Here is a 72,089-nt window from a genome sequence, read left to right as displayed (position 1 = left end):
AGGACTCGAGGGAGCAGGGACCACGCTCATACCATCAGCGCCGCTGCAGGGACTCACCTAACCAGGAGCCCCTGCTTTCCGGCACACCTGCTGACCTGTTGCCCCTCCCACCCCTCGCCTCGCGCCCCCATAAAGGGACGCCCCTTCCCCGCTGTGCGGGAGCACGCGGGAGCATCGCGGGAGAAGCCCGGGACAAGGGCGGGACCATCTTTGGCCATCAGGGGCCAGAAGAGGCCGGGCCGGGCCACATTTCTTGGCTCAACTAACCGGTCACGGGAGCAGCGGGAGCATGGCCTCAGGTACTAGAGCAAGCAACTCTAGGAAAGCTGCGGGAGACGTAGTTATAGGTACAATGGATCAATTTGTAACTCGGCCTGTCTTCATTGTAGAAAAGGAGATAATTCTAACCGAACGAAGACTTTCCAGGGACTCTGAGGGCCTATCACACAAGCGCTCATCCTTGGGCGCCCTTGCCCTAGTCCCTAGTCCTGTAAATGCACCAACCACACCATTGGTGGTAACTGACACTTCGGACATTGATGAGAGGGTGAGTCGGATTAGGGCAAGCCTAGAAAGGGTAACTACCACTGCATCAGTCATTGCTAATGACTCAATACACCCTAATCTACCCGACCTTACCGACCCTTTGCTGGGGACACTTAATTATGATCTTGACTCCGAGATCAACATCGCCCCTAGCCCCTCTGTGGTGCACAACGAAGCCCCAAATCTTTCAATAACAATTGTACCTATTGAAGTCAGTACATCCCTAGCAGCGGTTTCAAATACTACCCCATTAGGGAAATTAGCTCCAAGACTAGTTGCACACAAGAAGAGAAAGCGTCCTGTCAGTCCTCGCAGGGGGGGCTCTCAAAAGCCGCACAGTAAAGTAGGTAGGCACAATGTGACCAAAGGGGGTACCACTATAAACTATGTCCCACACCCAAAAACCACTACCATCCTTACTAGAGATATTGTACCAGAGGGCATATCTGGTCCGATAGTTTCTCTCGGTACCACTATACTCCCCCAGGCTGTGCATACTGATCTAGATGTTGAGAACATAATCAGGTCTGTGGTGATGCCCCTTGTAGACAAGATTGACAGTCTCACACGTAAATTAGCTACTCTCGAGCAGTCAATGCTGGATAATTTTTACGCTGTGAAATCACTGGTCAAATTCCACTCCAAGGCGCAGGGCGAAGAAAATGGTGGGTTAAGGAGTGGTGCTGTCACCTTATTGCCCTCTGAGTCAATGTCTCGTCAAAAAACGTCTGTACCGGGGGAGGCCATTCAGTTACATCAATCTAACACTGAAACCAGCCCTGCCCCACAAACTCACACTCTTGAGCCCAGTTCGAGCTGTCAAAAGAAAAAACCCTGTACCCAAGCTCCTAAGGCCCCTAAGGCTAACTTTGCTCCAAATTCTAAGCCTATAGCGTCTAACTCTAAAACAGCAGGAAATTTGCCGACCTCGCTGAATGGAAATATAACTCCATCCCTTTCCACTCCTGGCATCCAGGCTGCGCCTAAACCCCTAGCCAAACTCCTAGCTAAATCCCCGGCTAAAATACCATCAGACAGGGCAAAAAGGTACACACCCAATGCTAGCCTCCCCCCTGGTTGTAAACCGTATGTGGTAATTTTAACGGGGGTTCCGGAGCTTGAAGAGGGTTCTTGTGAGTTGTATACTGATCTCAAACACAAGACGCTCTCCTGGCTCAAAGCAAATAGACCCCTCCCAGGGCATATTGATGGCAGAATAGCCTATGTTCGTCGTGTGGGGTGGATCGGCAATAGACGTAAGGACCTAACTGGGGACTGCGTGCTGATACATTTTAGCGATCCTAGAGCGGCAGGTATGATCTGCAGCCAGCAGTCGCATCATAACTTCTGCGACATTCAAACTAGGGATTTGGAGTACTTTTATCGTCCCCCCCCTTCATCGGGGCACAAGAAGTTTTTGCCGGATGGGGGTAGAGGCTCATGGTTCCCGCATTTTCCAACTTTGGACGTTAGAGCAAGGGCATGGACACCGACTCAAGCAGCCCCATCCCAGGGTTGGGACTGGTGACTTAGCGATAAAGTGGCAATAATCGCCCCCCCACCTAGGGTTATTACACCATGCATAGCTGGGAGGGCTTTCCCGTTACCAGTTAACCTTCCTGTGCCCCAACCCGCGCCCAACCCTCCTATCCCCTCTTCCACAGGCCATCGGACAGAGTTTACTGAGTCCGTGGATGGAGTACAAATTTTGGTTGTTCAGGGTGGGGAAGCTGGATGTATTGAGTTTTTGAATCGTCCTACCCTGAAAACCATCAGCTGGAATGTGGCAGGCTTAAATAACAAGTTGGATGCCCCGGACTGGGTGGCGCTCACTGAGCCCCACGCAGTCTGTGCATTCCAAGAAACGTGGTGTGTGGAACCAAGGCACAGAGTGGGTTATGCTACCTTCTCTGTCCCGGCAGGTATCCCAGCATCGGGAAGAGGGCGCCCATTTGGAGGCCTCCTAGTCTGGGTCGACATATCTTTAGGTTGGAGAGTACACCATCATCCCCAAAAATCTCCAGACCTGATGCGGCTCACTGTAACATGCCCTAGGAAAGCTGAAAAGCTAGAGATCTTTAATATTTATACACGCGGGGTTTCAGGGAGGGCCTCGTCACCAACCCTTATGGCTTTGGAGGCAGCTTTAGGGGAGTGCTGTGGAGACTCCCTAATCCTGGTTATGGGGGATTTTAATTGCACATTCGAGCCCCTGTTGACCGACGAATCCTTGGACCTGCACGACGAAGATTCAAGGAGAGGCGTCCCATCCCTTGACCTTCCAATTGTCAAAAGTTGGACTCCTAGAATTGTTCAATTGAATTCCCTCACACTAGAGTATGGCTTGAGAGCAGCCAATGGGAGAACACGGTCAGATCTAGCGGGGGCACACACGTACAATAGGGTGGGTCACTCATCCAGGATAGATTACATTCTTTTAAACTTTCCTTTGTGGGCCCACATGAGGAACATGATAGTTTTACCTTCCTTGGATAGTGACCACAATGCACTTTCTTTATCCCTAATATACTGGTGGAGGGACAGTGGCTCATCTTGTGGAGCCCGGGACGTATCCGAGATAAGGTCACCGGTGGGTGTGGTCCCCTCAAACTGCCTTAGGCGTTTAAAATGGGACAAAGTGGCTATCGATGAAGAAAGATTATCCTGCATCAGAGCCGTTACTACTGCTGCTTGTGAATTCCTGGAAAGTCATCCTCCCAGCCCGCACAAGATTGCAACCATGTTTAGTGAGGTTTCATCGACGATTGGGGACTTGTTTATGGTTAAACTAAAAAAGGGAAATAAAAACCACGGCAATCGACAGAGGAAATCAGGCTGGTACTCGTCGGAGTGCCGTGCTGGAAAGAGAGCTCTAATACTGGCAGTAAAGAGCGGTGATGCATCATTAATAGCTACCAAACGTAAGTGCTACAAAACTGTGTTAAAGGCAGCAAGGAGAGATTGGGAAGATGCCTTTTGGCAGGAACTCCGTGTCGCCAGTGTAGAAAAAAATGCCAAAGGTTTTTGGGACCTATTGCGGAAGAAAAATAGACCCATAGACACTGTTATCACATGCAATATCACCGAAGATCTGTGGTATTCCCACTTCTCAAAACTGTATACAGCATCAACAACAGAAGCGATGGACTTTCCATTACCACAGATTCTTCGAGGTGATGAGAGCTATGAAGAAAGTCTATTCACCAGGAAAGAAGTTGAAACTGCTATAAAATCTCTGGTTCCTTGCAAAGCAGCTGGTCCTGATGGCCTTCCTGGCGACCTCCTTCGCGCAGACACAGGTGATTGGGGCATGCTAATCACATCGCTACTAAACGCTGCTATGGCAGGGGCCCCCCTCCCTGCTTCTTGGATGGCCGCTGAGGTGGTTCCCCTGCACAAAAAAGGCTCAAGAGATGATCCAGCTAATTATAGGCCAATCAGCCTAATAGATTGTTCCCAAAAAGTAGCGGGCAAGGTCCTCTTATCTAGAATTCAGCAGTGGGCAGACGAAAATAAGATACTTTCGGACCTCCAGGCTGGGTTCAGAGCTGGCACAGGAACAATAGAACAATCGCTAAGGCTGCTCATGATCCATTGGAAGGTCGTCACGATTGGGAAGGGTACCTTATACTTGGCCTTCATCGACCTTCGGACGGCTTTTGATTTGGTACCCAGAAAAAACCTATGGAAGGTACTGTGTGATCTTGGTATGCCACCCTACTTGCTTTATTTGATCATGAGGTTCCATGAAAATAACTACGCCCAAATACGCTGGGGGCCGAATGGGCAAAAGACCCCAAGAATAGAGGTGAATAGAGGTGTGCGGCAAGGTTGCGTTCTTGCCCCAACCCTATTCTCCCTCTATGTTAATGGGGTGGTGGATTTCCTGACCAAGTTACCAGCAGATGCGCCCCGTCTGGCAGGTCGTCTAATCCCTACCCTGCTCTTTGCTGACGACACTTTACTTTTGTCAAAATCTCCAATGGGCCTCCAGAAGCTCCTCTCTGGTTTTGAGGATTTTTGCAAGCAGAGAGGTCTCTGTATTAATACAGATAAAACAAAGTATCTCATTTTGAACCCCCCGCAAAAACTTGGCCCCCCTCCAACACTGGGGCCTGTTGCACTGGAAAGGTCCAAGATGTTCGACTACCTGGGCATCCGGATGGTGGACTCTATGAAATGGGATTGTCATTTAACCAAAATGCTGTTGAGCCTGAAAAGAGTGACTGGGGTCCTGTTGAAAGAGCAGAGAGCAGCTTCTACAAAACCAATAGCAGCGGTAATGGACATTTACTCGGCCAGAGGAGTAAGTGCAGCACTTTATGGGGCAGAGCTCTGGGGGATGTCAAATATGAAAGAGCTAACTCGAGCTGAGAACACCTTCTTGAGAAGCCTAATGTCTCTCGGTCCATCTGTCCCTATTTTACCACTGCAACTGGACATGGGCTGTCGGGCGATTGAAGACCAAGCGAAGTTACGCCCACTGCTACTGTGGGCCCGCATCTGGAGAGTGCCAGAGCTCTCAAGTTATGCGGATGGCCTTCGGGAGATAATCAATTCCACAGGTTGGTCAAAAATAAAATGGCTAAGGGATATCAAGGCCCTTCTTGCCAACCTGGGGCTGGAAGAAGCATGGCATCAACAGTCAGCCCCACCCAAAGCTACGTTAAAACAACTTTATTGGTCATGGGTGGTAAACAAAAGAAACTCTTCCACAACGACCTGTAAATCGACCAGAAACTTTGTGGAGTTCAAAGATGTCCCCATCAGAGAACTGTATTTGGACATCATTTCCGCCCCATGGGAAAGATCCCTGTATTTTAAATTTAGAATAGGTCTTCTCCCTGTAATGGAGCTTACATGTCACTGGAAAATTCCATATCAGACTGCTCCATGGTGCCCCTTCTGCCCTCAGCGCCGTGAATCTGTCCCCCATTTGTTATTCGAGTGCCCTGCCTACAAGGTTCCTCGTATGAAATGGATTAAACCAATGTGTCTCACCTTGGGCACTAGACATTGTATTGTGGCACTAAGAATATTACTTACAGACACTCGCACATTTTTTGCATGCGCCACCTCGAAATATCTTGGGTGGGCATGGCGGATTCGGTCAAAAAGACTTAGGCTAATTGTTTAATCATGATTTTAAATTTATGGTCAGTTTTTTTTTTGGCCTATCTCCTTTTAGATAATTTATATAAATTCCCCCCCCAGAAATTGTAGGAAAAAACGTTTACACCTAGTAGTAAGGGGTTTTTTAGCAATGTTTTAAAAATTGAATTTACTATGTATGTATGCTTTTTAAGATATTTTTTATGTCGAAATAAAGCCTATTTGACTTGACTTGACTTGACTAATCCCAAGGATAATGGGGGAACTGTTCTGCATTTATCTCGTTGATGCCAAAGTGGGCGGGGGCGGCTCACAGAAGTAGGTGTTTTTTGCAATTTAGACCCCCTCCTAAAAATACACGCTTCCTTCTTTGGGAGCCTCAGAAAACATACATCAAAACAGCCCAGCATCATGAAGTTGTTTTTCATATTCTTAAAAAAATCCATGCGAACAACTAATTGGTCTGAATCTCGGCGCTGGAAGGTGTGTGTGTGTAAAGTGCACATTTTGAATAATTTAAATTACTCTAGTCTACGCACAGTTGTGGTAAGAATCCACATTTTTTAATGAATGGGAATTAATATAATGCAAGTACAGATCTCCAAGTGAACCAGTGGCACAAAAAATAATGATTAGAAGCTCAAATATGTCACCGAGGTAAACAGTTTAGAAGTTGAACTTCCTCTCCTGTATCAGTAACTCCCCTCTTCAACAATTCACGCGAAATGGTCCTCTCCTGGGAAGCCTGTACGATCCATTAGTTCTGCAGTTTTATTGGCCAGTCCTGTGGGGCCAATAGAGTTAACAAAATACCTTGTGGTTGTGAGTGGTGAGACATGGTCCTGAGAGGAGGCTGCTCATAAATCATACAGACAGAGAGATGGAGAGAGAGAGAGAAAGAGAGAGACAGACAGAGATGGAGAGAGGGAGAACGTGTGTGTTTATACATATAAATGTGTGTGTGTGTGTATATAACTATATACACACACACACACATATATAGATATATATATATACACACACACACACATACACCTACACACATATTAGCTCTTCCTCCATCTTTGCTCTACCAATGTATGTAATGTGTGTCTGCCGGATGAAATTAATCTGTATAAACCGTAGAGAAACATACTTTGGTTGGATTAAATGTTCAATTTAAATACTTTCTTTATCCATCTGTAAATGTCTCAGTCCTTGTGCATATCTAAGTTTGAATAGTTTCATCAATAATGTATTCTGTTTTAGTGCATTATATGTATTTGCATATCAGCATCTATCCATTGATTAATTTATGGGTATATTTCAAGTGATCACTCTATATAGATATCTATTGCTTTGGACTATCAAACTTTCTGGATCTCCCAATCAATAGTGCCCAACAATCAATAATAGGAACCGGTAACTCTGTCTGCATATTTATCTAAACACAGCAGACACAACATCCAGTTCAGGAATGTACTTTAGCGCTATGAAAGTAGGCATGAGGCGCTATATAAATGGAAGTATGCAACTACGACAGAATATAGTATCATTCTATCTACTAATTGATCTATTTTAATTGCTATGGACAGTCTTTCTGGATCTATCGATCAGCCTGGCAATCAACCTATCTGTATCCATTCATCATTTTCTATGCAGCTGTCGAGCACTCCGCCTCCCAAATTACGTCCAGTCTCCGCTGCAGGCGCACAACCTGCACAGCCTTAGGCTATGTGTGCTGAGCTACAGTGTTAGTGGCACCCAATGCACACACATTCAGACAGGTGAATTGGAACAGGCAGAAAGGCAATGGTCCCCCGAATGTTATAGCATGAGGCGTGTCTGCCTGTTACTCCCCTCCAGGCAGTGCTTAATTTGTAAAATAATAAGTGACGGGGCCCTGACCAGGAGGGCACTGCAGCTTGCACCACCCACTGCCCCGTCATCGCTGCCAATGACGGTACCAAAACAACTACTAACCGTCTCTCTCACCTGCAAGTGCGACAGTTCAGATTATTCCAGGTCCCCAAAGCTAAAGGAATGACTGGGGAGGCAGGTATTAGTATTTTTTTAATGTATATTCTATTTATAAAACACGTTTGTCCTGCTCATCTCTAAATTAGATGAGCAGCGCCACCATGTGGCAGAGTGTCATAAGTGTGGTGATGACAATTAAGTGCCAGTGCTGAGCACAGGAAAGCAATTAGGTGGCGAGCGCCGAAACCCACCAGCTCAAACTAAGCACCGCCTTCAGGTGTGACCGAGGTCTCAGGAGCTGCTGCTCTGAAGCCCGTAGGACTTTGCAAGTGGAGAGGGTGAAAGGTTAGGGTTGAGGACTGGTGAGGCCAGGGCCGGACTGGGAACCACAACTGGCCCTGGCAAAGTGCTCGGCCGCCCATCCCCCCGCCCCTCCCCAGTCGGGGGGGGGGGGGGGGGGGTTGTGGGTGCCCCGGAGCTCTTTGCCGGGGCCGGTTGTTCGGCCGATTTTGGTACAGGGCCGGTTTTGCAGCAAAAACGGCCCTGTACCAAAAACGGCCCCAGGGGCCCAAAACCGGCCCCCACCCATGCGGCGCACCGGGGGATTGCCCGGTGCCCGCTATGGCCAGTCCGGCCCTGGGTGAGGCCATCAAGGGGATTCGGTTTATTCGTGTCTGCCCCAACTCTCCTCCTTCCACGGAACAGGCCACTGCTTGGGAGCTGCTGTATGAGTGCAGCATTGCTGGCCAGGTATGTTCAGGGCCACTGGAATTATGCAGTAGGAGAGGGCCAAATTATGCGACAGGGTTCAATAAATTATGCAGCAAGAAAAGGCATATTATGATGAAACTCAACATTTAGTGCTAGTAATACTTCATTATTTTGTCATTTTTACACTTATGAACACTGTCTGGGTGCTGGTTGCACCTCATTAGTACCAGTTTAACATCCAAACATAGCAACAAGGAACAGAAAGGTGTCCAGTCAATCTTTACAAAGGGCCTTCCACTGCGCGACAACACATTGCTGTATTTTTTGTAACTTTTGAACCGTCTGAGCTAGAAACAAATTAGAATTTTTTTTAAATTAAATCTGCAGATTAGGCACCAGATTATGGATTATGTGGCGAATAAAGCAAATTTATAGCTGTGTGAAAACTGCAGCAGATGCACAATCGCTTAATTCCAGTGGCCATGGGTATGTTCCACCTCCAGGAGAAGATTTGGGGGGTTGGAGGGGTGGGAGTTTGAGATTTTTTGTTTTGCAGTTTTATATAGCACAAAATCGACCCAAAGGTATTGCATCGCCTTACATGAATACCAGTTACATTACACAAGATTGCATTCATTTTTTAGGCACTGGGAGAATACACCGAGACTCCAACCTGGTTCCCTAGTTACAAAGTTTGAAGCTCTGGCATAGAGCTAGATCCTCTCCAGAGAGGGAGAAGAGCTGTGGTGGGTTACAGCCAATTGTGTTTTGATTTTCTTGCAGTTTTTATATAGCACTAACTCACCCCAAAGGTATTGAACGCTTTACATGAGCACCAGTTACGATACATAAGGACACATTCATTTTTTGTAGGCACAGGGAGATTAAGTGATTTGCCCAGATTCACAGGATGTTAAACCGACGCCGAGAGTCAACCCTGATTGCCCAGTTCCAAAGTCGACAGTTCTGGTTGTTACGATTCACTACCTGCAAGTCTGCCCTAATTTTCAAAGCCATATCCCATGAGGCCGCCGTAGTGTCTTGCGAGTTAGAAATGATGGAGCCCTTTTGGCTCCTGATGGGCTCCATAGAACTGTGGCGTAAGTGTTAGAGCGGAATGCAATGAAGGCTGGTTTAGAATGTTGAGTTAGCAGTTACACGCAGACTAATAAAGACGTGTTAGAATAAGCTCCGTGTGTGGTGTTTGTGGGTACCAGGCTGGGGAGGATGCTACAACTGGCGACGAGATAGGGGATAAGTAACCTGAAGATTTACGTTGCTCTTCCAGAATCTGCCATGGTCCAAGCAAACTGCTCATGCGTGCCACACATGTTGCAATCAAAGTACTGAACTGACGTTAAATGCATGTGGAGTCAAAGCGCAACTCAGGTTGCAGTAAAGTACCCTGAAAACAATGAAAACTTTGCAAAGAAATCTTCATATTGATGACTGAGAACCAACTGGTCAGACTATACATAAAGGTACCGCACTGCTACGTATTATACAGTCACAAAGAAATACAGAGTGATAATGTTAATGGCAGATGCAACCAGATTATGGAAGAGCCGCAAATAGCCACAGCAAATAGCAAGATAACGCTGCGATCAGAAACGCTGCAAGGCAGAGGTGTACCAGGTGTCAAACAATGCAAAGAGACGCCTGAAAACAAAAAAAGTTAAATAGAAAAAACAGTCATCTGCTTACTGGAACTTAATACTATGAGCCATACCACCGCATTGGGCAAAGTAGCCCCAGAAGAATGCCCAGGGTTGTGTGTGCGGTGCTGTTCATACCTGAAATGGCACACCATCAAAGCTGCTAGGTGGTGGCTCAGACCAACTCCAGAGGTCTCAAGAAAAGTGAAGTGCTCCCATGGAGACCAAGACGGAAGTTACAGTTCCATCAACTGGCCACGATGACCCAGAGGCTAGAACAGCACAGAGCCTTAGAAATGGTATGCATGAATTAGGTCCTAGTGGACAGCAGAAAATGTCAGAGAGAGCCCCACCCTCAATGGCAGCCACTCCCAGAAATGGCTACAGCGCTACCGTTTTCGTGAAACCACTGCTACTGATGGATACCTCTAAAAGGCAAAATATTAGCAATAGATTGACTCCTTGAATAGAGACATTCGATGATGTCATTGATGCACTTGAAGAGACTGATAAAAAGATTATGGCATAAAAGAAGTCATAAAGAAAATACAGCGAACCGATGAAGAAATCACATATTGTCATATAAGAAGTCTTGAATCTCAAGTTTAATCCAATGCCAAATGTTGATTATAAAAGATATATCTTCAACCAATATTGGCAGAAAGTTGGTGAAACTAATGATGAATTTGTGGAGAAACTCCACACAATCATCAGACATCGTGAGTTCAATTAATTAAACGCCGAATAAGCTATGAGCCTGAGAGTTATTGACGGATGCTTGTCAATTTCATTCAGACGATGAATGCCGAGAGAAACTCTTAGTCTGGAGCAAGTGTTAATGGTTGCCACAGATGAAGAGCAAGCTGATAAACAAGCTGCTCACATAGAGGCCAGAGTTGCCCAGAATGTATCCGTCATGTGTGTGAAAAGTAATCCAAAACAAGAGACTGAATAACACAAAGTGATGTCTACACGTAAAAAGAAGTCGTGTTTCAGATGTGCATTTTTGTTTCCACACAAAGGCAAATGCCCTGCTTTTGGATAGATATTTAAAGGCTATGGGAAGGAGAACCATTTTGTGACGGTTTCCAACGTGAAGGAAAAACTAGGTGTGTCCAGGGGCGTAACACAGGCCCCTGCAGCCCACGCGGTGCGGGGGGGGGGGGGCAAAGCTCCAGGGGGCCCCCTCGGCACTGCACTATGTCCAGAGAGCTCCTAATTGAGCCCGGAGGGCTCCCTGCAGGGAGGCCCCCTCACTTTTCGTTACGCCAGTGGGTGTGCCACGATGTAAAGACTTGGGGGCATATGTATGAAGCCCATTTCCCATTCGCAAACAGGCCGATTCTCAGAATCTACCTGTTTGCGAACGGGAAAAAGCCTTTTGGGATGTATCATCCAAAAGTCCCTCGCAAAATAGGAAATCGCAGAGTTTGCGATTCCTTATTTTGCGAAAGCATTTAAGCAATCACAAATTGAGATTCCTTAAATGCGAAATAAAAAGCACCTAAGTTGTGCAATTTCTCCTTAATAAATCGCAAATTACCACCAACTTCAAGTTGGTGGTAATTTGCAATTTCTTTGAAAAAGGCACTTTTTTGCATTTTTCAAGGTGCCGTCTGGCTCACATACATGCCCTTATGGCATGTATGTGTGCCACATATGCACACATGCACATTTTAGGGGTGCAACAGAATGTCCTTTTGACACCCTACCACCCTTGAAATTGCATTCTCAATTTGTGATTCTCTAATTGAGAATCGCAAATTGAGAATGTCTTCCCATTCATTCCTCTGGGCCTCTAGGCCCATAGGAATGAATGAGGAGGTATTCCTTAATTGGGAATCGCAATTTGCGATTCGCAATTAAGGAATATGTAAGATTCACAACATTTTTGCAAATCCTACATACATGGGGCCTCATTTATGAGGCCTTGCGTCAGTTTTGCGCTTCCGATGCGTCACTTTTTGTGACGCATCGGCGGCGTAAAACATGCCTCCTGTTGCGCACTATTTACAAAGTGACGCATCTAAGCAGATGCGTCACTTTGTAAACCCCTGCGCAACATTATACCTGCGTCAGGTATAATGTATGCAGAGGGGTGTTCCCCCGCAAAAAGCCTCGTAATAGTGACGCAGTGAAATCTATGAGATTTCACTGTGTCACTTTTAGGACGCTGTTGCGTCAAAATCTTGCACCTGCCTCACAGCAGGCGTAAGACTGATGCAAGCCCTTTCACATGGGGCTTTCCCCATGTGAAAGGACGCATGCTGGAGTTGCGTCACTTTTGTGACACACCCCAGCCATGCGTGACTTTTGCGCTTACAGATACGTCAGAAATACTGACGTATCTGTAACTCCTTGCAACATGATGCGTCATACTGTAAATATGACGCATCAATCATGTCGCAAGGAGTGCGCACTGAGAAGTGATGCATCGCTGCTTTCACGCAGCGATGCGTCATTTCTCATAAATGAGGCCAATAGCGTTTTGCAATTCTCAAATAGCGATTATCTAAAAATCGCTATTTGAGAATCGCAAATGTATCTTTTGATACATATGCCCCAAAATGACCACCAGAACGTCCCAGAAGCAACGTTCGACACACACCCACAAGGCCAAGCAGCGACATCAGTGAAGGCAAATTGACACTGAACGAAGTCAATCATCATCTAAATCATTGTCAAATAGTTCTTCTGTATCAGCATTAAGTGAAAGTGAGGAAAATAATTGTGCCACGTTGATGTTTACCTCAGAAAAGCGTGTGTATGTTGGTTTGGCCGTTTGTTAAGAAAAATGTAATTCAAAGAAAGATCGACATGCGATTGCACCAAAGTTGTTCAAACGGTGTCCGAAGATTACAGTGCAAGTAAATGTTTGTTTAATACCTTTCATTATCGGCAGTGGTGCATCAATAAACATTATGCCTGGAGAGAAATACAATGAATTATCTCCCTTGCCGCAACTTATGGCACCGAAAACCAAAGTGTACACATGTGCTGCATCAACACCCTTAAAAAGTCACAGTTCCTTTGGAGCAACAATGAAACACAAGAAAACAAAAGTGCAAGCACCCATCAATGTGGTTTAGGGCACACCATCAAGTGCCTGTCTACTCATTTTAAGCACAGCAGCTGATTTGGGACTGATTTTCATGAATTACAACATGAATGCTCACCCTGAAATAGAAAGTCACTTCCCTTCGTTATTTATGATTTGGGAAAGCTTAAGACTATGAAAGTGAAGTTGTATATTAATGAGGATGTCAGTCATGTTGCTCAGAGACATAGACAAATTGCTTTTCATTTGCAAGAAGCAGTTGAAAAAGAAGTTTAAGTGTTACTTAAGCTTGATATTATTAAACGTTCAACTGGTCCAATGCCATGGTAGTAATGCCTATGAAGGGCAATGAACGAGCTATAAGCATATGTCTTGACATCAGGCGTCTGGCAAACAAGGCAACTGAATGAGAACAACATCCAGGTCCACACATTTCTGACATGATAAGGCAATTGAATGGTGCAAAGGTCTTCTGTCGCCTTGATTTAAATACAGGTTATCATCAGTTAGAACGTGAAGAAGATTGCAGGTACATTACAACTTCGGCACATGTTGGTCTGTTTCGATACAAAAGTCTGTTTTGTTGGTCACCCGCTGCCAAACTGTTTCAAGACGTCATTTGACATATCATACAGCCTGTCATGAATACGTTCATTTACAGTGATGACACATTGGATTTCGGAGCTACACAAAAAGACCATGATAAAGCGCTTCCACAAGTATGTCATTTACTTTCTGAAGCAGGTTTGACTTTGAATGTAGACAAGTGTGAGTTCCATAAGACAAAGCTAAAATTCTTTGTCCATATCTTTTCTGATGTGGTTGTGACTCCAGATCCTGCTAAAGTACAAGCCCTGTCAAATGCAGATCCCCCTCAAGATGTTTGTATGGTGCCTTAATTTCTTGGCATTGCCCGTTACTGTTCCAGATGCATACAAGACTTTGCCCCCAAGAATCATTGTTCAGCCCTATACTCTTCATCATCTACATGGCCCCCCTCGCCGCCATTGTCAGACAGCATGGACCCAGCATAGTATCCTACGCCGACGACCCCAGCTCATCCTCTCCCTCACTAAGGACTCCCTCACCTCCGGATTCAGCTTCCAGGAAGAAATACAGGATGTAACAACCTGTATCAGAAGCAGCTGTCTGAAGCTCAACTCGGAGAAGACAGATGTCCTTGTCCAGGGACCCTCCCCTTCTGTATGGGACAACACCTGGTGGCCCCCTGCCCTTGGCAGCCCCCTCACACCCATGGACCACACCCAGAACCTCAGCATCATAATCGACTCCTCCCTCTCCATGACCCGACAGATCAACACTGTCGCCTCCACCTGCTTCAACACCCTCCGCATCCTTCGCAAGACCTTCAAATGGATCCCCCGTGAATCAAGAAAAGCAGTCACCCACGCACTCATAACCAGCAGTTTAGACTACGGAAACGCCCTCTATGCCGGAATGAAGAAATCCCTGCTCCGCAAGCTCCAGACCATACAGAACACCGCAGCCAGACTCGTCCTCGGTGTCTCCCGACATGAACACATCACCCCACTCCTGTGAGACCTCCACTGGCTCCCCGTCAAGAAGAGAGTAACTTTCAAGATACTCACCCACGCATACAAATGCCTCCACAACATCAGACCCCAATATCTCAATGAAAGAATCGCCTTTGACTTACCCAAGAGAAACCTCTGATCCACCGACTTTGCCCTCGCAGAAACCCTGTGCATCCGCAGAGCCAGAACAGGTAGAAGAGCCTTCTCCTACGTTACAACAAAGACCTGGAACGAGCTCCCGATCAACATCAGACACGCACCCACTCTGCACATCTTCAGGAAGACCCTCCAAGACCTGGCTCTTTGACTGATCGGAGCTGCCCCCCCTCCCAGCGCCTTGAGATCCTCACGTGTGAGTAGCGCGCTTCATAATGCTCTGATTGATTGAGTGATTGCCACTGTAAGTGCTCCGTTAAGAGCAGGCATGGTCGGTACTGGTAAGAGCAGTGGGGTGGGGAGGGAGAAGTCAACAGATGACAGAATAGGGGGAAAAAAGTTTTTAAAATAAAACCTCTAACCTTGCGCTCGCCGCATCGCCGACTTGGCGATGCGCTGAAAGCAAGGTAAGTATTTTTATTTTATTTTCCCTATTTCATCGTCTGTTAACTCACCCACAGCCCTGCCCCGGCCCGCCCCACTGCCACACCGCTCTTACCTGTACCGCCTCGTTGAGAGGCTTGCCGAAAAAGAATGTTTCATTTCATTGGTCACATGAATGTGAGAAAATGCTTTAAAAGAATTAAACAAGCCCTTGAAAATGCTACTGAAGTGGCAAACTTCAATCCGAAGCCTAATTCAGAGATTGTTGTTGAAGCTTACTCACAACCAGAAAAAGAAAGTTTGGCCATGCTATGGGCTTATTAACATTTCCATGAATTCCTGTAAGGAAAACCTTTTACTCTGGTAACCGATCATCAAGCTTTACTGACTATATTTGGTAATCCAAATGCTAAAATGCCTCCTCATACTGAACGATGGGGTCTACGGTTAAGAGTATAACTATACCATAGCTCATCTTCCAGGAAAGGATCAGAACCTTGCTGACTACTTTTTTAAAGTGCCTATACAAGGTCACCTTACTCCATCCAAGACGGCTGAAGCCTATTTTAACTTCATTGTGAAATCAAACAAACCGGCTACCATTTCATTAGCCCAGATTATCACTGCCACAAGTCATGACAGTGACATGTTAAAGTTGAAGGAAATAATTACACGTCAGTCATGGAACCAACACACTTGACTGCTCACCAGTGATGGTGAATATAAAAAAAACAAAAATGTTAAGGATGAACTGTCCATATCTCAGGAAGGAGATATACTACAAGGGTCGAGAATTCTGATTATTGATTAGTTGATGATGCTGTCACCCCAGCATTGGCTCAATCATTGGCCAAAAAGCATAAACTGTCCCCAGAGGATTCAGAGGATTTGGAAGTGGGTCCCAGAGACAGCTATGTGCAGGGCTCTCAGTTTCAGGACATGTTTAAACATATGAGAGAGATGTTGAGTTTCCAGGAGGTGCAACTGTTGGAGAATGAATTTGTCTCACAATACAGAACCCCAGCAGCAGAGGACTTACCTCTTCATGAATTCATTGAAGTGGTTTTATTAAAAGAATGGAAAGACACTGATAAGACCCGTTTTCCACACTTCCTGGCAAAAAGATATGTGCTTCAGTCATTTAAGAAGAAGTTCCCATACCAGCCTAAAGTTAATTCAATTTTGGCAAGTATGGTTCTACTTTGTCTTTGGCCTCTGAAGAGGTGCCTTTGGCAGATGCTGTCGATAAGAAAGTGAAATCCTCATTAAAGAGGGCATATGCTGCCTCTAACTTTTCAATTAGAGCTGTTGCCTGTGTAGCATATTGTTCTCAAACATTGCTAATGGATTTCCAGCTTCTGTCTGATGCCCTTCAGGAGCATGACACTACTGACATTTTTAGCTAATCTAAAAATGTTGGCACAGTTTTTGTCAGACGCCTCAATTGATTTGCTATGGTCTCCTGCTACTGCAGCTGGAGGGTCGATTGCTGCTGTTCGCCATCTGTGGCTCACATTGCGGAAATTAGATCAATCCCAAAAAGCGTTTATCCTGCAGCTTACTTTTGCAGGGGACAAATTGTTTACCACTTAACTAGAGGATTTGGTAAGATGGCTGCTGAGGAGAAAAAGGTTAATCAGCCATTTCATCCTTATCAAGGGAAACAATCTTTAATCCAAAAGAAATACAATCAGGCTCTTTGGAATAAACAGCCCTTTCGTGGCCAGGCTCGGGTTGGGGAACCACGGCCAGTAGAAAATCCCAACCGCAGCTGCAGCCCCAACCACAGCTTCAAGCAAACAAATGGCAATCAATCGGATATGGTGGCAGGAAGAATAGCCCGCTTTTTTCCAAATTGGCAAAACATAATTTTGGACAAAGGGGTGCTCAACATTGTCCTGAGTGGTTATTACATTTTTCCTCACCTCCCCCTGTGGAACCATTCTTTGTTCAGACACAATTGCCAAAGAATCAGCTGAAAGTTCAGACAATTCATCTTGGAGTACAGAACCTGCTTCAGAAGGGCACAATTATTCCTGTTCCACCCAACCAACATCGGCAAGGGTTTTATTCCACTCTCTTTTATGTGCCGAAACCAGACAGAAGTGTCCGGCCCATCCTGGATTTGAAAAACCTCAACACTTTTGTACAGTACCTTTCATTCATAATAGTGACGCTGCAGCAGATCATCCCAGCAATCTCGAAGGGCGATTAGATGGCCACCATAGACTTACAGGATGCTTATTTTCACATCCCTGTTCATCCAAACTCTCAGAAGTAACTTCGTTTCACGGTGGCAGACCATTATTTTCAGTTTAGAGTGATGCCTTTTGGCCTGTCCTCCTCATCAAGAATCTACACTAAGGTACTTGCTCCGGTGGTCGCTCGCTTACATATGTTTAGGGTTCAATTGTTTCCACATTTAGATGATTGGTTAATTGTGGCATCTTCTTTTCCTAAGGCTCAGGTAGATGTTCAACAGACCATTCAATTGTTGTCGTCTCTGAGACTGATTTTGAACCAGGATAAATCAAAACTCCTCCCAGTACAGCAGAAACACTTGTTCAATTCAGAGAAGGTAAATGTTTTCCTGCCAGAAGACAGGATGGAGACTCTCCAGTCCAAACTCTGTAATTTGTTGCAGCAGAAAACAGCTACAGCCAGGCAATGGTTACAACTTCAATGTCTCATGTGAGCTTGTACAGCAGTTGTTCCCTGGTTAAGTCCTCACCTCAAACCATTGGTGCAGCCTGTTCTAGCTCACAGGTCTCAGGGCCAGACCTGCCGTTATGGGCACCGGGCAATCCCCCGGTGCGCCGCAAGAATGGGGCCGGTTTTGTGACCCTGGGGGCCATTTTTGTTACAGGGCAGCATAGCTGCAAAATCGGCCGAAAACCGGCCCCGGCAAAGAGCTCGGCGGCACCCCCAACCCCCCGGGGGGGGGGGGTCGAGCACTTTGCCAGGGCCGGTTTTGGTTCCCAGTCTGGCCCTGACTGGTCTTCCACTTCCTTAGATCACAATGTTCAAATCACAAATATAGCCATCATCATTCTAGATCTCCAGTGGTGGCAATCACCGCAGAACCTTCTACAAGGGACTTCCAAGTCAGATTATCTTCCTATCATAATTATATCACACGGCAGTCAATGGGGTGGGCGATTCTGGGTTCTCAAGAGGTACAAGGGAAATTGTTGGAGTCAGAAAGCCTAAATTCCTTAAATTGGAGGGAGTTAGCTGCAATAGGGAGAGTGTTGTTAGCCTTTGCAAATGTGATCATGAGGCAAAATGTCTTCATCAGGACAGACAACAAGGTGGCAAAGGCATGTGTAAACAGTCATGGGGGGACAAGGTGTCTGGTTCTTGCTTTGCTGGCCCAGAAAATCCTAACTTGGCAGAGAAGAATCTGTACTCAATGCTATGTGAAGCGCTGGAAAGTTTTTTCTTCCTAGTGCTGAGTAATGGATATGGTTTGTTCTTGGGCTTTCCTGGTTGCTCCAGTCGTGCCCTGACTCTCCATTGTTTGGAGAGTCCCCTGGACCTTGCTGGTCCACACTGTAACCTGGTTCCTCTGACCGCGTGGGTTGCAGTTGCCAAGGCTTGTTGGTGTTCAATCCGGACACTGAACCCACAGCTTGACGTCTCCTGGTCCCCGTTGCTGCAGAGTCAAGCGACCCTTCTTTGCACCCGACGCACCCGACATCGGTGGGCGTTCGACTACCGAGCCCCTGGTCACTAGAAGCAACCCAGACTCAGTCCCCTCTGCTTTCAGGTTCCTCTCACCTTGAATCCAGGCTTGGATTCCACCGGACACTTTTCGCCTTCCTGGCAGCAGTACTTCTTTGCAGCTCTCCATTGAAAACAACGGTGGTTTCCGACGCCACTTAACACCTATGCACCCGGCTCCTCTGGGATAGGTAACACAGATACCTTGGTACTCACTGGTGGGTTGGCCTTACAACCTCATATGTTCCAAAGGGTTTGCTCAAAGTCCTCTTAGAAGTGTCCTTAAACTGTAAATTTCCAACCGTGACTTTGCCATAGAGCTGTACAGAGCACGTGTCTGTGTTTCCTCACTGCACCCGTCCTGCGTGGGCTCCCTGTGTCACTCCTCTGGGTGGTTCTTGGGGTCTACATGTTGTAGGCACTGTGTCTATTGAAGTCGTGATTGTTATACCATTTTTTTAGTATATGGTTCGGTCTCCCCCTGGAGCCAGCTTTGTATTGTGCTATTTACGAGTGTTCTATTGATTCAGTATTGTGTGCTTTATGCCCTAGTCTCCCATAGAGACTAGTAGAGAGTGTCTTATTAATAAATACATATTTTTATATAAACACTGTGTGGTTCTCCTTTCATTGAGTCATTTAGGAGGTGATGTTCTGGTAAAACAAGCTGCTTTACATTCCTTCAAGATTAAGCCTGAAAGCTGCTCTCCATAGCTACCACTAGGATAGCTTTCAATAAGGTTATCTTTGACCTCATAGGGTTCTGTGGCCTGGTACAAGGTGCCCACTTCAATAAGTAGACAGCATATACCAACCCACCTTCTCACACTGCCCCCCTCACCCTTCCTTGGACACAATTATATGTTGCTTAATTACTTACAGTAAGTGATTAGGGGGAGGTGCCTTTCACTCTATTGGTGGGCTCCTTTTTAATGGAAATAAAGGAAATCTTAGTTAGCGTTTCCTTGTTGCGAGGCAGTCTCATGGAATATGGCTATGACGAGGACTATCCTAATTGTATAATGAAGATCACTGATAAGTAATCTATTCATCCTCTCTCCGTGATTCCAGCCCTGACTAAAGTTACTGGTCCTACAAGCTTTAAAGCCCTTTTATTATCACAAAACGTTCCCAACATTAGCTCCATGACCCTAACTAAATGTTTTGCAAAACACTCAGTTCTGCAAATTTCTGCCACTTTGTTTGACTACCCGGCCTTTTTGCTATCCCAACCCGACCCTAAGGCCAGATGTACATAGACTTCCATTTGCGATTTCCTAATAGCAAATGTTTATGATTCGCTATTAGGAAATTGCTAACAGCTATATACAACAGTAACTGTTTACTATTCCCAATGGGTTGCAAGGTTCATGCCTCATTAGTATTCATGTGGCAGGTCGCAATTTGCGACCCATTGGGAATGGCTAGCACTCACAGGGATGGTGGCCTGCTGGGTCAGCAGACCATCATGTCTGTGACTGCTTTTTTATTAAAGCCGTTTTTAGGTCTCGCCTAGGCAGCGCTTGTGCTGTCTTTTCGAGACATGCTGTATTCAGGATAGGGCATGAAGCTCCGCCCATCTTTTTAATTGGCTCCTTCCCTGTCCTTGGTAAAGGGTGGATATTCATTGTTCAATAGGCTTAGTAGTTCCTCCTTAGTACAGCCTTTCCTCTTCTTGTAACCTCCAATGTGGACACCCCCTGTTACATGTGTTGTTACTTGGTAGGCTTTAATTACAGCCTCCAGGCACTATTTTCTTAAATAGCTTTAACTGCAGGCAGGACACACTCTCCCTCAATGCTTTTTTTCTCATTTATTCAGCATGGCACGCCTTGGAATAATGGTTGTCGTGCTTTTCTTTTGTTGTTTGCTGGCCGTATGGGTCTGCATGCCTTTCTTTTTACATTTATTTATTTATTTTAATTGGCGGCACCCACACTTTAGCTTTAACCCGTTGACCGTGGTGCGAATTCTGCCGCGGTGCAGGATAATTAATGAGTGGGCGTGTTTCGGACGGCCCCTGGCCATCCTCCGCACACGTCCACTGTGACGGCTGCATGCACCGGGTTAAACATCTTAAGCTAAAGCACGGGGGCCGCAATTGCTTTAAAAGTAAACAAATAGAAAAAAAAGTATTTTATTTGCTGTTTATTTACTTTTGAAGCAATTGCAGCACCCGCGCTTTAGCTTACGATATTGAAAGCTAAAGCGCGGTTGCCGCAAAGGTCTCGCCTTTGTGAGAGTTTGAGCTATTGGCATTGTACATGGCAATACCTTTTATTTATGTGTTTACAAAACCTGAAAACGGTGTTTCCGCTACACTTGGAGGTTTTAAAAACACATAAATAAAAGCATTTACAAGGCAATGCCAAGGTACTTTACTGTGATAACTCATTGTAAACAGCGACAATTATGTTTTTAACTAGAAAATAAAATAAAGAACTATGCCGGGGTAGCTGAACACTTGAGAGGAAGCTTTTGTGTTGCCGCGGTAAGCGGGATCTGTGACTTAAATCCCCCACGATTAAAGTGTGCATTCATTGCTGTCAGGTGATATGCTAAAATGAATGGAAAACTAACAAAACTAAAACTTACAATCTGTGTACCTGCCAACTGGCTCTGTGTCCCCAGAGTCATATTTAGTTAGTCCTATTTTTTCATAACCAGTAAGTGCTCTGCACCTCAACCAGAGACGGTCTTGGCCACGTGGGGCGGCCGCTGCTTACCTCTGACTGGATGTGGCATTCTATCGAAAGGTGCAGGGCAGGGGCTGTCGCCACTTTGTCCTTTATGAGCGGACACACCACAGCTTCGAAGGAGCCTCCCTTCCTGTATCAATCAAACTTTTCCCTGTTGAATGCCTTCCCAAGACCAAAGCCATATCTGCTACTCTGACTTCACATTTCCATGCCATGGGCAATGCATTGTCACAGCAGGGACATGCCTTGTCGCATGCAACTATTTAATGGAAAGGGGCGGGGCCCAGAGTGCAGTTTCACTGAAATAGTACACAGGGGCAGGCTGTTCTTTTAATTGCCCCCACCCCTTCATACAGCATTTACAAGCCTTCCCAGACTCAAATGCATGTTGTTCTTCATTTCTTGCGACACGTTGTGTGTGTAATGTGCTAAAAATGCGTGCAATGTAAAAAGAAACGCAGTCTGCATAAATACAAGGAATCAGTGTATCGCTGCCCCAGATACACAGCAGTTTCATTGCTTCTTTAGTTCCTCGTAAATGAAAAACACAACTCTATTGTACAGAGTGGAAGTTGGATAAAGTAAACCACAGGTTTTTTTCAAACAGTAGTATGCGGTGCGACCCTATGGGCAATTGTTTTTCTATGCTTTTATTTTATATATATTTTGAACCAAGATCATTACAGCACTTTACAGACCCTCCAGGATTTCGCTATTTCGCGATTTGCAAAAAAATCGCAAAATCGTCAGTTTTGTAAAAATGCCATGATTTTTACAAAACTGCCCGCGAAATTTGGACGGTCGGTCTGCTCTTGGAAGGAGGCCCCTTTTAGGTCTGTGTTGACAGTACAGCTCTGCTCTAGTGGGTGAGAAGTACGCGCCTCTGTATCAGAGATATTTTTTAATGTTTTAGGAGATAGGGGGAGGTCTCTTTTTAGCAGAACTCGAACTCGCCCGACCTGCTGGAGTGTCGGCCCCCACGTGTCTATTCCTGCACGTCGCCCTCGTGGAGAACAGGGTGGCGACTTCACTCCTATAAGTAACTCCCGCCAACCCCCCTGGTGAATATATGGTAGATGCTGGAAAAGCGAGTTTCGGACAGCCTGAGCATCCTGTGGGGGAGCAGGCGAAGGAGGTAGGGGGGAGGGGCGCCTAGACTGGGGCACCTAGACAGAGGCACTTCCTATTATATGTTACAAAATGATGCAGCAATGTGTATTTGGGAACAAAAAGGTAATTCAGCCACTATACAAGGTTTAGCAGAACAAGTGCTACATTTGAAAGAGTGTGTCATGACGCAATAATGTCTAGTGAGCTAAGATGTGCAAGGTCAGACGTGCATCAGTTTCATAGTTTTTTGTCAATATGTGCACACTCACCTTGACACAATTCTCCTTTTAGCACTGATTGTGGTTTTAAAATCCAGGCTAACCTCATGCAGTGTCCAAAAAAACGCGGCTGCTTTCACTAGCAGGCTTCTCCGCGAAATAAAGCAGCCATTTGATCCTGTCTGGAGGTTCTGGAGGGCATGAGTGGGCACCTAAAACATGTGTATGTGAAATCCTCTGTATTCCTTTTTACCATGGAAACAATGCCTCTGTGTGCGTTATTATCGCACTAAGCAGTCAGGAATAATTTAGAAGGCTCTGAAATACCAAATTGCCCGAGTACACCACCTCTATTTTATCTGAATTTAGTTTTAGAGAGGTTCCCTTCATCCAGTGACTGCGCAAGAGACAGGGTCAGAGGTTTACCTGCTTCTACACCAGGAGGAGGCCACAGAGGGTCTGCAACCCCCACCAGCACCCACAGAACTGTTACTCAAGCCCTGAAAATTGTTTTATTAAAACATGTGTAGTACCCTGTTTTTTAGTATCGTAATTAAGTTTTTCTCTGTCCCCTCAAAATTGCAGGGCACACAATGGTCTCTACAACAGGTATCTTAACTCTGTAAGATATTTTAACCCCTCCGCTGCGCCGAACGTTCCGCGGTGGTGCAGAACATTCTATTGCGTGGGCGGGGCCGGAACGTTCAGCGGACGTGCGCAGCACTACCGAGGTAGTGCATGCGACGTCCGGTGAACGTGCGCCGCACGGAAGGGGTTAAAATGCAGCCTCTATTTAACCAATTAAGTAACATCGAGCAGATTTACTGTTACATTTGTCATCTGTTACCAATATCTTTGCAGTAAATTTAAAAAAAGAAATATTATGTTGCAACCATTGTTGCAGGGCATCCGTGGCACCCTCAATTGGCACAAGAGGTTGCCTAAGGAGGAGAAGTCCTCCCTCTTGGATCCCTAGGCAGCGGTGCCCCAACAGGGGTGCATACATGGAACTAGAACATCCCAGGGATAAATACAGCTCCCTCCCACGAGGTTAGGGCTGGTGCTGTGCTTCCGTAGAGCTGCAGACACTTTAACCATGCCTATTTCAAAGTGGAATATTCTGCTAAAACAGCTTCCATTGATTTCAGGCTGTAAATGAATGATTATGAGTAAAATAAAGTGCCGCAAAAATGCCGCTAAATTTCCATATTTGTGCTGCTAAATTTCCATATTTGTGCCGCTAAATTTGCTAATCCATGCCGCAATATCCTGTGGGGTCTGGCTTTACAGGAGGACATAGGCAGTTTAAGTGATTTGCCCAGAATCCCAGGATGTCGAGCGAAGGCCAGGATGGAACCTGCTTCCATCGTTCCCAGGTCACCAGCACTGGTCGCTAGGCCACATGTACTCCATCAATACGCAGTGCCGGATTTTAACACAAGCTGATTACTCTGACTGTTTATATTGAATCATTTACTTCCACGTGACGCAGTTCACTTGAGCACCTCATCCTGTGATTTTGGGCAAATCACTTAATCTCCCCGTGCCTACCAAAAATAAACGTGTTCTTGTGTAATGTAATTGAACAGAATGCAAGCAAAATTAGCAAACACAAGGTGCACAGGTAGACATAACATACCTATAAAAGAAATAACCAAAGAAAGAGGAAAACAGCAAAGGAACGCAAAGGAAAAATATATTAGTACTATGATGCAATCAGTAATTCTAAATATTACATGATGACAGCGTGAGAAATGGCACACGTGAGACAACCTCGAAAAGCAACTTGTTATGGGGTGGGATGGTGAAAGAGGATGCAAAGCTGTGTAAAAAAATGTTGCAATTGAATAACGCCCTGTAATATAAGCAGTATATATGGAAAAAAACAAGCATTTGCAATGCAATAGGTCTCACATTACTAAAAGTTTGAGCTGCTGGCGTTGCCAATAATAATGCAACACCAATAGCTCAAACTTTCAGTAATGTGAGACTTACTGCATTGCAAATGCTTGTTTATTTTGAAATACAGCCGGTCTTCCTTAAAGGAAAACGGGATGCATTTAATAAAGAAAAATAAAAAATTTCCATTTAATTTTTTAAGAGTAAGTAGTGGTTGCAGTGGTTCCACGCACTGCCTGCTCTTAACCCCTTGCATGCTGATGACGGCCCCCAGCCGTCATGCACTACGGCGCTCGTGTGCTGATGACGGCTGGGGGCTGTCATGAACCCGCCCACTTGCGATTTTGCCGTACAGGCGCAGAATCGCGGCCGCATGCAAGGGGTTAAAAGCTGTTGGTGCCCATATCCCAAATGGGGAAGGGGTCCCTTGTGGGCCCCTTCCCGAATGGGCTACCACCTCCTTCACGGAGTCAGTAAAGCATGAATGTTTTGCTACCACATTCCAGTCACAAAACATTCACAGATGTCCCTGGGACTTGTTATTAGAAGGGACGCTATTGGCACACCCCTTCCTAATAGTGACTCGCAACTCCAATTTGCGATTCAGTAATAGCATACCGAATCCCAACAAACAGAGGCGGCCGCCATAAACAGAGGGTGGTGGGGCGGGAGGGGTTGAGGGAAGAGTACATTTAACAAGCATTGAAAATGCAATAGGTCTCGCAATAGAAGAGTTTTAAATTTTTCGTTTTGCAAATGGATGAGTGGCGTTGCGTGGATGAGTGGCGTTGCGTGGATGAGTGGCGTTGCGTGGATGAGTGGCGTTGCGTGGATGAGTGGCGTTGCGTGGGTGAGTGGCGTTGCGTGTGTGAGTGGCGTTGCGTGTGTGAGTGGCGTTGCGTGTGTGAGTGGCGTTGCGTGGCTGAGTGGCGTTGCGTGGCTGAGTGGCGTTGCGTGGCTGAGTGGCGTTGCGTGGCTGAGTGGCGTTGCGTGGCTGAGTGGCGTTGCGTGGGTGAGTGGCGTTGCGTGGGTGAGTGGCGTTGCGTGGGTGAGTGGCGTTGCGTGGGTGAGTGGCGTTGCGTGTGTGTGGCGTTGCGTGGTTGAGTGGCGTTGCGTGGTTGAGTGGCGTTGCGTGGTTGAGTGGCGTTGCGTTGTTGAGTGGCGTTGCGTGGTTGAGTGCCGTTGCGTTGTTGAGTGGCGTTGCGTTGTTGAGTGGCGTTGCGTGGTTGAGTGGTGTTGCGTGGTTGAGTGGCGTTGCGTTGTCAGAAATATCCATCAGATGCTATAAGTATAGGAATCCAAAGACAAACAATCATGATTACATATATGCTTGTAACTGACACATGGCAACTTGAGATCTATGCCCTAAGCAGATCTGAGTCATTTAAAATGGAAAAAAAGCCCTTGCACACAATTCAATCACGATTAGGCAGTGAGTACAAGTCACACTCCCAGAAATGAGCTCCTCATTTACAAACAGCTAACTTCTGATATTTTCCTTGAAGGATTGTGAAAAAAGACTGCAACTCCCAGAATACATTAGTTGTAGAAACTGACATCTGGTAAGCCAGATTTAAAATGTGAAATTACATATTGCAGAGATAACCTCTGCATTAGACGACCGATTCTATTTGTGTTGTACTTAGTCCCTACTGCGCTTAAAAAGACACAGAAACTGACATGCGGAGCTAGAATGTAAGTATGGCCATACATGCGGCCACTGAAAAGTAACAAAAAACGGGTAAAAAACAACTACGAAAAAATGAACAATGATAGGTCGGAGGCTTAATGGTACCTTAACAGGAATACATGTTTTCCAAGTGAACTGGGAGCTGAATCCCACAGAGCAGCAAAGGGCAGCTGAGCAGTTTTCAATTAGTGGTGGCGGGAGATTTGCAGGGCGGGGCTCTGGATAAATGCCCCCTCTCGCAATTGCTTCAGAACGGTGGACAAACCTGGTGTCACAAAGGGATCTTTGACCTCTTACAGGACCTGTTGGTATTTCCAATTTCCTCATATAACAAGGCCCTAATGTTGCAAAGGAAGTCGGCAGATACTGCCGAATCAGAGGGAATAAAAACCACTAGACCCATAACCTCCCGAGGTCAAGAGGTTACAGCTCCAGGGCCTCAACATGTAAGGTGGAGCACTAAGAGGATGGTTTCAGGTGGCCTTAAATTACCAAAATGTGGCTAGTCGCTGGCAAGAGGAAAGGAAGATAGGATCAGCCTCAGAGTCGGATATAACATACATGAATGCAGCACGCAAATCACAGGAACACAGTCAAATTAAGCTGTCACTTGCAGTCCATTGTTCAAAAATCCTTGCACCGAGTTGTGCGTGCCTCATCAAAAACACATGCTAAAACATATATGCTTTTGGCTTTTTCAGTGTGGTGGGGATAAAAAAAAAATCCTGCACCAAACAATTGGTACTCTGCTACTTGAAAAAAAGATAAAAGTTATTTTACTTTAGCGTCGTGTAGATTTTTAGTCTTCAGGACGGCGGGGAGTTATGCCCGACAAATCTAGCCCCATTTATTAGACCAATAAAAAATACAAACGTTTAGGACACCCCTGTAAAATCTGCCAGCACTCGTACCTTCTTGATTGGATAAAGGCAGTGACGCCGTTGTATTTTTGAAGCTCCGTTAACTGGACATGCACTAACAAGTGAAAGCGGGATGTAATTAGGGGGGAGGAGAAGTCTGGGCAGGCAGGATGACTCAGGGGAGGGGGCGGAGCGGGGAGAGCGGCATGTGGATTGTACAACAGACGGAGGGCCTTGCTGTGGGGAGGGGGTGTAGGAGAAATGCACAAGGCGGGCAGGGGAGGGGGCGGAGCGGGGAGAGCGGCATGTGGGTGTGAAGAAGCCGGGGCCTTTGAAGTGAAGCTAAGCTTCACTTCAAAAGGTGTCGGAGGAATGCGGCTGACGGTGATTGCGGCTGTGCACGCGCTTTTAAGCTCAATGCACATGCGCATTGAGCTTAAAAGTCACGGGCACTGCAAGGAATCGCCACGATTCCTTGCTGCTTACTTAAAAGTTGTTTAAGCCGCAATAGGCTCGCAAGCTCGATGCGCATGCGCATCGACAGGCGAGACCTAAAAATGCTTTTTTAGGTTGCAACCGGCCAGATTCGTTTGCCAGATGAAAAAACTTCAGTAGATCTGAAATCACCCCTCCCACCACCTTAACTACCATTCCATGGGTGAGTATCTCTCAATTTCCTTCAGTGCTTGAAATGGAAAAATAGAAGTGCAGAGCGCCTGCTTGTTTCTGAGAAGTGCTGGTGTTCTGTCCCTCTCAAAATAAAAAGTTCCGCCATTTGAAGTCCTGGTTCCCCCACATGCTGCACTGACAGCTGGGCCACTGCAGACCTTCAGTGCTGCATCTTTAAGTTAGTGACTTTCCCCAGGAACGCGCGCATCGGTGGAGGGAGATCCAGCCCACGGCCTGTGCAGGGCGGTGATTCGGGGGAGGGAGGAGGAGGCGGGGTGGGAAGAGGAGGCGGGAGCGGGCGCGGGCTCAGGGACACGCCTGCAGGAGGTGGGATCAGCACATTGCTTCTCTCAAGGTGGAGAAAGCACTTCCAGGGTAGGGGCCTCCCTCCCCCTCCCGGCTCCCTGGCAAGCTTCGAAGATGGAAGCCCTGCGGCCCGCCCCGTGATCGCGCCCCCGAGCCGGGCGATGAGGATGCTCTGACCGCGCAGGGCCACCGGAGAGACGCGGCCCCCGGGAGCCGATGCAGGTACTGTGGACAAAGGCCCCGCGGCCGGGCCCCTCTTTCCACCTCCCACAGGGACCAGGGGAAGCGACTTGGAACCTGCCTCAAATGGAAACAGGGAGATTGTCCGACATTCCTTCTTTGTTACGGGTCGTAGGGCTGGGAAGAGGTCGCCCGCTGCCCACAGTCCACTGACTCTGTTCCAGCCCTTCGGAAGCAATGACACATCACGAAACGCCCCCTTCCCCCCCCCCCGAAACCACACTTTCCCCTATGCTTGTGTGTCGGTTTGTAATATTTGTAATTGGGTAGCGCATCGAGGATGCCGCTGGTGTAAAGACCACGCACTTAAAGAATATATATCCATTAAAATATATATGCATCATACATTGTATCGTATCCCCCGCAGGCTACATCATGTTTATGCTGTCTGGCACATGATTTGGCTTTGAAAAGCACAGCGCTACGAAGCTGCACGAGTAGTTAAAGCGCTATATAAATAAAAGCATATTACTGCAATGTGCATTATGCAGATAGAATGCTTCAGAGATGTAGGGAGCTGACGTCAATGTAAAGATGCAGAGCGCTATATGAATAGACCGGCTTGAGGAGCTACGGAAGGAGGCCGGGCTCCAGCAGGTGCAGGGTTGGGACGGACAGGTGAGGGGCGGGCCCCGTTGTCAGGGGGTGGCAGTGACAGAATAGTGACAGGCACGAGGAGAGGCAGACAGGAAATGGAGGGTGAAGGACGGTACTAGTCTAGTGGCGGAACGTGAACAGAAGCAAGAGGGACGACCGGTGCATTTGTTGATGTCTTTAGCTCAGTAAACGACAGTGAGTGAGTGTGGGCTTTATCCAGCCACCGTGGCCTAGAGTGACAGCGGAACACATTTTCCTGTAGACACTAATCTATTAGACACTCTGGGCTCCATTCATAAAGTGCAGGCGGAAATTGACGCTTCTGCGAACTTTTCCTTTTTTCCCTATTCGCAAAGATTCCCAGAAGTACTCCTGGCCAAGCATGGAGTTCTAGGTAACATTTTTGGAATTTTTTTTGATGGAACCTGTTACATCTGTACAAATGCATTTTTTTTCCTGTGCAGGGAAAACTTTTTTTTTTTTTTTGCTGTGGAAAAAATCATTACAGAGTCCTCTGATCAAATCTAGGAGTGATCCATTCCTCTTCCCATTCTGGAAGTAGAGGTACTCCCAACAGTGAGCAAATCCCTGACTAGTTCCAGAGTGGGAAAAGGACAGAAGGCAGTTTGTCCACAATCGTACATGTTTGTAAGCTGTCCTACACTTCCAAGGAAAAACACAGCATGTATCGCCCACTTCCCACCCTGGAGTGGAATGTGCAACCTAAGAATAAGTCCTCACTCGCGTCTCAGAAATCATAACTAGTAAATGCATATAAGCGTGCCAGAAATCGCTTTTGGAGTTCCTGGTGGGATCATAGAATGTAACATCCAGTGAATGCCCCCTTTGGTTTCACACTTGACCAAACACTACCAGTCATGCAATTCCAATCTCAGTCCCACTCCATATATTCATCTAAACCCCACTTACAATTATAGTGCCACAGAGCAAGCAAATACTTAATTTCAAAATATTCTGTATTCATTAAAACAGATGTGACCCCCACTTTTACTTCGCAGTTCTAAAAATCATCGCGTGTGCATGTAAATATCCTAGGTGACTGAAAGCACCTGTACCCAACTAGTTACTAGAGAATACATTTATTAGTGGGGTTTAACGCCCCAAACACCCCTGAGCTCTTCATGTCGAGGGGAGTGAATTGTAATTATGTGCGAAAAATAGGATGTCACTCTTAGCATTTATTTTAAGTCAAGCAGAGGAACCACTTTGTGTGGTACTCTGTCTACGCATCCGTGATGTAGATGTGTTACTCCACCAGGTTCAGTTAGACCTTATTTTTCACAACTATAGTCCCTTATTGTGAGTGACGCCGCAGTACCAGAATGGGTTGCAAATGCTAGTTGTGACTCATTACAGTATTTGGGCAGTGCTGATTTTTCTTAAACTTGCGCTTTATTTAATTTTTTTACTTCCGTGCTCAATTTTCCTAGTAATACCTCCAAGGGAAAGAAACAAGGTGAAATGACGGGGTGTGCGCAATTCCAGTGCGGAAATACAGATTCAGAATGGCATTTCCACACCTCCATTCTAACCCAAAAAGGCATGGAATTTGGGTGGCTGATGGGACGAGCTAACAACTCTTGGGGTTAACCTGCAAAGGATGAATTTACCCTTGGGCATTTTTACTGTAAAAAGATTTTTGCGCAAGTTAGAATGAGCCTAGGAGGCAAAACCTTGCATATTCTTTTACAGTAACGGCTGCTACCGGGGAGTAGTGGTGGGACGTGCAGGGGTGTTTAAAAAATAAATAAAAAAAGGAAAGGGAGGGAAATAAAGAAAAACCCACTTACCTTCCTGGTGGCCGGCTCTCGTCTTTCCTCTTCATCCACGACGCATACAAGAAACACCCAGGCTCCCTCCCCATAGCCAATCACAACGGAAAAGCCGGGGTATTGGTCTTTGCCGGCTGAAACATGTCGACACTTATGCAGAGTGGAGGGGTTGGCGTCTCATTATAAGCTCTCCAAACCAGCATCCACATTTTTTCCTTTTTAATCTGGACAGGGTCCCCAATACCAGTTTTATATCCCTTCTTCTGCACAATTTCTCACCTGTGATCTGGCACTGTATGTTGTATTGTCTTCCCCTCCCTATTGGTCCACCTCCAGCGTTGGGTAGGCGAGGAGGTGTGTTAGCAGCCCTATGATAAAGCATGACACAGCTTGCTGTGTGTGAGGGCAGTTTTCTAAGTTTGGTGCATTTCCCACTATATTCACCCACTTTCACGCCGCATCATTATTATCCCTCTTCTTTTCGTGATTTAACCACTGGCTTGTTCCCCAGTGTTGAATCTAATTCAAACTTCCGTAAGGAAGATGGGCTGGTCCCGTGTGGATCCCTTCGGAGGCACTTTTTATCTTTTAGAGTAGCAGGACAAGCTCAGAGAATATTCTTACGACAGCTGGACAGAACTGGCTCATGGGCGCTAATACAACTGGGATAGTATGAGCTTGTGCTTGCACATTGTTTCCTAGACTGCATTTCCACCAAAAAGGATAACATGACACCGTTTTATGGTTACCCACGTGTCTCACCAATGTGTTCTGGATGTTTTGGAGTCCCAGTTTACCTGCACTAATGCCGGATGACGTTGGAGCCAAAATGGCGGCCATCTAAGGTCCTAGCACCATGAGACCTTCTTGTGCAGCTTGAGGCGAAGGAGGGGTTGCCTCCGGTGGTTCTCACATAATCTCACCAGTTCTGCAATACCAGAGAAGCTAGCTCTATGCTGGCAAACAGTCTCCTCTGTGAGTAAGGGGCCAGCTAGGACGCCTTCACTCATAATCTAGCCTTGCTTGCACCAAGCTGGAGACATTGGACCTGCCAGGTTTCAAGGTTCTGGGATTTTTCCTTGTGGACTCGGGAATGGGTCAATGTAAGACGATTTAACCATCCACGCCAAAGCTTCTATTTCTCCTGAGTTAAGAATCAAATAAGGTAAATGAAGTTCCATTATGAGAGAAAAAATAGGGCAACATTAGAACAGATAACGGAAAAACATACCTTCGATACTAGAGTAATCCATCTATTTTGCTTATGCTTTTCGAAGATCAGACATCCCTGTGGTTATGAACAGATGTCCAGAAATGATCAGTGACTGGACAGCCTGTAAGAGGCGGCAGACCATCATACCGCTGTTTGCACACTCAAACGGGAAACATTGATTTGAAAGAAGCTTGTGTTTCTTAACCCCTTCCATGCTCATGACGAGCTCAGCTCGTCATGACCACACCCGTTTTTATTGCTGTCCAGCACAGCAGGGGAAACTCTCTAGCAGCGATGAGGTTAAAGGAAAACGTGCTGCTTTAAGACAAAAAAAATTGTGTCTATAGGAAAGTGATTGAGGTGAACAGGGAGAGATCCCCTGGACAACTCCCAGAGAGGATCCTGTCCATCAGGGACAGCTTCCAATTTGCGAATGAATTTCCACCTTCTTTGAGGAGTTGCTAATGTTTTTTGACTGTAATTGCTGTCACACGCCATTGATACTTCGCAATGCGAATTGCAAATGGCTTGGATCGCCACTTTAAATCCCCATACAAAATTTAGCCACCAAACCCCTTACGCCCTGAACAAGCTGAATGTGTCTTCCCTTCTTTTGAAACATTGGGAGAGTTGATAGGTGTTTCACCATTCAGGAAACCTTCCACTCATTCAGTCACTGCTTCCTATTGCTCTCTAGAAAACCGTGTAGACTGACTTCTCCCTTACAAGACGTTGCTCCATGAGCCCATGATGCTGAAGACCAGTTGCATATAACAACAAGCATCTGCAATGCAGGAGGTCTCGCTTTACGTGAGTTTGAGTTATTGGCATTGTAAATGACAATGCCTTTTATTTATGTTTAATAAAAGGCATTGTAATTTACAGTGCCAAGAGCGTAAACCCTCGCAAATGTAAGACCTATTTTATTCCAAATGCTTGACCCTCTTGCAGTAAGAAACTCATTGAAGAAAATAGTGCTTACAGACTAAAGCAGACGTACCGTGTAACAACCGAAGTAACAGGGCCAGTCCTCATGGGAGGTTACAAATGAAGATAAGGCAGAACTAAGGAGGGGCTGAGAAGCCTAATAAAGAATCAGAAGCCAGCATTTGCGAAGGACAATGACACAAGCCAATAACAAATATGGGCGGAGAGTACATACTCCAATATAGCATGGCTCGCAGAGCAGTGCATTTGCTGTCCAGGCTCGACCTAAAGAGTAGATTGTGTAAATACCTCTCTCTATAAATTCTTCTACACCTCATACTTCTGTGCAGTGACTTTTATCACACAATGTTTGAACCATGTCTTAGAATCTAATGCAACATCGTTCTATTAGGACAATCTACACACTGAATATTCTTTCCAGCCATATGCTGCCAAAAGGCACTTAGGAACCTGAAGCAAATCAGAGACCACGTTCTGGTCTTATCGGGTGCATGAAGAGCTTTTTAACTTCTACAATATTACGCTTTAACCCTATCCAATGCAGCTGACAACCTTTGCTCCTTTTGCCTGCCTCCTCTCGCTTCACGGCGGAGCCCTTGACTCATCACCCATGCCTCTGTGGACTCTTGGCCTAGAGGTCTGCTGAGGTGTCGCCTGGAGCCAGGTGGCCATGAGTTTATATGTGGAGTCAGAATGAGATAAGCAGGTGCAGGGCTAAGGGCAGGATTTCAAAAGGTCTCACTACTGCTTGGAGAAATCAGCACACAAAGGTTGACTATATTCTGATAACATTTGGATAACCATACGTTCTGTAAGTGCAATGCTTGAGGAGTGAGAACTGTTGATCTGGAAAAGACAGAAAATATTCTGGTCCAGTCCGGTGAAGAGCTTTATGTACCAGACATAGTGCCTTAAAATTGATCCTGATCTTAATGGGGAGCCACTGTAGACTCTGCAAAGATTGAGAAATGGGAGCAAACTTGGGAATTTTCAGAAGCAGTCTGGTGGCTGCATTTTTCAGAGATTGAAGTTTTTCCCCCAGATGTGTATGAGTGCCCAAGTACAAACAAAGCATTACAATAGTCCATCCTTGAGCTAACCATTGCCACCAAAACTCTCTTTTGCCGTTCCAATGGAATGAATGGAAAAATCTTCTGGAAAGTCCTGAGCATTAAAAAGCAAGAAGAGGTGATTTTTTTAAAATTTTCTCTGAGAAGCACAGTTTAGTGTCAAAGATGACTCCTAAATGTCTAGCTTTTTGAGCAGGCGAAGGAAGGGAGCCATGGTCAGATGGCCACCATGATGAATACTAGAAGCTTGAATGATTCCCAAAAAGCAAGACCTCAGTTTTATCTGTGTTAGTATAATTAGTTCACTGAAAGTAAACCAAAACGACAAAACCCAGAATGCAATAGGCTGTTATTCACGAGTCCAGGGCTGAAAAAATTCTCCATAAAGATGTGGACGGAGGCGGTCACCCAACTCAGACGTACTAGGTGCCGAAAGATTCTGCTCTCTAACACACAAAACAATATCCACACTCAATCCCATCCCTCATAGCTAGAACATTATTTAGTTTTCTATAGCAGTAGTTGTGCTGTGGAGCGGACCACCACATTCCACTCAACACAGAATTCATTAGTCGGAATATCATTCGCCCACCGGGTACAAGAAATTATGCCACATAATTAGCAACACCACGTACAAACAAACCAGTGTCTGTGAAACAGGATTCTGGCCAACTTATGAGTTTTTAAAGCAAAAGATAAAGCCCTCTGGCTGCACCCATCTTATGAGAATGATACATTCTTATCTTAACACATAAAACACTGGCATAAGTCCTAACATGACCACTTTCTGATTCGTCTACAGATAAACCCAATATTCAAACTTCACATGGAGCGTAACCCAGTCCAAGACCTGGACCAGACGACAACACCCAAAAAAGAACTATCATATGACGACTCACAAGGAACCTTAAACCATTTTGAAACATACATTCTGTGAAGATCACTGTGCTACATGGTAACACTAGTGGTTGCTGTTCACTGTACAAAACCTTGTTACAAAACTACTGAAGCCGCCATTCGAGTTTGGCAAACTGCATTACATTACTCAAGTAGCCAACTACAGAGCACTATGAGTTTGTTAGAAGTTTAGCCCTGGGTAAGTTGTGGGGCATACTCAGTGAGTTTTGAGCTCTGGCATTGATTAATCGAAACCATAGGGCCTGCGGAAATGACGTCATGTGCACACCAGATGACATCACAGGAAGTTAAGTAGCGGAAGCCGATAAACTCGTATTCACTGCAAAATCACTCCCCTACTTTCATAATCTACTTGTAGCAAATACAAGGCCCACAAAATGTATGGCGCAGAATCCCACTGAAATTGTTCCAAATTATGACCATGGGTTGCAATCTCTTCAACAGAGTGTGGTGAGTTCCCTGGAAATGTTGAACCTAAACCAAGCTAAATGGTTCTTAAACCACTTTCCCAAGTATTTTGATCAATATACTTGCTTTTGGCTATAGGATTGTTGGCGTTTTCTAATGAAAATGTGCGTGTTCATTGTGTATTAATGCCCATCGTTTTAGAAGAGTCCATATACAGCTACACTATCTTTTTTTTCAGTTGTAGAATAGTGAAGTGCTCCAAAATTTCATATGTTAGCTGTCGGCCGATTTCAGAATCGGAGCATGTTCCCCCAGTTTACCTATCAGGACAACATATTCAATCAACCACTCACACCCCCCCCCCTTTCACTATTGTATGGATATGCCTGTGTGTACCACCGGTAGGGTGAGCAAGTTGGTTTTTATGAGTTGAGTTTTGATGGATGAGATGTGTATGGTTGTATCAAATTGCGTGTGTATTGCCTCATTGGTTCTGTGCCTTTTACCTGGCAAATTTATATTTTTCAGATGTAGCTGATGCTAAGCAAGAGCACATGGATGCCTTAATAGCCAGCCAATTGCCTATCCAAGCTGTGTTGGGTGCATGTTCAAAGTTGGGTCTTGCTGTGTGCTGTTGCAGTGCGGTATGTGGTGCGTCTGGGTGATCCGTGCTCTTTGGGGAACACTGAGGCTCAATGTATGAAAGATGGATTCTGCATGTGGTAAACATAATCTCCATCTCTCACGCTCTTTCACAAAAACTGTCATTATCACATGGAATTACCTCTTCAACCACTGAAACATGAGGACAAATCTCTCTAAAATTCCCACATCGTTCCGTTTTTTGAGTCAAACGGCCTTCCTTAAGATTTTAATTTTGCCAGCAATTAGTGCTGCAGGCAGTTCCAAATATTTAGCTACAGGTGACCAAATGTAATTACAATAGTCTCAAAAATATTTAAAAATCAACACTCCCATATTTATTACCTGACATTGATACAGTTTTCGGACTGGAGTTCTACATTTTCTAAAGTGCATTCCTGGAAACCAGCGCCAGTCACAACAGGCATACGCCTCAAAGAGTACATTTTTCCAATCCTCACTTAATAACTTCTCTCCTTAATTTCAGCACTGTCAATCAACTTTCCCATGGTAAGAAAGCCCTTCCACTAGACTTCAAAATTTGGGGGATATTCCCTTCTGATTCCAGACTTGGAAAAGATCAATCGATCGAGAATTTATAAAGCGCAACAGCTACTCCTAAGAGTTTCACTGCCCTAAATAAACTGCAAGAATTGACTTTCTTAAAGAGATATTCCCTCCTAAGGAGCAGGAGTTGGTTCCGTGCTGGAGGCGCAAGATAGGGGAATGTTGCCCCTCTCCACTTTTTTCGTGTGATCCTTGGCACCGACAGCAAGATGGCGTCAGATCAACGGAGGGCTCTAGACGGATGATAATGCTGTAGCCTCATCGAAAGATAATGGGGGCCTGTGCCGTAGAAAGCTCTGTGAGCCAAGGCAAGTGCCTTCAAATGAATTCTCTCCTTAACAGGGAGATAATGGGGCTGCTTCCGAAGGGGAGCAATTGACCGACACTTAGGCACTTTTAAGAGTAGCCTAGCTGCTGCGTTCTGAACAATCTGCAGTCTCTTGAGCTGATAGTCGGGCAGACCTAGGTACAAGATATTAGCATAATCTATGCGTGACGTAATTACAGCATGGATTACTGTCCTCTGTGCCTGGAAAGGGAGGTGTCTCAAAAACTTTTTAATGATCTTAGTTAGGCAAAGCATGACCTGATTATGGTAGAGATCTGCAAGTGTATGGAGAGGTTAGAATGAAACCTAACCCCTATATTCTGTGCCAGAGTGGTGGCGGGCATGGGGGTTCAGCCCACTCTGTCAAGCATTCCTGGTCCCAAGTCAGTGAAAGCAACCCAAATAGCAGGATTTCTGTTTTTCCATTGATACACTGAAGATTCCATCCACTTAGAACCTGTATTTGAAAATTGTACATTTCCATGGTAGAAAAAGCCCAGGAAATTATGTGCGACTACGCCAAATTTTTTAGGTTTGTCGGTGTTCAAAAACTCCCAGATTATTCCTTCCCTGGACACCTGCTGCCACCCACCAAAGAACATTTTACAAACATAACATTCTGTGTGAGTAAATACTTTTATAAGTGCAAAAACAACTTATACGAATTACAAAAGTGGTTTTGCCACTGCCCACGTGTTATTTGCCCATTTAAATTACAGTTGCAGATGAAATAGCTTTGTAAAATTGGTACCATGTCTCATATATATATATATATATATATATATATATATATATATATATATATATATATATAATCTCAAAGTGGTGAAATAGATACGTAAAAGACATGTTCTAGTACCACCGTTTGCATAACATATCCATTTGGTTATTTATAGGTTACATCTTTCTCAGCTTCCAGTTAACAAATACTAAATTAGCTTTCTGTTCACACCTATGTTGTATCACTACATAAGTGTAAAAAAAAAAAAAAGACGAATTCTATTTTCTACTTCAAAGTGGAGAACACTGGCTGGATTTATAATTCAGAGATGGTGATTTCCATATTCTTGTTTTGCTAATTTATATTCCAAGGAGAATGGCCCCCAGCCTAGTAGGGAACACCAACAATTTTTGCCAATTGATACAAATGAGTCCTTTCACAGGAACTACTGATGCCTGGAGGCCTTAAAGTGTTGTGCGTTTAAAACCAGAACTACTTCATCCTCCTACCTCATCGGTGAGGTTAACTTTTGGTCTGTCAATCTAGAACGCAATTTATTACCTATTCATATTAAATGTCCGATACTGCATGCTGGGATGATAAAAAAAGGCAACAAACATCTGAGTACGTGGATGGCCTATGGGCAGAGAAGTGTACACTCTTTTAGTCGTAAACCAGTTAGACCATATGCGAAGGCCAGTGCGGCCTGGACACATTTACTATAATATCAGACAAGCCGGCACCTGCTACAGGTACCCCAATCTCCACTGCCCTTTTAAAGGTGGCACCAAGCCTCTACTGGAGTGGAGCTGGGGTTTGATGATTTTGGAGTCACCTATGTTCTAATCCAGGTATATCCCTATTGTGAGATCTTGGACACAGAGCTACTTCAAATGACGCAATGGAAAGGCATTTTTTTGTGTGAGTGATTTTTGCCATGTGCTTCATGGTTTATTCATATTAACCATCCCGATGCTGAGTGGTGACATTTAAAGATAAAACAAAACTGACAGAACTTGTTCAAAAGTAGCAAATTTGCTAAGAATTGTCATTCAGTCAAATTGACAGAAGACAACCGGACGACACGCAAACTCGGGTTTGATGGTGCATATTGCTCCATACAAGACAGACGCTATTACCTTTACTCTCTTATCGTTTCAGTGGTACCAGGTTGTAGTGCAATCTCTCCATATCCCAGAAATCCTGTATTCGTGAGATGAGCCACACGCCACACAGTTACATCTGCCACGCAATAGGGATGTGTACCCACATATGAGATTTGTAATCAATGCGATACAGCTCTCTGAACTCCATCGTCACACACTTTAAATGCAACACATTCGCACAACAGAGGTACATTCTCTCTCACTCCCCTGACCACAGTTCTCCTCAAACATAATGAGACTATAGTCTTTGTATGAAACATCCGAGCTGCCTGAAAAGTCACCCTGGAATTCTAAAAACCGCGCCAATAGTAATTCCAGTGGCACATTGTGTGCTACACAAAGCCAATGATCAATAACAACAAACAACAATGCAATATGGCAGACAGGTTTGGGCCTCTGTTATAGGGTAACCTAGGTTCTGCACCCCCAATTGACCAAACTTTGTGATCCAGGAAAAGCCCCATTCTCCCCTGAGCTACCTTGGCATCATCAAAATCTGAGTTTTAGGCACCATATAAAGCAAGCTTTGACAAAGCCAATAGGTCTCCTCTTCTTGTCACGCCAGCGTCATTTTAGGTTCTTTGGCATACTGGGGGAAGCGGGTGGACGGTTGGCTGAGGGAAAGGCATTTGATGTATGATGTCGAAGATAGAGAATGAGTAAAGCTGCCATGCTCTTACCTCAGTTTGTTGCATCAGTACACATGCATAAAGGCACCCTTTATTAACACTGTTTACAAAGCCTAGGTTGTTCTTTTCTGAAATGAGTTAGCCACCTATATGAACATGGCGGCCCGTGCACCAGAAGTGTACCGTACCAATATACATTCTGCTGGTTTCCGTTGAGAAATTATTATTTCATTGCGTGGAATGACTGGTCTTTAATTAGGCAGTCATTTTATCTAGAGTTATTTTCAGTGGTGGTGTAATCTCAGAGACATGATATTACAGAGTTAGTTTTTGTTGTTGAGAATGTGTGAACTTTCTCACCTGACTTTGGTGCAAAAGTTGTGGATTAGATGTCCTTTCCTGAAGCTATCTACTGCACAAAGTTCAGACCTACTCCTCCAGTTGCATGATGGGTCTCGAGTACTGGCCCCATCATACCTGGTTTGATTAAATTCCCTTGTTACAATGAAACGCAGAATTGAGTTCAAGTTTTTCTCATTTTTAAGGTCCTCCGTGGCCAAGCACCGTCCAATTTAATGAAAATATTGCATCCCCACCACCAATGAGACTCCTAAGGGTAGCCACCCACAACCACTTTGAGAGCAGTTCATTCAAGGGGACTCAATGCTCTCATTAAAAAAATTCCCCTCAAATTTCTTACAATTAAACATGGACCAAAATTTTGTGGGAGGGGGTAACCAAAGAGTGCTAGTGGGAGTATCCTACCTTTGAACGCCTTGATGGCAGAGTGTATGGAAGGGCTCCTTAGATACCGCTTACGGCACCCACTGTGGCTAAGGAATTACTGTAAAATATAATCTCTCTTTGGGCAGCTCGAGAAAGATTCTCTGCAAACCATCAGGAGTTTCTCAGCCATGAAAATTAAGCAAAGTGGTGGTCAAAAATCAAGACCCGAGCTTTAGACATATTGCTAGACAGCCTAGTAACTTCACAAAAGAACTAATTGGTCAGTTTGAAGTGGAAGGCTAGGCTTAGTTCTATCCAGTATGTAGTCATCCTCCTAGGTATATTTTAAGATGCATCGACACACTTTCGAGAGCCAATTTCTTGTTTTGACCAAAGACATCAGCCGGTCGGACACATTAAGAGAGAACACCAGGGTGCTAGAACTCCCCTTTGTTTCAACACATTTCGGGTCTCAATTGTACAAATAAAAGTGAAGAAATAACATGGGTCCAGAGCTCATGTTCTGAATCCAAATTCTATATTAGAAACAGATCACTAGCACTCTGCCTTCTAGCTTTATCTGCAGATAACTGCTTCTAGGTGTGTGCAATGATTTAAGATAAGCAGAGAAGGATTTGCTTAAAGCTTTTTTTTTTTTTTACATTTTGGTTTAAATTTAAAAATCTGTATCACAGAAATATTGATTCATAGACAACATTATGTTCCCTAACTCGCAATAAATGGTGATCCTTCCTTCAAATTGGTGTCTGGGACTGGGTTTTTTACAATAGACCAATCAACATATGCAGAAAACCAATATACCTATTACACTGTCATACAGTAATCTAATAGTCACATTTGACATCAAATTTACAACCAAAAATGCAATATGTTTAATTTTTATTTTTTGTGATTTAATGTTCATACATCAGTGTGATGGACAATGGGTGTGACACCCGAAAGCCTGACTGCTATAGCGGCCTACCAGGCTTACATGTTGAACACACTGAACATGTCTGTCTCTGTCTAAGATGATGTACTCTTTGTATCACATTTCTGTAGTTAATTGTTAATGAGACAGGAGGCAGAACAATGACCTTGGCCTTTGATTTACTGATAGTTCTAATAATAATTAAAACATAAAATGTATGGGTCTGGTAATTAACCCAGTTGCTGCTGAAGCATTTCTCTTCCTAGTGTTGTGCTTATTTTTTTTTTTATGTTTTGAACACTTCACGCTTAAGCATACGTAACTCTTTTCCCGCAAAATATATCCATACCACATTTGCGTCTCCTTTTCCCACATGTTGAGATTTCTAAAGGTACACAGTGTTTGTTGATTTCCCCTAGAAAGACTCCAGAAAATACCCTAAAATAGAAAAAAAATTGTTTATTGGGTGTCCGTTTTATTTTTAAAATGTCAGACAACTGAGCTATGCAAGAAAGCATTTTTTTGTTTAAATGCATCATCAAAAGGTTTGCTATGTTAAGTTCACTATCTTCCATCTTGGTTTGCATGCGGCTCTTGTAGGATGGGACAACAGAGTGAGGTAGGAGCAATTTCTGAAAATGTACACTGATGACGTCTTCAGAAAAGCAAAGTTTCAAAGTCTCTACAGTTCTTGAAGATGGGTGAGTGCACACATTTAATAATGCCAATACCATCTAAGTCAGCAATGTACCCACAGTTAATCCAGTGTGCACCACAAACTGAAATGTCTAATGATGCTTCAAGACTAGGTGTAATTACTTCTCAATGTCTCTTATTTAACTTTCTTGCTGGGATTTTAATACACACGTACAGACAAGTGCATGTAGAAGTGCTTCAACCCAGTAAAGGTCTGATGTATTGATGGTTTTCACACATTTTGTGTCTGTTGAAAACTGTGTTGATAAATAAGGGTCTTAGTTACCGGGTACTTAAAATGTTACTGGGTACTTGAAATGTATGTTAGTAGTTTTAATTCGAGAAGCAATGGTTAACCAACATAAATTAAGTCAAGCATAATGCGAGTATGACAGGCGTGGGCAACCGCACCTTAAGCAAAGAAAATCTGATTTGGTGTCTAGGTTGCAGACTTGCCTTCAAATCTGGCTTCTGCACTTTACCACTGAGATCCTGGGCAAATCACTTCACCCCCTGCCTTGATATCTTTACCTACATAAAACTGGGTGAATCAAGATGCAATTTGTTTCCCAGTGTGTCCTACATAAGAGTCTAGATTCATCAATGCAACCTTGAGTATTAATTCTCTGAAGCACGTGTGCCTCTTTCTAACTCCTAAACCCTTTGGCTTTTTAAGTTGATTTTTGTATGTCTAGACCTTAAAATTAAGTCATACCCAATATTAAGCTGGCTTCCAATCGACCAGTGACTTGCAATCGGAAGACTGGGAATCTCCTATTTTGCTGTGGGGTGACATCTCTTACTACTTTGCTTATTGTTGATTGCCACACAATAGATTAATAACATTTTCTTCCACTTAAGTTCCAGTTTTGTTACAGAATTTAAATTATGTAGTTGTTTTAAAAAAAACTCTGAAGCTTTTTAACACTGAAGGAAAGCTACTCTTTCCCTTTGAGATAGCTCTCCAACTGTATACCCTTCTGTTTTAGCTCAGGGGACCAGTGCAGCCATGGCGTCGAATTGCAGTGATCTGGAGCGATCCATAGAAGTACTGGTGAAAAACTTCTACCTGTACGCCGGGAAGAAGGAAAAGATGAACAGGAGAGATTTCCGTAAGATGGTGGGCGCGGAGCTGAGCCACATCCTTACGGTGAGTAAAACTTTGATGAGTGTGGCCTGTGTTACTTAGGGTATGTCCAAGTATCAGAAGCAAATGCTTGTTAAATTCTTAGATAGAGCCTTCCTTTCATAGAGAAAAGAACAGAAGTTAGTTGGTATCAACGTCTTCAGGTACTGCATGCTAGTCTGAAGAGTTGGCCATTAACCCCTTGGCGATAATTCTGCCGCGGCACTGGGGGGGAGGGGGAGCCGCGCAGATCCAACATGCTGGTGACGGAACCACTCCGTCACCAGCCACGGGTGGGCTGTGCTAATGACGGAGTGGTTCCGTCACACCGCGCCCGCCTAATAGAACGCGCCGTGCAGGCGCAAAATCAACGCCGCGCAGGCACGGCGGCCGGGCCGTGACGGAAACACTCCGTCATTAGCACAGCCCACCGTGGCTGGTGACGGAGTGGTTCCGTCACCAGCATAGAAGGGGTTAAATGCTTTTGTAATGCAGATCAACCTGATGCACTGGTCCTAAGTTCAAGAAGGAGAGGGTAGCCACCATGATGGAGTCTCTGCTGAATGAGGTCAGTTTGAGCTTCAGATTTTACATTGTCGTGGCAGCTCTGCCTGCTCCGAGGTTGCTCAGTGCTGCCTCTTTGTAGTTGATAGAGAATCCTTTGATGGATTTGCCACAGAACCTTACTCCTTCATACCTGGGCTTCCCATCTGTATGTACCATCTTTGATTCACACGCGTCAAGCCTTTCTCTTTAACCTCTAGCACACCCAATGGCATGCACGCATGATCTCAAACTACCACACTCCCAACGTTTTCAAACCCAACAACTGCAGACCGATGGATCCAGTGGGAGTAGACGTAAACTGCGCTGCATTTGCGCAAATGTCAACATCGAGATTTTAAACAAGCAGTTTTTGGTGCACATTCAGCTATATACGTGAAAAATGACCCAGTCCTGATTTGCTTAGCCATGGGAAGCTAATGTTGGTGTGTTCTACCAAAATGAAATAAATCCAAGAGTTAATGAGAAGAATGATCAAAGTCAGCAGAAGATTTAATTCTTTTTATTTTTATGATTTATATAGCACTTCCGTGTCAGTGGTAAGGCACTTCCTCCTGCTTGGAAACCCTGCTGATAGCAATATAGAAAAAGAAGAGAAGGGCTGTATAAATAATGATTGGTGTAGGAATGGATCCTAAAACAACTGAGCGCCTACGAGGAAGAGAAGGGCACCAATTCCTTCTGGAATTTTGCATTTACCTGCAAAGCGAGAGAGTTCAAAGAAGGGAGAGCTCGGGGCCAGGTGGCTGCATGCACCTTCAGTTCCCTAAATGTGTGGGGCTTGAGGGATGCCAGGAACATGAGAGTAGGGACAGAAGCCCCTAGCCAGCCACCAGGAGACTCCAAAGTAGAGATCATGATGGGCGAAGGCCATTTCACATGTCCAGGCTATCGTAAGGTAATGTGCGGTGACTGGGGAACAATTCATAACATTTGGGTCAAGCAGCCGAGTGGTAAAGAGGACATTGACCCAAAGACGCGAGAAGAGCTACTAAACCCGTTTATGATGACAAGATTACTACATTGACTGACATTACCAGGGCTAGACTGGGAATGGAGAGAAATGGGCAAGAGACTGGTGGCTGTGGCATGGGTGGCAACGCTGGCACATACTGTCTCTATTTAATTCTCTATTTCAGCTATGTCTGACCAGAAATGCTTGAGTAAAACCTACCTAGGGGTTCGAGATGAATGCCCCAAATTTCAACAGGGCCGGCTCACTTTTATCATATGGTACAAGACCGTAAAGGACTGAGTGACTATTGGAAACCTGGAACAAGCATCTCCACGCTGATCGACTAGGCTGGCCTTCAGGGCCCAAAGGTGAGCCTATTATGGATTATGCAGTACAAAAGGGGTGGTGATGGACGGAGCATCTGAACCAATCAAACACTCACACCCAGTCAAATGATCTGGGGTTAATCCATCACCGTTCTTTAGCCCACTCTGCCACCCCAGTACAGACATGGCCATATGCAAATCAGTCTGACCCTGTGCCTCATGGGAACAGTCCAGCCCGAACTGCCGAGCCATGCCTTCCCTGGACCGGATTCAAGCATCCTAAGAACGGTTTCTGGCATTCCAGCCGTCTTCAGCCCGGCTTGCTTGAATCCAGTGGCAAAGTGGATTATGCTCAAGCTCCAGAATACGAAGGGGGGTGGCAGAAATAGTTAAGCAGATCATGTCTTGCTACTTGCTGCCAAATTGACAGCAATGAAATGGACCTCCAAGGTGACGTCATCAGTGACCCCTTGGCCAAATGACTTGAAGAAATGATGCTTGATGGAGGTGGCACACATTACAAAACTACAAGGATGCACAAGTAAGCAATTGAAATTGACAAACTAGGGCTGCATACCTCTTAAAAATATTAGAAAAGTCGGGCACGCCTCTTTCCTTGGAAAGGTGATGGGCACTTAAAGCTTCCAAAGGGTAGATACTCAAGAAGGGGAAGAAGAAATGAGACGTGTTCCGACTGCCAGTCATAATGGAATGGAATGGAATGGAATGGAAGGTGCAAAGTGGTGCTGAACATGCACAGAGGCTAACAATGCAGGAAGTTATGTTCCTGATAAATCAATAACGGGGAGCACACACCCTAGACAGTTCACATTTACATGTGAAAGTGTTGGAAGGACTGTGACGTTATGCAATATGACAAATACTGTAAGTGTGCATCGTTTGTGTTATGTTAGACGGCTGAAACATTATGTCATTGACATTGTAGACCAGTAGTGGGTGTGAGGGCTGGGGCTAGCATAGCTATGAGAAGGGTGGGCTTAACAGTAGGAATTGTTAGGGTTGGGGTGAGGAGCATCTGTGTGGATGGCCCTGGATGCGCTACCTCAAGGAAGAATGGACGAGTGTCCATTTTGGTCCGTGGTGTGTGGAAGATGATGTTTACGCATTCTCTTAATGATATTCATCACCCAAGGAAGGCTTTTTGGTCCCTTTGTCACCTGCCTTCGGTTGTTTCAAGAGCAACCTTATGCTACATTTATGTTTTCTTAGAAAAAAGGGGTCTAAATAAATGCCCTGTGTGTGGGGTAATTTCAAGAATGGGCCCTAACTGGTCCATCCTGCTAGTCTTGCGATGCCACCTGTGGAACAAAAATCATCTCTCTTTTGCAGGCAGCCATCCTGGTTGCACCGAGAGCGTAGCAACCAATAGGTATGTCGATGCTAGAATGGCCCCAGTTCATAAATATTCACTACAGAGCCATCTGCAGAGTGTTGCTGTACCTGGCTTCAGCACTATGCACAAGCTCCCTGTGCACACAAGTGGTTTCTGCATTGTGGGCGGCCTCTGCTGCTTTTCAAGGTTTACAGCTGCACAGTTAAATGGCCACCTTCTGTGTGTGGAGCCTAAGGTTTCAGCAGTCCAAACGATGCCCGCTGAAGACCACTGCTGCAGAACCGCATAGGCTTTATAATAAGTGCGAATTGCTCGCGTGCTGATAGATCTCACAAACCCCTCATGGGTCACCTTCTGATGATCCCAAGACTGTTCAGAAACTGATCACCAGTTCTGTCGATGAAACTAAAAAGTGGTGCCATAGTTGGACGCCTAGCCAAGGCACCACCAGCTGCCAGCGGCTGCTTCTCTGCTGCAGTCAAAGGTTCAAATTCCTTCAAGCCAAGAAAAAACAAGAAAACCTCACCCAGTTACTATGGCGTGTGCTGTTACAATAGAATGGGACTTAAGGAAATGAGTCATTTGTTTCCTCTCCCAGGGACAAACCAACCCTGATCAACATCCCCTGCCTAAAGATGCTTGTTTGGCAGGCCAGCGGAGATTGAAAGACCTGTTTTTCTCCACTGCCTTTTGTTAGCAGATCTCTAGGCCTTCTCTCACTGCCTGTCAAGTCAACAAAGGCAGGGTTGAATTCTGCAAATACTACACAAATTCTACCTTCTACTCCGCTTCCTGAGAGGGCTGCACTGATACCCTGGGCATGGGGTTGCCACTGTTTTACGAATGTGACAGCCGTAAAAATATTGGTAAAATCACCAACCGACATTTTTGTCCTTTGAACAAAAACATTTACCATACAATATGAGTGGAAAACGCTGCAAGGCCCCTATAAAGTTGCTTTTATTTACGTCTTTCATTTTTAAGTTTAAAGCATTTTTATTGGTGCAACACATAGAAACAAAACATACAGAGCGTATAAGGCGTCCGGTCACTGCGGCCAGGGCCGTGCTCTCGGCGTTACCATCTCCAAAGGACATCTCAACCGCAGACTAGTCCGCAGTGACACGTAAAGGCAGGCTGTGTTGCAATAAAACAATGACCCTTCCCCCCCGAACCTCCACCCCAAAACCCCAACTACTGGATCCCCCTTCCCCTGCCCCCCTTTTGTCCAGTGCGCAGACCTATCCCTTGCTATACCCCTTGGTCGCTCTTTAGTGAAAGAGACTCGCCCAGCTTCCATTCAAGAGGTCGATTCTGCAGGTGTCGTAAGCCTTAAGAGGCGGAGGTATCTTGGGCAAGTGAGTTCCCTGAATTCAGTGAGCAGCAGAGACTGGAACGGCTGCCAGAGGTCGTCAAATTGCTCTATATCCCCTGCCACTGTAAGCGACAGTTTCTCCATTCCCAATACATGCCACAGTCTATGGAGCCAGCCCGTGATAGAGGGAAGCGTGGTGGTGCGCCAGTGTAGTAGGATGTTCTGTACTGCTGAGCCTAATGCAATAGCTATCTGTCTGCCTCTGCGAGATCTAAGGGGATACACTAACCTATTTGGGAGTCCTAACAATATGTATGCTGGGAAGCATGGCAGTTCGGTATTGAAATGGGAGTCTATGTCATCTATCACTTCTTTCCAGTGAGGGTCTAAGAGCGGACACTCCCATAGAATGTGTGTCAGTGTGCCCACTTGCCCGCATCCCCTCCAACAAGTGCTGTCCTTACTGCGGTCCATTTCATGTATTCCTTCTGGGGTATAATACCAGTAGGTAGAGACCTTAGTCAGTGTTTCAGTGAGTCCCATATGGTATGCAGAGTGCCTTGCTCTGTATGATATCTGCTCCCATTCCTTATGGCTCAGTGTCCTGCCCAATTCCCGTTCCCAGCGTTCCCTCCCCGGGTTGTAGAAGTGTGAAGAAGGCGACTGCAATAGCTTATAGAGGTCTGTAATCCGTTTCGCATCCGACATGCGAGTCATAGGCAACTCCTCCCTTATGAGAGATGGCTCATCGGCCATTTCCCGCACCTGTGGGTGTAGTGCCCAGTGGCGAACCTGCATGTAGCGGAGTCTTTCGGACTCTGGGAATGAGTGTACCTGTCGGAAGCGCTGGAAGGGGATGACCCCCTCTGGGCCGTACACATGACACAGGGCCCGACACCCGGCCGCTCGCCAGTGGGTAAAGGCCCCCTGTTCGATCCCCGGGGTAAAGTCCGGATTGTCTACCAGCGGTGTGAGTGGCGACGGGAATGTGGTAAGATTGTGAACGATGTTGGTGGCATCCCAGACCCGTAGGGACACCCTGGTGACAAAGGATGCATATAAATTTGCGGGGCGATGAGTCCGGCGTAGAAATGGTACCTCTTGTAGGGGCCGGCCCGCCACCGCCTGGTCCTGGAAGAGCCAGTGCATGTCCGATTCCCACCTACTCCATTCTACGAGATAACGCAGCTGTGCCGCTTGGAAGTACTTGCAAAGATCCGGTATCCCCAACCCTCCAGCCTCAGGGGCTAGCATAGAAAGTATCCTCCGCATTCTGGGCTTTCTGCCTTGCCAAATAAAACGTGAGAGATCTGCCTCCGTCTGGTGGATCCACCCAGCGGGCGGTTGGAGCGGTAAGGCTCTGAAGATGTACAGAATCTGGGGTAGGACCGTCATTTTAACTGCAGCTATTCTGCCCAACCAGGAAAGGGTGCTGCGATTCCACCGTCCGAGTTCCTCCCGGATCTTCTTGCCCAAGGTGGTATAGTTAGCTGTCACCATAGCCGGCAAGGTGGGAGCCAACTGGATCCCCAGGTAAGGTACCAGATCCGACGACCAGAGCATTGGGAACAGGCCTTGTAGGTAAGATCTAGTGGCTGGCGCGAGGGATATGTCCAGGGCCACCGACTTCCCCATATTCATTCTGAAGCCTGCAACAGCAGCAAAGGAGTCCAGCTCCTCAATGCACGCCGGGAGGGCAGACCGGGGCTCATCCAACGACAGTATAATGTCGTCCGCATAGAGGCTTATGGTGTGAGTGAAGCCCCCGAACCGCACCCCCGTTGCCGCTGGGTTAGTGTGTATCCGTTGGGCGAAGGGCTCCATATAAAGGGCGAAGAGCAGGGGCGAGAGCGGGCACCCCTGCCTAGTTCCCCTCTCAATGTCAAAGTTCCGGGAACTGTAACCATTCAACCATACTACTGCTGTCGGGTATTTATAGCAATTAAGGATCATGGATCGAAATTTCTCTCCTATACCTACCCTCCGCAGGACTTGTTCTAGATAGGGCCAATGTACCCAATCAAACGCTTTTTCAGCGTCCACCGCTAACATCATCCTTTCTCCAGGAATTCGGGAGGCCTTCTCTATTAGGTGGACGATCCTCTTGGTGTTCTCCACAGTCTGCCGTCCGGGAACAAATCCCGCCTGGTCCGGTTCCAGGAGTCCCGGTAGATGGGGGGGCTAGGCGGGCCGCGAGGATCCCGGTATATAGCTTAAGATCTACATTTAAGAGAGATATCGGCCTGTAGGAGCCGCATTGCGACCGGTCCTTTCCCGGCTTGGGGATGACCGTGAGAGAGGCCCATAGGAGGTCCGGCGGGATGGCTCCCGGAGTAGCGAACGAGTTAAATAGGCGGGTGAGGAGCGGAGCCAACGATGCGCAAAACGTTATATAAAAGAGAGACGTATATCCGTCCGGCCCTGGGGCCTTACCGTGCTTAAGTTTGGCAATGGCGGCGATCACCTCCTCGATTCGAATTTCTCTGTCTAGGTACTCCGCCTGCGAGGGGGCCAGGGAAGGGAGGGTAATCGAGTCCAGGTACACCGTCGTTGCTGAATCATCCGGGGGGTCCCCGGCGTAGAGATCTGCGGAAGGCCTCGGCAATGTGGGCGTCTTCCGTGACCACCGACCCCGTGGAGTCAGAGATCTCCTTCACCATCTGCCGCTGGTGCGTCACCCGGAGCCTATTAGCCAGCAGCCGGCCACATCGGTCCCCCCCCGGTGTAGTAGGTATGGCGCAAACGCAGCGCAGCGTACTCCGCGCAGTCCATGTCCAGGGCCGTCAGGAGTTTCCTCGCCCCCTTAAGCTGCTTCCAGATCCGGGGGGCCCCTGTCCGGCGGTGTATCTGTTCAAGCTCGCGGACCCGCTGGGTGAGTTCATCCCTCTTACTCTGCCGTTCCTTATTTTCAGCCGAGGAGATGGCTAGAAACTCCCCTCTAAGTACAGCCTTCAAGGCCGCCCATTGTGTCGCCAGGGAGGTGTCGGAGTTATTATTGTGGGACAAATAGTCCCGGATAGCATCCTTTATGTGTATAACCACCGCTTTCCTGTGCAATAACGTGTCCCTTAGGCGCCAGACCCTGGGAGGGCAAGACACCGGCGGCAGGCATAGCGTGGTGGAGACCGGGGCATGGTCCGATAAGGAGATCACTCCCATCTCCGTCGTGGAGGCCAAAGCACGTACCGGAGTCGTGACCAGGAGATGGTCCAGTCTCGCGTACGTCTTGTGTGCGTGGGAATAATACGAAAACCCCCTGTCAGCGGGGTGCATGAAACGCCAGAGATCGTGGAGGTCCACTTCCGACAACTGTGTTTTACACCCGGCCGAGAACTCCCCGGCTTGCGGAAAGCGTTGTGCAGATCTATCTAGGGCCGAATCGAAGACCATATTGAAGTCGCCTCCGATGATAATGTGCCTGTCCTGCGAGGCAGTGACGTCTATCAGTGCCGAGCGTAAGAATCGCTCCTGCTGTTCATTAGGGCGATACATGGATCCGACCGTGAAGGCAACACCCCCCGATCCTAAACCTGTAAGCTAGCAGCCTGCCTTTGTGTTCTGCATGTTTGTGGAGGACTTCCCCCCCTGAAATGCCGGGCCACCAGTATCGCTACCCCCGCAGTCTTAGTGTTGCTGGAAGAAAAAAATTGTGTCGGGAACTTATGGGAGCGCAGCCTATGGGAGTCACGGGCCAGCAAGTGGGTCTCTTGGAGAAGACAGATGTCTGCCCGGGTGCTTTCTAGCAGAGACAACACCGCCTTTCTCTTGACCGGGTTGTTTAGGCCCCTGACATTAAGAGTCACTATCTTAAGAGTCGTGGGAGGCATGTGAGATGATGGAAGGAAAAGCGTAAAACTCCCGCCTGAGCGGGACCAGGTGCATGAATGCCGCCAGGGCGGCTAAGACCTGCGTGGTGCACTGGACGACCCCCCCCCCCCCGGTTCCCCTACCCCCAACCGGAACTCCCTCGGCCCCTTCCCCCCCTGACCCCAACTTAGAACACCCCCAACACCCCCCCACCTCCCTGTGCCCTCACCGAATTCCAGAACCTCATAGTCCCAGTCCAGTCCTCAGAGGACAAGTCTGGTAAGTTACTGAAGTGGACGTCCAGCCACTACACCCCCGCCCGCCACCCCTCCCCCTAGAACCCCAAACCTGCGCTGTAAGGGCTGCTGTGTCGATCTCCCCCCCCGGAGTCATCTTAGGCTGTCAGCGCGATGTCACTCGGGCCTGTATCCCTGGCCACCTCCCGCACTGCGTTGTCCATTTCTGCGCGGATGGTAGGCGTGTCCGGTCGAGCAGAGGATTCAGAGGACCGGCGTCCAGAGACCCGTTGCCAGCCGTCCCTGGTGATGCGTCGCCGCCTTGGGGTAGGTGCATCTCCGTCCGTCGCGGTGATTCCCAGTACCTCGCAGGTGTCCTGGAGGGAGCGAAGTTGTCGCAGGGTGCCATTCCACCGGAAGATGAGGCGGAAAGGGTGGCCCCAGGAGTATTGTGTCCCATGTTCTCTCAGAAAGTCTGTTGCTATTTTAAATGCTTTGCGCTTCTGGAGCGTGATTGCCAATAGATCCTGGAAGAGAGCAACCGGGTGCCCTCGGAAGTGCAGCGACTGCTGCTTCCGTGCTTCACCGAGGATCCGTTCCTTAAGCGGGAAGTCAGGCAGGAAGGCCAGGATGTCCGGCGGTGGTGCCGAAGTCCGACGCGCCAGGCCCACTCTATGCGCCCTGTCAATTCTGATAGGGAAGTCCTCCTGTTCACCCAGTACCTCCCTAAACAATGCCTGGAGGTACCCAGCAGTGTTCTCACCCTCTTCTTTAGGTGGCACCCCCCGGACCTGGATGTTGTTCCGGCGGGACCGGTTTTCGAGGTCTTCATTGTGCGCCTGGAGGTCCAGTTGTTGGTCCCTAAGGCGCAGCACTTCCTGCTGCAGCTGCTCGATTTCTTCATCCCGCGTGTGCCCGGCTCCTTCAACGGTAGCCACCCTTTCACCCAGGCCATCAACCTCTCTCCGTACCTCACGAATTTCTCCGGCCACCTCCTGCTTCAGCGTCTGGAAATCGTCTCGCAGGGAGCTGAAGAGAGATTCCAGGAAGGATCGGGTGACCGGCGGCTCCCCACCACTCGCATCCTGCGAGCCTCTCGAGGGGCCCGGTGAGTTCTGCCCCTTGTCCTGCTTCGGTGGGCCCCTCTTCAGCATTTCTGGCAACGTCCGGTCCCCCTATTTGCCCCCTCTGTTGCCAGCCATCGTGTGAGAGGATACCTCCAGGCAAGAGCCCTGTCGTGCTTGTCGACCAGCCTCCGAGGTCAGCAGTGTTCAGGGACAGCAACCAACTCTGGGGTCCACCGCTGTCGTCTCCAAGGCCCTGCTCGTCTCTCCTGACCGGTGGGGCAGCGGTTCGGTCCCACCAGCTGCAGCTCTTCTGGGTCACTCCCTGCGCCCTGTCATAGGTCGGTGGCCAGCCCTGGCCCCAGATCGGTCATGGTGGGGTTCGTACCAGCGAGTGCGTCCAGGCCTCACCACCGTCGTCCCCACACTCACTGCTGTCGCCGTCTCGCCAGGCCTGGGCCCACCGGGTATCCGTTACTATCGTGTAGATCCCACTTCCGGCGTCTCAGGCCACACCGGCCCGGTCACCATCCTCCTCCTCTGTCCGTCCGTGGCCTACGGACTGCTCAGGCCCGGTCGGGGTCGCAGCCACACGGTTGCTCCCAGGTCGTGTCCCTCTAGTAATGTCTAGCACGCTCTCCCTTAGGTTCCAGGGTGCAGCTGAGGCCGCTACTGCATCTCCTGCCGGGATCTCCCAGGCACACTCTAAGGGTGTGTCTGTCAACAGGTCTTCTGTGCCACTGGCTGCTCAAGTTAGCTGTCCCCACCGGCCGCTGATGTCGCCGCGATGTGCCCACTATCGCTCGCAGCGATCACCTCGGGTCGCCGCGTTCGTCCTGCAAAGCTACGGCCAACCCCGGCTGCACCACTGGCCTTTGTTATAGGGCACTCAAAGGAAGGCCCCGTGCGTGGGACAAGTCTCTAAAGTGTGCCGCACTCCTGTCCTGGTTCCCGGCGAGCCCTGGCTCCAACACAGTCCGAGTTCCCAGCTAGACTCTGGGCCCACCAGGCCACCGTCCGGTCCTGCGTTCCTGTGTCTGCCACGTGTCCCACCGGGGTGAAGGGAGGCGCGGTCACACTCTCCCGCTCCCCCGAGCTAAGATCCCCGGTGGTTGCCTCTGGACCGGGGTTCTCCCACTTGCGGCTCCTCACCTCCACCACCAGGGGTCCGACCGGATCTGTAGGAGCGCGGCCTGCGCCTCGACCCTCCGCTGCAAAGGCCGGCCGTCTTCCCGGCCACTCGCTGAAAAGGCCGTGCTCACCGGCGAAGGCCGACTGGGGGATCAACTCCTCTCTCCGGCGTCTTGGCACCACCGCAAGGATCTCGCCGTTTGCCAGTAACCTCACTGCTGCCGGCTCCTCACGTTCACCCCACCAGCAGCGGGCCCGCTGCCGTCCAGTCACCGGTAGGGGTTCAAGCCACCTCAGTAGCAGGCCGCGTCCCCGGCCTTGCGTCGAGGAGCAGCGCCGGCTCACGCGCCCCGATACTGGCGCCGTCCGCTTCTTGGGGCCTCCTTGCTGCGGGGCTCCACCGGCGACTCTCCCAAGGTCTCGCCCCCACTTGGAGGCGATTTGCGCCGCTCGGGACCGCTCTAGGCAAGGCCGCTGTGCTTCCACCTCCGCCAGTGGGCCTCGGTTCTCGGCCCCTCCCCCGCTCCACTCCGGCCCTTGTTCGCCGTTCGGATCTGCCGCTGCTTTTCGGGGGGTTGTCCAGGGTCCCGGAGGCACTCACCGATGCTCCACCACCTCCGGTGCAATTCGTCAGCAGACCGGGGGGAGATCTGCTAAAATCACGGTCTAGGTTCGTGGGAGCTCGCGGAGAGTGCGTCCGCTCACCTCGCCATCTTGGCCACGCCCCCGTCTTTAATTTTTTGCATGGAAAAAGATGACCACCGTTTTTATCCTAGACCCATCACAGTTGGCCTACAATTCCTTATCGTTAATACAGCGCCTGGAAATTACCAGTTATGTGGGTATCGGCAAATATAGAATGGTGCAATACTGTGCTATTCAGCGTTGCCCCTGTAGACGCTCATAGAAGAGGGGAGTTACAGCAGGATTTAAGCTGCTGCACCGAATTCCCTTTGTAACCAGTGCTTTAAATGGGCCGGTACTCTCTGGTACGGAGTACCGGCACTTTTTAATTATCGCCTATTGAGTACCGGAACTTCTCTTAGAGTACCGGTACTCATGGGGGAGCCTTGCCTTGACACAGGTGGTGCGCTTCATGTTCTCGTTCCTCGGCAGTTCTTTAAACACGACCAGCTCTGAGTTTGCAATCCTGAGCTGAGTTTGCACAGGAGTGCCAGAACAGCAGCTCTTCTCACCTTAACACAGCAATCTTATCCTGTGTCTCTGCAACTCTTCCAGCAGGGGTGAGGTGGCAGGGTGTTTTGTTTACCCTTTGATCCTACACAGTAGGAGTTGAGGGTCCACCATTAACCTGATGGTGTGGGGCACATTCTTCAGGGCAGTACAGCGTATTAGCATGCTATTGTTTCAAATGATTGTAAATGTTAGTTAATCAGCAATTTAAATTAAGCATTGTTACTTGAAAGTAAATTCCTTCCCTTTCCGCCAATTTAATGATTCCCCTCAAACAAAAAACACTTTTGAAGGCACCTCAATTTTTTGGGGTTTGATGCATTTAAACCACTTGTTTCGTATGGGAAACCATGTTTAACCCAAATGCGACAGACAGCTCCATGGAATGCTTTAGACTTTCAGACAGTTATGGGTTTTAGCTGGTAATGCTTTTGCTTGCTGGGACTTGTAGTTCTCCTATCTCATTATAAGTAAGGGTTTCTAAAAATTCCAGCATGCAAAGCTTTGATGGCAAAATTCAGTGACGGATTTGAACGTACCCTTATTATTATTAGGGCCATAACCATAGGACCGATACTTCAGATTTTTTTACTTTGCACTTGGATTTCTTGCATATAAAGTTTGGAAAGGTTGAAAACCTAGCTTCGCCCCTGGCTCCGCCCCTAGTCCCACCCCACATTCCACCCCTTATCCACCGCTCCTTTTGGTGAGTACCTGCACTTATTTTTTTCCATTTAAAGCACTGTTTTTAACTATGCATTTTCCTGCTATTTCCTAGAACTAAATTTCACCAGCTTTTAGCTGATTAAATATTCCCAATATTAGGAATGTGTTAAAGCCATATTCAGTGTAATTCCTAATTCAGCTAGATTCTCTGTTTTTTGACAAATACTCAGTTCTGCTAAATAGATTCGCACAATTCAAAATGGTGGTTTAACAGTCGTATAACCATATTGCCTCTGATTGGTAATAATCCATTGAGCTAGTGCAGTTAATTAGCTGGTAGGGTCTGTAATTGAGAGATCAATGTGGCTAGTGGGGGGGGGTATAAAGCATGAGATGTCACAAAATCTAGAGCTTCAGGCAGGGTTTTAAAGTCGTGTTTTTTACTTCTTACTTGACGTTGGGTGTGAAATTATTTCTTGGGGAGTAAGTAATTCATATTCTTGATGGTAGTGTATTTAGCATGTAATAAAATAGAGAATATATTTTATTTTAAACCATGTACATTTATGTAACTTTTGCGAAAGGGAGGTTACGGTTGCTCCTCCAGATATGGGTCGAAATGCTTTAGGAGTTAGTATTTCAGGTTTGTCACAACATATTAAACCTGCATTTGCATAAGAAAGACATGGCGGTGGAAGCTTAAATCACCTTTTGAAGTTTTTACGTCTACAATCTTGGCCTTGGTGAGACTTGCCCTGATCTCGATCATAATGCTCACAGTTTTAGTGCATTTGTTTCAAGGACTCTATATCCAATCGTTTTTTTATAGAGGCTTTTTCCCAGAATCCATTCAAACTTCTAAATACAAAGCATACAAATAAAACTGCATCCACTTCATCCAATAAATTATTATCAAAAGGATTTTGTTTAATCTGAGAACACAGGAAATCAGCAAGCAATCGATGTACGCATACATTTTTAACTCAAATTTATGGAATCATACCAGAGGGGAAGAAAAGGAGAAATTGTAGAAAACAAGGGTAAGATGCATCTTCCAGTTATTATATACAATTGACTTTTTCCATATATAAAATTAATAGTTTCTGAGGGAAAGTAGGAATTTCACTTAAAAAGCTATTGGGGTGGTAAATTCTTAATCTGTCCCCCAATGTGCAGGACAGCAGTGGCGTGGATGCAACACTTGAGCATCACATTTTCTAGAGACCAAGAAGGCTGCAGTGTGTAAATTCTTATGGAAGAAAATAGAAAACTCTTTCTGAGAAGCCAAATAATTGAAAATCAATTCAGTGGAAAAACAAATTTATAGAAAAACAATTTGTTCAAAAAATTGAAAAATCCCCAAGAACAAAAAATAATAATAAAAACATTAAAAAAGAAAAACCATGTGGATCCCATTGGGGATGTTGGTTATGTAACTGTAGTAATGAAGGTCCACACGTGGTAAGATTCAAGAACATTTATTCAGTTCTATTTAACATAGGTGCTCCCAGCTTGACAGGATCGTGAGACTCGCTAACATTCTATCGCTGCCTTAAGGTGACAGCACGGGCGATACCAATGGGGGAAAGCGGCGAGGGGGAAACGGAAGGGGATGGAAGGGACCAAGAGGAAAGTTACAACACATCATCCTCCCTAGGGAAACCACGGTAGGTTGGGGAAGAGAGGGGGGAAGAGAGAGAGAGAGAGAGAGAGAGAGAGAGAGAGAGATGGTGGGAGGAAGGAAAACAGGAGAACTAAGGTGGGGGTGGTAACAACATATGCGTAAAGGAACGCAACAGTGGGTCTTGCATAAAAGGCGCTTACCCAGGTACAGCACCTGGGTTGACCTGATGGGAGAGGCTCAAAACCAGGACCTAAGGTGGCGAGGGATCCCATAATTCCTCTTGTACAGTCAATGCCAAGACAGTTTAGAGTGCCAATGTAACAGAAGTCCTTCCATGGGAAACGAAGGATGAATAGTACTACGTATATCAAATGTGACCTGGGATTATTTGGCTACCAGAGTCAATGCATAATGCGGCCATGTCTTTACGGATAAATGGTTGCATTCTACGTAGTCATAATCTGCGTTTAGTCCAAACACAGACGTATAGTTGTCACCCATTCTCAATTCAAAAGTAGGGTTGCCTTGAACAGAGTTCATTTGTTCCATGTGGGCCCATCCCCAGGTCTGTCCATTCCCCCCAACGAGGAAGAATGAATTTAACAAAAGAAACAGGTGAGCCTACCGATAACCTGAACTTGAGCTCACGCGCAAATCCTAAAAGCAAAAGAAAAAACCCCCTAAGTATACTTCATGGTGTGGGCATAGAAGGGGAGAGATGCCAACTTCTTCTCTTCCCCTAATTCTTCAGGGTGCCACTAGCCACAGCGATCCCCTTCACTATTGTGCTCTAGTCCACAATTACTTGTACCACTTCTCCACCCAAGTGTGTGACCACATCCTTATAATTCTTTTTCTTGGGAAATTTCCTGGACCATGTAACGCTTCGTCTACGCCTACTCATATAACCGGTTTCCTTCCCATCATCATGATCAGCGTTGGGTCTAACGTCAGTTCTCTTGTTGTACTCTGAACCAGAGCCACTTGTAAATCCTTCGGTACGTGCCTCATCAAAGACCGGTCTTTCTTCAGATTCCTTCAAACACGATTTACTGGAGAATGTGGCTGAGTCTTCTGTGTCTCTGAACACATATTCTCTCCAGCCTACTGTAAGCATCCTGTTCCCTCCTAACAGAACTTTGGGGTGCGGATATCGTACGTTATTGTGTACCTCCTCACTTTCCATCTCAGACACTTCACTATATAACCAGTCCAAATACTCTCCTTGCTTGTTACACTTTCATTCAATCAGACTCTGACCATCAACTCCTCCTAGGTCAATGTCCTCAGAACATTTCTCCCTTGTCAAAGGTTTGGACTCGGCCAGTGCAGTAGAGCGCCACGCTTTCTCTTCTTTGTGGCGGGTGGACTTACCAAGGTCCTCCTCTGCCCTCGTGAATAGTGTTACCGCACAAGTTCCCTTATAAACAAGTTCTTTTTTTTTCCTTCCTACATCATCCTCACTGATCTTTTCACCGAAACTTTTCCTTATATTTCCTTCCCCATCTTTTCTCCAAGATGTATTTTGATTTCTTTTGAATTTGTCAACTGCTGCTTCTCTTATCCGCTCATTCCTCCAAACAGCCCTTGACCCTCCAACACCATCCATGGATACTGGTGTTCACACCATCAACATCTCCAACTTGGTAATTTGTCTACTTTTGATTATGGGCAGCCTACCCATAGGTTCTGAGCTTTTGGGAATTTGTGTTATTCTTAATTTCAATTGTTCATCCCATCCTAGTACGGAGAACTCTTCTTCCGATATATACACATTACTCCATGTACTTCTCTCCCTGTAAATCAACTTCATCTCTCTCCTTCCAATCAAGATAATGCTTTCACCAGTGTATGTTTCCAGGGACGTGTCAGCTTCTTCCAATTTATTCCCTAGTGTTATAGCCAATTGACTCTTCCATATTCTTTTGCTTATTACTGTACAATGTGACCCTGAGTCACCGTTAATGTCAATATCTACTCCACCTATATTGATGGTATACTCATGTTTAGTTTCACACTTGTTCACTACTATTTTGATATCTCCCTCTTCTCTGTATATTTTGTTCCTTTGTGCATCTCCATTCATTACTTGCTTATAATGTTCATCCAAAACATGCATGACATTCTCAAATGCATTCCTGTCTGTTCCCTTATAGATTTTCTTTTCTATGTCATAGTACTCTTTCCCTCCACCGGCTCCTAAACTGTGTAACCGTATTCCTACCTTTTCCTCTGGTTTTAAAGGTTCTTCCTCCTCATCAAAAATGGAAATATAATTGTAAAAATATTCCTTCCACTCTTCCCATTCAGCAATATTAGCCTCACCTCCTTTCATAAATGGCTCAGGTGGCGGTAATTTAAACATCATGTTTTTATCCATATTCATATCGCAATAAACCAAAACTCGTACTATTATATTTTCTTCTATGTTTCAACAGTACAGTAATATCTTCCTGTTTTTATATATGATCAGCACGAAGAATACAGTCTCCGTACTCTTACTATTGAATTTCCATATGACAAGCTACAGATGATTAGCTTAGTTCAGTTGTTCCTTCTCACACTATTAAGCACAGTTCATGTTCTTCTCCCATAGCTCATTTAGTTAATTTTCCTCAAAATTTAACTTAGAAGTGGGTGTTCAGGCTTTTAACTAAACTTGGGTGTATTCTCCTTAAAATTTCCTTCTATATGCCATTTTTTTTTTGTGTATCAAGTAAACTTTTCCCAAAAACAATTTTTTTATTTTCTGAAGTGCTGCTCATAAGTTCCACCCTAGGAAGTACTAATCTTATCCACTCTTGTTTTCGCTCACCACGCTTTTATTAGATAATCCTTTGCTGTACCACTCGATTAAATTTTTGTCAGGAATTGTCGAGAGTAGGTGCAAATGCCGCAATCAACAGTAAGGTGGCGCCACTACGTGAAGTGCGTCTCTCTCCCTTTCGTGCCAAAAAGCTGAGGAAAGAGCAACGCTCGTTGAGCGCCGCCAGGAACTGTTAACCGTGTTCACCTCAAGTTCCTGAAACTACTGCTTCAAGGTAAGATAATTATTTCTTTTAAATCATTCAGAAGAAGTGTTACAAGAACAGTCGACATTCGCTGATGCTGATTTACTCTTATTGTGTGGTTGAGTTTCTCCGCTTCGCGCTGAGGAGAGTCACAATTCATACAATCAGTCTGTTAACACATCCGAGGGATTCCACCGCTCAACATGCGCCACACATTCCCTTAAAACACGGCTAAATTGTAATGCGCTGCTCCTATTAAAAAGAGTCACATAAGTCCAAGCATCGACGCTGTGGAGAATTTCACTTTTCTCGCTAAAGTACCTTAAATCAGCACAAACGAGGTAACGCTGTTCCAAATATTCGTCAAAATCTCCACATTCTATCTCGCCGATACCTTTTCCTCGCTCAAGTCTTTTTAATTGCTCAATCTTATTTTCCCTCTTCACTTTAAAATTTACATAAATATTAATGATCAGTGCCACTTTTTATTCCTCCACTTGCCATTCATTTCAAAATAAGTCTTTATCCCTCCTTACCAGAGTATTTTCATGTGGTTTCTTTGTCAAAATGGCCACACAGCGGCAGAGCGTTATCCCGTCTGCTATTGGGTTTGCGCTGTAGATATGTAGAGAGTCTCACCTCACACGCTTTAACGTTAAAACGTTTTCCTTGGCTGCACACTGGAGATCTGAGGAGAATTTCACTTCAAAGGCCGTTTGCGCTGATTCACAACAAATTCAAATGCGGTTACAGAGAACACTTCGTCCCCTTTTTCGCTCACTTCTCCTCGAATTAGTCACCAAGGCTCTTCACATAAGTCTAGCACAGAATCCAGTATTAAGCTACAAAGGTTCCTTATCATAACCTCCGCTTTTCTCACGATGAATCTAAGTTCACTTTTATTCACAGGTCACGCTCCTTATGCAACACATGCAAGGCTCCATTTATCAACTTCAAAACGCGGTGTCAGAGATTTAAATTCGTTCCCTGCTCCGCTAAATCTCCTCACACAGCTTAAACTTGCGCTTATTCCAGTGTTCATCAACTTGGGTCTTACTTCTCTTTAATATTTCAGTTTCACAAGAACGCCCAAGGTAAGTCATCACTTCATTTCCTCTTATTTTCCTTTTCCTCATCCAAGCTCATACCATTCCAGGGGGGAAACACCACACTGACCCTGGCTCAGCTCCGTCACCTCCGTCGCCAAAAGTGTAGTAATGAAGGTCCACACGTGGTAAGATTCAAGAACATTTATTCAGTTCTATTTAACATAGGTGCTCCCAGCTTGACAGGATCGTGAGACTCGCTAACATTCTATCGCTGCCTTAAGGTGACAGCACGGGCGATACCAAGAGGGGAAAGAGGCGAGGGGGAAACGGAAGGGGATGGAAGGGACCAAGAGGAAAGTTACAACAGTAACACATTTTAAATATTAAAGTAGTAACAGTAGGTAAGAAGTCAAAGGTACATGGTGGCCGTGGTGGAACGGGGAGGAGTGCTGAGGGTGTGGAATGGATGCACACAACAATAGAAAGGAGGAGGAAGAAAATTAACTGGTTTTGAGATCTGAGTCAATGAGAAAATGAAGTTGAGGAGGGGAGGTAGGGATACTCCCCACCCCACAGCTCTTCCGCAAAAACATGTGACGTTTTCAAAGTAGGAAATATTACCTACATCTTTCAATGTACTGGAATATCCTGATGAATAAGAAATGTCAGGAAGGACTGTTCTGATTATCAAGGGCTCGAGAGGGGCTACAGATGAACTGGAAACATCTGCAATTAAGGTGCATTTTCCACTTTAATGAACGAAAGACAACTAATCTGGGCATTTCTGTGGTGTGGCGCCCTGCATGTGTAAGTGAACACCCAGAAACTTGTGCAGAACTTTGCTAGCAGCGCCCAAGGTACACTAGTTCCAATAATTTCTATTTTAGATTATCAAAGGTATTTATGAAGTGCAGACCCAGCTGAAAGGGCAGAGGACTGCTGTACACAGCAAAAGGAATCGATAGGGGACATGGAAGAACGCATGTCTGTATGTTTACAATGAAACGCTTACTCGTTCTAGCTGAAAAATGTAGGAGGAGGTAAAATGTATTAGAGGGATAGGATGGAAAAAGGCTTGGATGCTATCTAGGAAGCGAGAAATGGTATCTGCATAAGTTGTGAGGACCTTCATTAGAGCAATCAAGGTCCTCACAAATTTGGTTCCAAGAAGTTGCCCCCTAACTTCAAGTAACATTGTTACATTTTTTTCGGACTAATTTTGAATCTAGAAGTGCAAATTTCTGCCGTAGAATCCAGATTTTTGTTTTACGGTGTTTTGCTGGCAAGACATGAAATTTGTAAACTATGGAAATCTGGGAATCCCCCAACCTTTTCTGAATGCCTCAGGAACATTGTATATATTAGCGAATCTGATATGGCTTGCGATCAAAAAAGCAGAGAGAAAGTGTGGGCTCCGTTGATAAAGTGGAGAGAGAAGGAAACATGAGTCCTATGATTATGCAACCTACTCTGTTGGCCAGATTATCTACTTGCTTCCTGGTTGGCCCAGTTAGTGTGCGGAGATTGAACTGGAAACAGCTGTTTACTTGTAGGCTACTATTTCTGGGTCTCGTTCTAGGGTCTACGATCAGGGTTGCCACGATAAGACATTGAGAGCCTGGAGTATAACCAATCAAGATATTTGGAAAAATGAGGACTTAAAAAAAAAATTAATTTGCCCCCTAACACCATCAGACCTACGGTGATACAGAATGAAGACATTCTGCAGTATGAGGGGTTGATGAAGTCGTGAAGATGACGGAGATCAAAATCTATATGAATTGAGCTCAAATTGGACAATTGTATAGCCATTGAAAAAGACGCCAAGTCGCTTCTACCTAGACATCACTGCCACAAATTATTTCTTGTTTTAATGGTCAAGGCTGAAAATCTATTTCACTAACAAACCTGATTGTTTCCTCTGTGATCTACTAGAGAATCTCAAGATGACCATAATTTCAGTGCCAATAATAGATCTGGAACCAGGTGCCCTTGTTAGGAAGTCACCTTTGTCTAAACAAGTCATCACAATAAAAAAATACAGTAGTCTTGGTAAACAAATGAAGCCAGCCTCTCTACATAAAGCTGCATTCAGAACACCAGTCAAGCCATCGAGCATGTTTTTTTCAGACCACCTAATAAAACTGAAAACTCGCATGCCTTTGGCAAGAAAATTACTTATTCCCACTCCTTGATACTCAACGGACTGGGAACCACAACCGGCCCTGGCAAAGTGCTCGGCCGCCTCCCCCCCCCACTCCACACTCTGGTGGGGGGGTTGGATGTGCCGCCGACCTCTTTGCCGGGGCCGGTTTTCAGCCGATTTTTGTTACAGGGCCGAAACAGCCCTGTAACAAAAACGGCCCCCTGGACCCCAAAACCGGCCCCACCCGTGCGGCGCACCGGGGGATTGCCCGGTGCCCGCTACGGCCAATCCGGCCCTGTCGCTAGCCTTTTCCCATTACAGCAGGAATGACCGAAGTGTACAACAGAATGGTACCTTTCTTGCCTGCGGAAAAAAGTGAGCTGTAATTCCATTGTATAATATAGGAGTGGCCATCACGGACATTTCTTTTGCATATATTGTTAATGGAACATTGTCGACAAAAAAGGCTTTACTCAAGTTTACTAATGTCTATTAGGCGCAAGCTAAGGTATTCAAAATGTAAGATGGAAAGAAACTTTCCAGGAAGAAATTTGACGAGGTTGTGTAAACAATTAAGCAGTTACAAAAAGCAAACTATGGCTTTGGCTCCCATACAAAACAAGCATTGGCAAAAACGAAGGGATCTGGTATTTTGCAAACTATGCAGTGCTTTTTTTATTTTTTTTTATTTTGCTCTTTCAAACTTATTCCACACAAAAAACAGAATGTGGCTGTCACATGATGGCATTACAAATTTTAAATGTATAAATTATCACCAAGGGCCTGGTTTTACTAGTAATATATATATATATATATATATATATATATATATATATATATATATATATATATATATATATATATATATATATATATATACTGTTTCACTAGTAATATATTTTTTTTTAAACCGCAAATTTTTCAGTAGTGCCATGTACTTATTATTAGTGAAGGATTAAATCGCTACATAGCCAAGCACACAAATCAAAGGCAACTGCAGTACTGTATAACTTTGAAAAGGAGGTGAAAATAAATCACCATCTAATTGGACTCCCAAAGTACAGGCAAAATAAGTATGGGCTTTTTAAAGTTAATATGAAAAATCAATAAGCTAAAAATTCATGTTGTCTGCTATGGTGGGAGGAAAAATGGGAATGCCAATTTACAAGACAAATAGATTAACCCCTCTGACCAAAAACCTATCCTAGTATATATATTCTGCATGATTTGTTTGAAAACACAATAGCCCAGCTAGACCTAAGAAGGACCTACTAGGTATTTTCAGTTTCAAGATAAGTGGTATCCAAAGCACTTGTTCCTCTTACAAACACAGGCATTATCTTATGACTCAAAGGTAATACTTAGGTATCCGGAGCTACGACAGATCTCATTAAATCGAAACTACTTCATGTTTTGGAGTAGTTCGAATTAAGAAACTTAAATCTATAGTTAACTATATGTACTTACCTTGACACAACTGGGGTAGTCGATATGCTGACCTACAACCACATAGCAAATGGTGAGTGTGATGTTGTGGCTTCTTTCTTTTTTTAATAAATTTTTTCAAAGTTAAGCACCTAATATCAACGCAACCATCCCTTTGGTGTACTTCGGTACCAAATATCACAAATGCAGAGTACAGTGGTTCCGCTCATAGTGGCTTCTTAATGGAATTCATACTAATGTTTTGAGTTTGAGAAAATATGCAACTTTGTTTTGCAAAAATATTCTTCAGCGAGACAATCTTTTCTTTCTTCCTTCTACCCAGAACACACAAAGCAAAGAAGGAGCTGACAAACTGATCAAATCGCTTGATGCAAACGACGATGGGAAGATCAGCTTTGAAGAGTACTGGACTCTTGTTAGCGAGATTGCAAAGAAACTCAGTCAACAAATGGCCATACAGAACCAGGAAAGCGGTTAGTGAAGGAGCCGTAGAACCAGTCACCTTTTATGGTCAGCTGGCTGGCTAAAGTTACACATGACCAGCTGTCTTGGCGCTCTCAGCAGTTCTTCTAATCCAAGACTTTGATATATTGCTGAAAGAATCCAGCTATCACCGATTCCAAAATGTATTCCTTAGCTCGTATTTTAGCAAGGGTAGGTTTGCTCCTGCAAACAACAATCAACCATTGTGTTCTTAATGATGGGTAAATGTGACCAATGCATGCATGAATCAATAGAATTTCTGTTTTGCACATGTTTTTAGTTCCTTTCATATCCAACTTTCTTGGGTCTAGGGGAATTTCAGATACCTTTGTTCTGTCATTTCTAACTGTAAGAAAAGAGTTATGTAAAAAGTTGTTGGAAAGCTCATTTTGCCTCATGAATCTGTTATAGAGTCAGGTGCTGTCTACTGTTCGGATTCAGATACTTTTTTCCTGAAAATCAGAAGTGCTACTCTGGTTATAATCCTTTTTTTATTTGATAGCATTACAGGTGCTGAAAGTAAATCTTCCCCAAAAGGTCCTGAAATGAAGCTTCCTCATAACATAATCTGTTTTGATGTTGCAGATCTCGGGGTCAAAGTTTCTGAGTATACACACCAATGTAGCTGACGTTTTCATAGTCTCTGTCTCAATATTCTTTCATGGACCACTTTGTATCTGTTTTCCAAGGTCTTTAAAGCCAATGAACTTCGACCTTTCTTATTGGTTTCATTTTGTTTTTTTAGGTTGATGTGACCAATCATCCTCTTTTGCATTGTCTTCCATATTTTGATTGGTCAAAATCTTCTTAATTATTTGTTTGGTCTGAAAAGACTTTGAATCCAAAGGAGGCCTTTGAGCCCTTTAGGAAGCAGAACCATGTTCAGGTAATGTTGCTTCCTTGGAAAATACAATAGTTAACCAGTATTCTGACACCATGACTTAGACTCCAAAAGCATTCATTATTATTATTTTGGGTTTTTTCAGTAGAAAACGCACACAATCCCCACACATATTCATGGTATTTTCCCCAATGTGATCAACTACACCTACTTATCTGCCACGGGTAAAAAATAAATGGTGCCCAAAAAGTGATGAATAGAAATGTTTGAATAAATCTGGAACACTGGTAATAACTGACTGAAATGCCTATTGTCATTTTTGAACAATTTAGTCTTTTTCGTTGTTAAAAACCATAAAATGCCCTCAATTACATTTTTCTGAGTCTACTGTGTATCACCGAATGGTCTGATGTTAGAAGTTTGTGTCTAGAATGATCTAATCCAAAAGAGTGTGCAGACAACCACCTCTGTTCACTCTGTAATCATTAGTGCATCCAGTTTGAACATTGTGTTGGGTATTATACCACTGGATCGCAGTCCAATATCAATCTGCATCCTCTATATGGCCTACTCGTATATCATCATCGTGAGTAGATGAGGAGTTACGAAGAGTCAGTGTATACTTACTTGTATATACTTTGGTGATAAATTGGTAGTTGATGTAGCGGAAGTGATGTATTTGTCGGCTGATATTTGGAACATGATAAAATAATATACAACCTGGTGTTGGTTTAAATGATGTTGTAGGCTTTGAGTCAATGCCATAGTGAGTCAGTGTAACCATCCTTATAGTCTCCCTTTATCTTTAGACTTTCATAAACATAAGACACTAGTTCTAAAGAAACCCAAAAATAAGATGGCAAATTGTGTAAAGCATGGCTCAGTTACTGTAGCAAGTTACTTAACAACTATTATAGGCAAGTAACAGTTTTGTTATTGGCACCGTGGCCGCGGAGGCTAAACACAGTGCCAACATTTTGTAGCAGTGGTACTCTATTGCCATTTCTGAGGAACGGGTTCAAGCTGAGGCAGGATTGGTGTTAGCAAGCACCATCTTCTCCATCATCCTCGCCCCCACCCCCAATCTCGATCTCGACCTCTATGCACCAATAAAAGTGGGAGGCATGGAGGAGCGAAGGCATAGATCATTCAGTCACAGCCCTGGAGGAGATTAGTTTTTGGACAGAAGAGGAATTTGAGGAAGGTGGCACTTGGCCGTATCCATCCCACAAGGTGCTGGATCTCTTCTGATGGCAAGGTGCCACGTCCAACCATCTACCAGTTGTAAGGTAGATGGCCCTCGAAAGTTTGGTTTTCCCTAACTGTTGGCACAGAGCATGCACCAAACAGAACTGTTGTGACAGAGTACGTGGACGATAGATGCGGGTGTGATAGGAGCGTGGGAGATGTGGCACCCTCACAAGTGAATTCTGTTCAGCCTAAAGGTGATGGAACTCTGGAGCTTTTGCAACAACTTGGAGCAATATTAGTAGGTGGAAATATTCCCCCTGGTGAAGCTCTTCCAGTGCAAATTTTTTATACTTTTCTTTTATGTGTTCCCCGGCCTTATCCTCCTTGGCCCAGCAACCCCGTCTCTGTTGGAAGGAGCAGTGCCTAGATCCGGGTATAGGAGACCCTCTTAGCACAGCCTGGTCCTGCCCCTGGGTGGTTTAGCTCCTCCAAACCTCCAAGATTCTCAAGTTCTGAGAATCACTCCTAAGCAAAATGTTGCAAATTCTATAAACTCCTACCTATTATAATAGCGATCAGCCCAGTGTAAACACATTCCACCAAGCTGGCCAAACAGCACATTAGAATGCCTCAACAAAGTGCATGAGATTCTGAACATCTATTCCTTTGGCCCATTCTGACTTTAGCGGTCTCTTCCTTTTGTTTCCCCACAACTGTCATTTCAACATGCAGAGCTATTTCTAACCAATACCCAGGACTTTAAGTGGGCTGGGTCTCACCGGGTCTGAGCATCAGCAGTTTCTTAAGGGGGCCTCGAAACGGGTCTCTATCGAGCTCTGTTTTGTGCCCTGGCACAGGCGGTCCGTTTTTTTCCGGACTGCAGTGACAGCGACACATTGGTGGGCGTTGTAGAGGAAGGGAAATCCTTTAGAGAGTCATTTTCTCTCTGGGTTTCCCTTCTCTTTTTGAAACTCAGGAGCAGCAACATTGCCGTGGTGTCACCAGTGCTTTAAGTGGAAGTTTTTTTCAATATTATATACAAGCCATAGTTGTTGCCTATTTATCTTCTGCAACAAGCAACCATTGACAAAGCCAATAGTCCTGACTTGTAGGTATGATGTGACTTGTGGTATCATATATCTGGACGCAATGACTGGAACAGCAAAATACGAGTCGGCGGCACACTGTGCTAAACACAGATTTTTAGCTTGTGTGTTTTTAAGCCACACCCTTAATTAGATTGACCACGCCCCTATGAGAGACCCCACCCCCTAGATTTTTCATCCCACTTAAAGCCCTGCCTATACCCGTTTTGATCTGATCTTTTTAGGTCGAGCCAGGGCAGCACATGCGCTGCTCTCCAAGGCATGCTGCATTAGAGTATGGACTTGAAGCCCCACCCACTCTCCGCTCATATTTGTAATTGTCCTTTGTAAATACTAGCTTCTTATCCATTAATAGCTTGTTAGTCCCTCTTTAGTACTGCCTTGTCTTCATTTGTAACCTCCCAAGAGGACTAGCCCTTTTACTTCTGTTACACGGTATGTCTTATTAGTCTGTAAGCACTATTTTCTTTAATGAGTTTCTGGTACTGCAGAAAAAACGTTATTTTTTTTTTCAGCGCACCATGCGTGCTTTCACTGTCTAAGCAGCCCGGGACAATGGCGGCCGCTTCTTTAAAATGAAATAGGTCTCACATTTACAAGAGTTTGAGCTATTGGCATTGTAAATGACAATGCTTTTGTATTTCGGTGTTAATTATCAAAACGGATAAATAAAATTTACAATGCTAACAGCTTAACCACTTCCGTGCTCATGACTGCTCCACGCCATCGTGAGTCAAGGGCGGCGTGTGCTCATGACGGCGTGGAGCCGTCATGCAATTGCCGCTCCGCCCACGTGGCACTAATTCCCCGCCTGTGCAAAAGAATTAGTGAGTGGGCGGGGTCATGACTGCTCCACGCCATCATGAGCGCACGCCGCCCGTGACTCATGACAGCTTGGAGCCGTCGTAAGTAAGGGAGCCCCATGCCCACCCCCTAGCCCTGCCCGTGCCTGAATTCGCTCTGCAGCGAAAAAGTTAAACCCCGCAGATGCGAGACCTATTGCATTGCAAATGCTTGTTTAACCCTGTTGAAATGGTACTGCCTCCCCAGGTGAGGCAGTTTTCATTCTATTATTATTTTGCCACTGAAGGAGTCAACTTTTGGCCAATTTGAGCCAAACTCTTAAACCGTCGCCATGGAATCTGGTCTCCTCTTCAGACTGCATCTGAAGAGCTGATGGGCATTAACAGGAGATGACGTCCATTTTAGGGCTGGGGTGGACAGCGTTGATCCAGGAGACAATGGATCGATACCAGATTACTGGACTATCATATAAAAATCATCGAAACCTTTATTTGTGATAGTGTAGAATGGAAACTAACCTCTTCCCTTTCCTGACAGGGCAGGCTGGGCGGATGCAATACAAATTTTTAAACCTACCGGGGTTCTGGGGGTCGCTGGGTGACGCAGCTGGGAGGGGAGAGTTTGTTCATGGAACTGTGTGGGGTTGAACCAATTCACTTCGATTCAGCGATAGGGTGGACAGGCGTCCCTTATTTTGGCAGGACGGTCCCCGTTTTTAACCAGCTGTCGCAGCAAATTTCAAGAAATTTAGCTTATGTCCCCGTTTTTAGAGATGGTCGACTAAAAACGGTGGGCGGTGTTTTTTATGTTTTACAAAGCAGGGATAGTTAGCAGTTGTTTCAAGAAAGCAATTTAATTAACAGGCAAGCTTACTGGGCTTAAAAATTGCATTTTATGTATGTTCTTGAGGCCTGTTCTGTAATTCTCTGCTGAGGAGCGCTTTCATCGCTTGAAGTAAAATTGTAGTCCTTCTTCTATTTTTGTGAAATGTCCCGTTTTTTTGGCTTTAAAATTCTGGTCACCCTATCCAGAGAACGTGCAGTGAAATCAAGGGAAGGGGGTGAAGGAAATTGTTGCAAATAGCGTTTTGATATATATCTTTTTTAGGTCTCGCACCTGCAACGACCTATAGTCGTCGAGTCTGCTTTCAAGGGCTTGCAAGGGGGACAGGAGATGGGCACACGCAGCCTGCAGATCGGATTGGTGCACTTTCGCGTTCACCACGTAAATTGTGCCTGTCTCCCTTGCAAGCCTCCTGCAATTACTTTTACTTTCCCTCCCCAGCCCACGGCCCATCACCGCGCACCAAAGTGCTCCTTTCACACCATCACAATTGCATTTTCCACTGAGACCGGGTCCCAGGGCCGACCAAGCTCCGCCCCCCCCCCTCCCCCCCCCCCCTCATCAGAGGAAACGCGCAAACTCACCCGGTGTGGCGGCTGGCTGCTGTAAATCTCCAGCTCCTCCAAATTTCTAGCAGCACGATGCGGGGCTTCCTCTTTAGGCATAGGAGCCCCGCACTGCTATCTTCTTCCTCTTTGGTGCCGGGGCTCCCTCTTCATCACGGGTGCCCCGGAAGGGGTCAGGCGCTGCATACACCATTCGCACGCGTGAGCCACAGCGCATGCGAAATGTAACATTTACTGCGCATGCGCGGCCAGCCCTCGCCCTCCCAGGTCTCCTCCCCGCCTGGATGTGCAGTTCTGTGGCAACAGGGACCGTGGGCGAATCTTAGGTCCGAGGCTAACAAGCCTAGCTTGTATTTTGTAGTCGTTATTAAGATGGTTTATAAATTTCTGTTCAAAGACGGTGATTCAGAGACCGATATAAGAGTACAGCGTTCTTTTGCTCGCTGTACAGATTACAACATCCTATGATTGACGGGTCAGGTTTTAACACCCACCCTCCCTGTCCTCTGATTGGTAGATTAGCTTTGTGACAACTTCCGCCTACGTGTGTGCCAGATGTCCATTTGGGAACAATCTTGAAGTGCGGTTCCTCTGGATTAGGTATGGAACTGCGACGTCTGTTTACTCTGTGCTGTAGGTTCTTTTAGACCACGTGTAGGACTAACATGAGAAGCCCCGGTGTTGCACATATTAAGTTATACGTCTCTCCGAAAACTGCGCCTTGGTCACCGCCTAGCAGGCTCCAGAACACGCGCTTCTTTCTGGTAGTGCGAATTCCGTGTTTACAGTGCAGTTGTATTCGCAGTCCTTGGGAACAGTTCATATGATCCCCACCTCTCCTTCGAAAACGCCAGCACTGTTTTATTAATTTACACATAAATTTAAAAAAAATGGGCGATCCTTTATTTTTCGTATACAGTATGCGACGTATGTACATTAAATTCAGGTACTTAGTTTTACAGTTGTGGTGCACTCATTAGTTATTTATTTTTTATTTTTTTATTATTAAACAAGGCATCCATACAAAATAAAATACAGAGGAGTCATGTCACTTGAAACATATTTCCCACGGGGGATATAGGGAACAAATCGTACTCATCTATGGGGATGGGGGTACATCAAAAACGGCATTCCTGGGCGGCACACAAATCTCACCCCTAAAAGCATTCCAAGATCTCCATACTGAAGCCCATTTTCCCGGGCGGCCCCTTGCCGCATACACAGTCTTCTCCCGGAACATGCTCTAGTCTGTCATTTTTCCAGGCCTCAAGAGTAGGAGGTTGTGCCGTTCCCAGTGCTGTGCAATGTTCGTCTCGGCTATCATATAACTCAATGTG

At 45.8% G+C, this 72,089-nt stretch overlaps 1 protein-coding gene across 3 annotated transcripts; it reads left to right on the top strand.

The window, feature by feature from the left end:
• The first annotated feature begins 28,310 nt into the window (after window positions 1-28,310).
• On the top strand, window positions 28,311-66,540 carry LOC144799447 (protein S100-A16-like). Of its 3 annotated transcripts, none has more exons than XM_078670759.1 (4): window positions 28,311-28,533; window positions 41,809-41,909; window positions 42,894-43,054; window positions 65,241-66,540. In XM_078670759.1, the coding sequence occupies exons 2-4, from the start codon at window positions 41,906-41,908 to the stop codon at window positions 65,394-65,396; spliced, it is 321 nt and encodes a 106-aa protein (XP_078526885.1). In that variant the 5' UTR covers window positions 28,311-28,533; window positions 41,809-41,905; the 3' UTR covers window positions 65,397-66,540. The 3 variants fall into 3 exon arrangements, with proteins under 3 accessions (XP_078526885.1, XP_078526887.1, XP_078526886.1); XM_078670760.1 differs by lacking the exon at window positions 28,311-28,533 and adding an exon at window positions 29,213-29,406; XM_078670761.1 differs by lacking the exon at window positions 41,809-41,909 and having other exon boundaries at window positions 28,314-28,533.
• The last annotated feature ends 5,549 nt before the right edge of the window (window positions 66,541-72,089 follow it).

Source organism: Lissotriton helveticus, chromosome 12 (assembly GCF_964261635.1).
Source record: "Lissotriton helveticus chromosome 12, aLisHel1.1, whole genome shotgun sequence".
In the NCBI taxonomy this organism is placed as follows: domain Eukaryota; kingdom Metazoa; phylum Chordata; class Amphibia; order Caudata; family Salamandridae; genus Lissotriton; species Lissotriton helveticus.
Note: the sequence above shows the minus strand (reverse complement) of the source record. Positions and strands in the feature narration are given on the sequence as shown.

Excerpts from the sequence above, each read along its gene's own strand:
- LOC144799447 (XM_078670759.1), top strand. Across the intron at positions 43,055-65,240 it reads AGCTGAGCCACATCCTTACG|AACACACAAAGCAAAGAAGG; the intron begins GTGAGTAAAACT and ends CCTTCTACCCAG.